Raw genomic sequence first — 71657 nt, forward strand, 5'->3', positions numbered from 1 at the left:
AATTCATTTGACTCAATCTCCTGGATAACCTCTGCGTCTGCCCTGCTGCTCTGCATCCTCCATAATACATTTCTGCTTGCTTGTTTTTCTGATACTTGCTTTTCTCAGTATCTCCTCATGAAACTAGTATTCTGCTTTCTTTAGTATTTCAACACATGCACTACAGGGTGAGCAGATGGAAATTGCCAGCTACAGATGATGCTGAGTAGCTTCTGTGCAAGTGGAGACTCCAAACGTTTCCGAATCCACACGTTATTTGTGCTACCACGACATTTTCTGTGCCTCGGAGATGTTGCAGAGGACTTATCAAAGGCTCTCCTACAGGAGACTGAGCACAGCACGGTTACAGCATGCAGTGGCCACACTGGTGACAGAAATGAGCAGCTGCATTCAGACATGAATGGCACATGAGCCCGTCCCCAGGAGGAAGAATGAGCATAGCCACAGCTGCAAAGCACCACAAGTGCTGTTTCGGGCTGCTTATTCCTTCAGACATCATTCTTCTGTTAGGAGCGTTACCTCATGCCTCACTGAATTTCCAATAGGTATTTAGGGATGCTCTTTACACACCTGTCAGATGAGGGGCAGGGGAAGCATGTAGAGAAGTTATTCATCAGCCACTCTTGTTTCTCTTGTTTCTGACTAAAATACATTTTAAAACACTTCTTCCAGGCAAAGTTCATTGGGGTTATATTTCAAAGACTATTATTTCCTGTTTGGACTGGTAGAAAACAAATTCCTCCTATTTACTCTAAAAGGAAACCAGCCAACATTACTGCAGGATGCAAGCAAGATCACAGCAGTGAAAGACCAAAGCAGTGCTGAACAAAGCTCTGCATCTCCTGTTTATATCGTAATTGCAAGATGGTTTGGTTGTTCTCTTGGAAGTGCCTTCAGAGATTCTCATGAACAACTGTCCTCTTATTCTCCACTCAACTGGGATACCTCCAGTAATAACTTCTAGGGAATAGGGAGAAATGGGGGAACAGAATGAATTCTGCAATGGCTAATCACTGCCAGGGAGCCACAGGACAACTTGCTGAAACAAGATCTCATTTTTCACATCAAACCCTGGAATGAGAGGCATATTAAGCATTAAACTAAAAGGCTATTCTGTGATCTTCGACTCACATGTCAGCTTTGACAAATATTATCTGAATCTTTATTTTAGAAGCACAAAGTCAGCTTTTTTTTTTTTTAAACTTTACAGGAAGCAACTGTTTTTATTATAGCAAAGTTATTATGAATACTCTACTTCGACAGAGGCTTATAGTCACCATATGTAAGTGCACATGCTTTTAGAGACGAAACAGAATTACTACAGTGTTTTAAAAGTCCATATCCAGTCTAATAAGATACTAGTTTATTCCTTTTTAACACTTGTAAGAATCATTAGACATCTTTTGACTCCCACTAATGACTTTGGTTTTGGCAGACATTACTATTTCCTCCTCCTGCTTTCTGAATAAATCTGAAATTAACAAGTCAATAAACTGATATATTTACAGTAAAAATAACTTGGCTTTCTTCTCATCTTCCTCCCACTCCTCATATTTCTCTTTGCAGATGATAAGGATACCGTTCACCTGCAGGCTTACATGTACTCACAGCTACATGGGTAGAGACCCAGGCATCTTTCCTTTATATCAAGAGGATCTCAAGTTGAAGACCTGGCATTACTGTAGCTGTTTGTGTTGTCATAGGTTTTAATATCTTCAAGTAGTTTAGAGCAAATACTTCTTTTTTGAAATAGATATCTGAGAAAGAAAACATGAGTTGCTTCAGTGAACTTAAATTGCTATGTGAAGTACCCAATCATTAAATGCTCCAAGAACTGCTTTAATTTAAATGTACAAAGAAAAGCATTCCAAAAGGGCAATTTTAGTGTGCCAATTAAAGAGATGTCTTAAATCTTTAAACCTATTTTCTTTCTAGCTATAACTTATATAACTGATATGTACACAGGAAAAACTGGGGCAGTAAATGCTACCTCAGACAGAAATTGCAGTTACTGAAAAATGGCATTTTGCTCTATTGTCAAGGCAGGACGCAGTCTCCAGTGGCTCAGTGATCATGAGGAATTGAGACAGGCTGTCTTCAGTAGAGTACCCAGGCTCCTAACACCACCCTGGCGTGCCAAGGTCAGTTAAAAATAGCATTTAAAAGTCTATAAACAAGTTCTTTAGCTTTCTCCAAACTTCTGCAGGAGAGCCAAGGGCTGGACTGGCATCTGTGCTTTAGAAGTACTGGATGCAAAATGCAACTAGTGAGCAAGAGCCTGGGCATATTTTACTGCAAAGGCAATTAAAGTGCTTGCTGCAGTGTCTGAGCACAATTCACAGAATTCAGTGAGAATTCCTGAAGTAAGAGAGTGTCTTAAGTACATTGTTAGAAGTTAAAAAGCAATTGATAGTTCTCCCTTCTCACACATGAAAAAAAACAAGCCTACTACAGAGAAGACAATGCATGAAAACAGACAAGCACAGGAACTGAAGTCCTTCCAAGGCTTAGAGGGATCGTTCTGAGCTAACCAGCACTTCTGCTTGCCTAGTTCAGAAATCCCACTACACACACAGCACGGTTTCAGTTTTGACAGGAGGGATCTTCCCAGAAGCCAGCTGTCCATTAGACCCATCAAGTCATCGTGAGTTTAAATTTCTCAGACATACACGGCGTATTAGGTACGCTTTACATTATTAAGCAATTATTAGTGTAGATGTAATGGTAATCCTGAAGAGCTGCAGGGTTGAAGCACAACCAGATAAGCAGAAAGATGCCCTCTGATTAATAGGCTAGTGATTTGGTTACATCTGAGCACAACCACATTGCTCAACTTCCTCCTCCGAGCAGGAATGTTACTTACTATTAATTCTTCCAGGAAGAATAGTCTCAAGATTTGAGAAAATATTCCTAAAGAATTATCATAATATTTAAACACTAAACTAAACCAAAAATCCTCTACAACACAGAAGGTCAAATCTTATTAACTTAAAAGCGAGGCACATGTTTAACTCATTAGCTTGTATCAACACAAAATTTTCTCTTTTTCCATCTCATAGCTACAAGCTGCTTTGCAATGATTCTAAAAGACCAAAAGGGATGGGGATAACTCGTGCAGCTTTTATCACATTAGCCACACTCTGCAGTTTTCATAATCATTAGCTTTGAAGTATATTAAACAAAGCAGAATGTGACCTTAGAGTTGATATTTTAATCACACCCCATAAAAACAACTCCTTATCAAACATTTCAGGCCACCAAACGAGATGCTGTTCAGAATTACTCAAGACACGAAGAGGCAGTAAAGAACACCACTGCTGCCCTGCCAGGGAAACCAGGCAGTGACCACCCTACCAGGGAGGGCTGTTTTTCAGGGACAAGTCACTAGACAGCTCATGATCTGAGCTTGCTTGAAGAAATAACAAGCAACTGAACATGTACGAGACTAATAGGAGAAATGGAAGCTTACTAAGGCAATGTAGCATAGCTTCGTTTATTAGCAGACTGCATAGATTATGTTATCTAAGTTTATATTTAGTGCAGTGTGATTACTAAAATTCCACTAACCTTCTGACATCCAGTTTATAAGACTAACAGTATTCAAGATGCAAATTAAACCCAAGAATTTTAAAGATGTTTCCAAATTTAAATTAACTACATTGTTCTTAAGTGTATATGAGCAAAAATAGTTATCGCTAATCGCAGTTGACTACGTAGATGTCTTTCCCTACCATCTGTCCATTACAGTGACATGTAACCATTAATACGCACAGTATCAACAATACACAATTATATGTAAAATAGAGAGAACTAGGCATTAATTTTTAAACTTATGTTTACATTTTGATTTGCAAAATCATTTGACTAGCAGAATGATAGAGAAAAGGGCAACCTAAGTACAGAGCATAGAACAAATGCATCTTGTATCAATTCATATTCAGCCTGTTTTACAAAGGCAGAATAAGTCTTGCCTGCTTAGAACATAGTTTGCCAGAAATTATTTTAAGAGGTATTCAACCACGTCAAACGTGTCTTCATAGATGAAGAGCAACAAAATAAATTTGAGTTTGAGAAAAAAAAAGTTAGGTACGTTAGTTGAAAAATATTCTAAAGACCTAGAAATAGCTAGAACTTGATGTGAAGAATCCTAACCTTATTAAGCTTCAGATAAGCATATGACATTTATTCTGTAGCTGCAAGTGTCATCTGAGCAATTACAGCGGTGTAGTGGTCAGACACACTCCCAGAACCCCGTCAGACTGTGTGCATACCTTCTATGAGAAGAAAAGAGGTTACAAGAAACGTATCTTAAAATCAAGCACCAGAAGCTCACCACAGCCCCATGCTGCAGTAGGAACCAAGTCACGTAACAGGTACGTTAATCCCGGGGCAGTTTTGGAAGCAGCTTGATTGAGACGCGCTGCTGTAGCTAGAGGGTTCAGACACACAGGGTACTGCGCGGTTTCAAAAAGAGGTACGAAGATGAGTGACAACTTCAGGAATACCTTCCCATACACATGACCAAACCATTCACTGGAAGCGGTTGACAGCGTAACAGAGTCAAAGCAAATTTCAAAACCCAAATCAGCCTGAGAACATTAACACCTAGGACAGACAGTCTTGCAGAATCAGTACAAACTCTGCAGCTCATGCAAGCTATGAACAGCAAACTTAGCGTCGCCACAAACCTTCACCCTGTACTACCTCAGGGTTGCCCTGTACAGTCCTGTAGAGCATCCACAGCTTGAAGTAAAAAGCCAACGGTCATCCCTCCCTTTTCCCTCACCTCACTGAGGGTCACTCCTCAGCACACTTAGAGCTACAACTGTTCTGAAAAATACAAAAGAAGTAAAAATAGCAAAGAATGAAACTGCTCTAAAACATCAGTGCTTAAAAAGAAAAAACATCATAAAGCATCCTTAGATAGGATAATCTATTTTGAATGTTAACAGCAGCAGCAGGACTGCAGCTTTATAGCTTTAAAGCATCCTAGTTTCACTGAGAAGTAAGAACGCCACAGACAGGCACATGCCTCAGTCTGTGCTATGACATTTTGGCAAACATCTCTCACCTCAGCAGGGCAGCATCATCGCCTACTGGGCTGAAGTACCGACCGCATCAGGCACAGGGAGACAAGAAATCAGGAACCAGGGACAGCAGGCGATTAACGACGAACAGCGCGTACAAACCGTACAAGTTATGAGTAGCCCCTTACCACCACGACACGCAGAGCATCTGACACAGGAGGTGACACGCACACCTGACCAAAACAAGGCGAGTTGGCGCGGCCAGGAGCCAACTCCGCACAGACACACACCGAAGCACCGCAAACCTGGTGCTGGCTCCCCAGCGCTGCTCCTCACCCGCAGGGAGGACGACAGGGACCAGGAACAGGCACGGGGTGAGCACGGTGCCCCTCGGGCAGACGCCAAAGCCTCCCCACTTCACATCCCAGGGGGACGAGAAGTCAGAGCCCCGCTCGGCGGGCACAGCGGCTCACCCACCCGCGGGTTAGCGGCGGGACCCGCGAGCCCCGCTCGCGGCAGCGAACGCCACGCAGAATTTTTAAAAAGTTAGGCACCAACGCATCAAAACCGCGGATACAAACCCAAAACGGCGCCGCACGCCCAGACCGGAGCTGGTTGTTAACGCTGACACCTCCCGAGCCCCTCAGCGCCCCCCGGCCCGTGCAGAGCCCCTCAGGGGGCACCCGTGAAGGCAGCGGCGGGGGCTCCCCTCAGCGCCCCCACCCCACGCTAACCCCAAAGCGGCCGCTCCCGGGCGGCTCCCCCCGCCGCCCCCAGCCCCGCTGCGCTCCACGGGAGCCCCCCCCAGAGCCCAGCCCCGCTGCGGGGGGCACTCACCGGCCCGCCGCCCCTGCCTGCCCGCCCGCTGGGTGCCGGTGCGAGCCCGCTCGGCAGCGCCGCCCCTCGCCCGCCGCCCGCGCCCCGCCGCGGGCACTGCCGCTGCCGCCGCCTCCCGCGCCGGGTTATGCCCAGCGCCCCGCCCCGCCCCTCGCGCCGATTCGCCTCCTCCTCCTCCCTCCTCCTTGCTCCCTCCCTCCGCCCCGCGCTGCATTGTGGGGCGGGCGGTTGCGGCCGGCGGACTACAAGTCCCAAGGGGCCCCGCGGCTGCCCGGCAGTTCCGGACAACGCCTGCTGGGCGCTCACCGCGGCGGGAGCTTCCTCCTTGCGGGCGCTTCCGGCGGCGGCGGCGAAGCCCCCCCGGGGAGCTCCGTGGGCCCGGCGGGGCGGGGGGCGCCCGAGGTACGGTGGCGGGGCCGGGGCTGCCTCCTGCGGCCTGCTCCCGCTGAGGGCCGAGCGCGGGGAGGGAGGGAGAGAAGGAGGGCGGGCGAGGGTCACCGGTGCGTTTGCGTAGGGCCTGGCTCTGCCCGTGGGGCTGCGCCGCGCTAGGAGCGTAACGCTGCTTCCAGAATCGGGGGCCGGCGGAGGGCTGAGGGAAGGCGGCGGGCGCGGCTCGGGCCTGGCCGGGCGGGGAGAGGCCGGGGGGGGCCCGCACCAGCTTGGGGGGGCCCTGAGGGACCCTGCCCGGCCCCTCGGGCAGCCCAGGCCCGGCCGCCGGCTCCCAGCCCGTCCTCCTGCCTCCAGCAGCGCTGCCGGGCGGCGGGGGGCGCTGGCAGGGCCGTCCCGGGCCCTCCCCGGGGGTGAAAGCAGCGGGCGGCCCCTCGGGGACGGGCGGCGGCGCTCTGTGGGGACCGCCCGTTAGTGGGGGTTTGGGGGGGGTCCCGTCCTGCGGCTCGGCCAGGCAGGGACACGGGGACCTCTGGTTATAGCTGGGGTCCTGTGGTCCCTCTGTGGGGGTTTAGCTGCTCCCTGGTCTTTGTGTGCTCGTTGGGGAGTGTTTGTGCGTGTGGAGGTTTGTGCCTTATCTCCTAGCGCCTGGTGGAGTAACGCAGCCGGCGTGTTAGCTTTGCTTTCGGATTCCTAAGGAAGAGGAAAACAACTTGAAAAAGAAACAAGAAAACGCTGTTGTGGGTATATGCACGCAGAGCTCTGTCCCCTTTCGCTTGCTCAGTGTTACAGCTCTCAGTGGGCAACTACTGAAATTGGGGCCTGATCCAGGTGAGGTAGTTTCTCTTGTAGGCACACAAAACCGTGTTTTAGGGCAGACTAAACAACTTCCATCCTGAAGTTCACAATGCGAATTAATTGTCAGCCTGATCTCGGAGTAGGCTTGAATTATTTTGGAGTTGATGCGAGCCTAAAAATAGGCATCTTGTGTTTATTGCGGTTCGTGTGACTTGAATTAGTCACACAAATTGCCCTCACAATAATAAAATGCATAAGCAGTCATGCTTTGTCTGAGTGAACCCAACCGTTAGTGTGTTACACGTGCGTGGAGATGTTGGAAGAGTGCATGTCTCTTCCAGCAAGAGGCATTTAAAGATACTTTTAAGACTCCAATCTTATCTTCTGATAATATTTCTTTGGTCACCTCTTCAAACTGCCAAGTATTAGAAGAATAGGGAATCGGTACAGCAGAGTGCCTTTTTCTAATTTTCTTGCCATCTTCTCTGGTTAATAAGGGAAACTTTAAAGTACCCAGCTATGCAAGGGGTAGGTGTATAGTTAAAATAGCACACTCTGTAATTTTTTCTCTTCTGTAAAATTTGCATCTGCAACTAGTCAAATATCTAAGCTCCCTTCTGCTGCGCCCATTGGTTTTACACGTAAGGGCCAAAAAGACCTTTGCCCTTAAAATCAAGATAGACATCATGTTAAGCGCTCTTGCCGTTCCCCACCCTTTCTTCCTGACCTTAAATAAGTTGTTCTGGTAACTCAGGGGGGTCTTGGAGGCTTTTCCTTTAACCCGATCTTCTTGAATCCTCCCCACAAGAAGTGGAGCAGAACTTTTTGGCAGTAAGGATAACCTTTCTGTAGCGGGAGCAGAGCTGTAACTTGGCTCTACCCATAAGGCAGCCATTGAATTAATCGTTCTGGTAGATTGCTGCCTCGGGCCTTCTTCCTCTTTAGTGCTTTTCTTAAAGAAAAAACATCTAAAGGTGCTTAAAATTTTCTACATTCTCCAGGCTCTATCTACATCAGATGGAGCAGAGACAACACTGGTGGTGCAGGTGGATCTCCCGATGACATAAGTGACCAGTGACGTCCTGCCAGAGTTTCCATTGTTTTGAAAGTCTTCAAAGGTCGCGGTCGTGAGACTGCTGCCTTCTCTTTAAATGCTCTTTCAGAAGCTAATACTACACAAATGCCTTTCTTTCATAGATCCCTTGCCTTGTCTTCACGCTGGCCAGTGAGCAGAGGTGGGTTTGGGAAAGATTGCTGTGCTCACTGGTTGTTTTCTTATTAGGTAGCTCGGTTCTTCTGCTACATGATCTTTAGTGCTTGACTGAAAGTCTGTCAGTAAGTGACAGGTTAGAGAAGCGAGCTTGCACCTGGGGCACTTAGCACAGTACCTGTACGTCTGGGGAAATTCGGTGTTTCTTTTTACCCTTTTTGGTTTACAGGAAGCTTATCTTAATGTAGCTTTTTTCCCCTGACATAGTTCAGTTGGATGATTTTAAACATCGTTGGATGGGAATGGAGAAATAGGTCTATAACAGAATTCTTCAAAAACTTGTTCCTTGTCAAAATGTGCCAGTCCCCTCTGTGACTGCTGAATAGCTGGGGCAGTATTTTAGTGCCGAAATGGTGAAGGTTATAACGTCGGATTTGTACTGACAGTGAAAGTACACTCCATGCTAGTACTTCTCTGGGAACAGAGCTTGATGGTTTTAACACTAAGCAGACAGGACTGTACTAGGTGGCATCTTAGCATTGTTTTCAAGTTGAAATCACCTTTAAATTCACTGTATCTGTCCTGTGTATTCTCTCTGATGGTTGATTTCATCTGATGCGGTGGGAAGCATGACCTCTGATCCCATATGCTGGGGAACAGGCTACATTTGAATCTGTGGGATCGCTGTTTAAAAAGAAAAATCAGGCTAACATGCAAATTATATTTGGCAGTCTGTCTATTCCCATGCAGTGTGTCCTTCGATCTTCTCCTTGTCTCCCCCATCAGAGCTGTTACGAAACTTGCCAGCTGAATAGCACCTTTTTTTGCACCTAATAGCAATTTGCCAGGATTTTCTGAGCCACGTGACTATATCGTGCTGTTCTAATGGACCATCTTTTTATGAGATCGTATTCCAGCTTTTTTGAGTGTCTAAGGGGAAAAAAAAAAAAAACGGTTGGGAGGTGGAAGCAGTGTAAATTCATCTCAAGGAAAACCACCTGAGATTCTGGTGAGCTGAAGTTACACTTTTAGGAGACGGTGTTGCCATAAAGCCTGGCAGCCAAGCAGATGGCTACTTTTGATCAGACACCAAAAGAAATGCTGAAAGCTCCCAGTTGCTGCATGATAATGTGCATTAAGCTGTGGCTTTAGCCAGGCCATCTTGAAGGCTATTGGAATATCTAATAATTCACCTAAATGATAGAGTTGACTTCTGTTTTCATGAGGATTTGGTCATAATCAGGACCTCTTAGAAGGTGTTGGTTTGTCATGGGTGTGCTAGAACCCATACAGTCTCTGTACCGCAAATGTGTTTTGGGGGAAGCCTTCACCACTGCCATTTAAGGCTGACCAAGACTGCAGCGCATCCAAGTTACCCCAAAAAGGTGTGAAGGCAGTCCTGGCCGCAAAGAGATAGCGGGGCAGTAACAGCAAACGGATGTGCTGGGCGGAGTGTGGGGTTCGTACGTGAGTTAGAGGAAAGATCCCGGGGTAAGGAGCAGCCGCTGTGATTGAGATACCACGTATATTTTCATACGTTGGCGACAGAAGGATTTCGAGTCTTTTGGTGTGTACATATATTTAAAGCCACCCCTTGCCTTCAGTCACAGCGCTCATACCCTTTGTGTTAGTACACATCCAAGATTTATTTACTTGGTTTGAAGAGTGTCGGTGCCTGGTAAGGAGGTAGGAGCTGGTGCCTGATTGTTTTTATATGGGGTGTTTAACCGTACCATGGATGAGTAACAGTAGCTTATGGCTCTTCAGGAGAAAATGAGTTCTTCACAATAGTCCGCGGTGAGGTTTTCATCATCATAAAAATCTATCATTTCAGTTGGTATTTTATTTTCTTTGTGGATACTGATAACCCATAAAACCGAGGTAATTATTTCTAATGGTTATTTTGTCCTTCTTTGCCCTTCTCCAGATGATCAAAAATCTTTTGGGTAGACTAAAGCAACCTTCACTTACCTGTTTTTAACAACTTTTATGTTGACAGTGCAGTGCTTTAGTTAAAAAAACTTGCAGCCAGTTAGTCTATGAACGCTATCTTCGGTGGTACTCTTTTGTGTAGGATCTTCTTGGACTGTTCATTTTTACTGAACTTCCAGAAACACAGGAGGAAACTGCAAAACAAGCAGCTCGCCCTCCACCCTGCCCCTCATGTGCCACAGTCCTTGGTGCAGGCAGGCAGTGAGTGTAATAAATAGACGGGACAGCTTGGGCTCGTGCTCGGGAGGCAAGCTTGTTCAGACGAGTCCCCCCCGTGAGTAGACTTTGCATGAATTTGGGTAACTCTGGATCGAGTTCTTTAAACGTAATCAACTTTTTAAGAAATAGCAAATATTCGCTTGTATTCTTCCAAGGTCTTGAGTAAAACAGCTACGGGTAGGTGATGAAAATATGAGCCCTGACCTTCTGCGGCTCTATTCATGCTAACGTTTCTACACAGACCCCTTTTTATTTGAAGTCAGGGTAAGCCCTTTTTGTGGCTAAGGGACTCTGCTCGCGTACGTCACATTGAAAGTTTCAAACGCTAAGAGAGATACAGATGAGATTTTTTGCAATCTGTAATCCATGTCAGAAGGTCTGTATAAATAGCTGTCGCTTGTCACTATATTTATGTTTAACTTCTAATAATATTTTCTTAACTGTCGGCTATTTCTGTAACGTGACCGGTTCCTCCCTTGGTTTATCACTTTGGGGTATGTTCATACTGCCCAGTCCCACGCTCGGGTGAGGCGGGTGTGATGTTTGCAGCCAGCCAAGTTCCTCCCTGTGCTTACTGTAGTCAATAACAAATTTCACTTAGCTATAATTACAGCTGTACTACTATATACTTGCCCTGGGCAAAAAGTTCATCTGTTTTTCTATTTAAATGGTTCAATGCAGAAGATTTTTAGCCAGTGCGGAACAAAAGTGGGAACATAGCTCCAAGAAGCATCTTAGCATGTTTTGACCTGTTCGCGCTATTGGGAAGTGATATCGATTACTGTCGTAGCTCCTGCTCTTTCTGAAAGATTTTGCTTTATTCATTTTTCACTAAAGTATCAATAAAATCCAGTACTTGAACATACAGATGCCAGATGTCTAAAGGTTCTTGGGGATGGAAAAACTCCTCTAGCATGTTAAATACCGAGCAAATCTTAAAAAAAAAAAAAAAAAAAAAAAAAAAAGATTTTTTGTGCGTCTTTATTTCTATTTTGGATGTTTGGATGTTAAGTCTTTAAGCTCCATTATGTTATATAAAATATTCTCAAAATCTTGACTTGTTGAACAGAAAACGTAGACTGTTGGAGAGATTGCTTATGAAGTGCAGGGCTACCTTCCTTTTTTCCACTTAATTCCTGGGTCTGAGCAATGATCACTCTGTGTTGGGTGTATGATGAGCTAGACTGGGTGGAGAACTTCCAAAACCTGGGTTCAGTTACTGGAACAATAATTTTCCATTGAGTTAACATAGTCCTGGACACACCCTGAGTGGAAAGATGACTGAAGACTCTTGCTTATATAAAAACAAAGGCGTAGTATTCACCATTTTTTTTATCGTGTATCAAATCAAATTACTTTCAGGAAAATTAATTATGTAAGAACTCGCAGTAAAGATTTTCTGGTAGTATGTTACTATAAAATATTTGCTCACTTAATAAATTAGAATTAGGGCTTTAAAATTGCATGAAGTAGTAATTCTATATTTACTTAAGCTGATGTCATAAAATAATTCCTGCTTTCTGGGCAGGAAATAACGTTCTGTGCTTTTCATTTTTTAGAAATTGTTAGTCATTCTAACTCATAATTGCTCTTTTTCTTTTTTCCTCACGACATAAGGACGATATATTTCAAGTTCTTCAAATATTCTTGCACAACGAGGAAAAAGAAGAAACGTTTCAGTGAATGAGGAGTTCTTTGCTTCTATAGCATTTTTCTTGAGAAGTGGTTCTTTGAATGAGGATGACAATGGAAGAGATGAAGAATGAAGCAGAGACCACTTCTATGGTTTCCATGCCACTCTATGCTGTTATGTACCCCGTCTTTAATGAGGTAAGCTCTCTGCTTTTGCTGTAGAACATAGTAATCCTTTTATATCAGGAAACCTGATGGCAGTAACAGCCAGCTTAGCTTGATGGGGAGAACTTCAGGTGTTTAACACAGCCTTCTTTCTATGCTTTTCTTACTCTTTCACCCTGCTTTCCATGAACACAATTCCAAGCTCGTCAGTGGTTGCTAGTTGTCTTGGCCCTGGTCTCTTTTCTTAGCTTTTACAGAGGGTTTTAGCAAAAATGCTAGGTAACATTCGATTTTTTTTCCTTGACACTGCAGTTCGTTTTCAGGTGGTCATTTCAGTGTTCTTATTTTCCTTTCATCACTGTAAATGTGCATGTAACTTTTTGCGAGGCTTTTTGCGAAGCTGTTTCAGCTCTAATGGTCACAGATCTAGCACGGCATTAGGAACTAGTGCAATCTGTGACAGGAAATAAGGTACAGTTTAACATGTACCTGTGAGCAGCTTGATGCATTTGTATTTTAACTGCTAATGGCTATAATTTAATAGGATACTTGTCTTTCTGTAAGTATCAGAGGCTGTCAAGATGTTCTCAAAATCTTCTGTCAGACTTCTGATGAAGGCTGAATAAAAGCAAAGTATGTCCAGTGACATGTCTGATTATTTAGGGAGGAAGTCCTTTGTTTGGATCAAACTTCACACTTTCTATCTCAAATGAGACCAGTCTCAGTTCTTCTGCCAAGCACCTTTTTCATCATGCTGTGTAAGGCAAGGCATGAGTACTTTACTTGTTTTTTTCTGATAATGTTCGAATTGCTAATTGGTCTAAACTTTTATTGCAGCTAGAAAGAGTAAATCTGTCAGCAGCTCAGACGCTGAGAGCGGCCTTTATTAAGGTGAGAAGTTACTTGTATTGAAAAATGGTCATTTAAAAGGTAAATGATACGGTGAAGTTCAAAATAACTTTGCTTCCTTGTGTCGTCGTGTTTGAAGATTAGATCTTTCTTAATCAGTAGTCTTAAATAAAAATGTGTGAACAATCACATGGACTAAGTTTGAAATGAGTGCACACATGAGTAGGAATCTGAATAATTTAAGCATATTGAGCAATTTTAAACAGAATCTTACTTTGTGTATGTACAAAAGGTAACAACTAAGCAATGCTTTGCTGTTTCTCCACTTTAAGTGTAAGTGTACCTAGATAGCTACAGCTCTCAGAACTCTTCCAAGTTAAATGTTACTTACAGCTGGTGGTAAGGGGCTGTGCTGAATGCAAATACCAGAAACTGAGATATTGGAGGAAATGGTAGTGCTCACTAAAAACACCCACGCTCATTCAACGCAGAATAATTTTTTCGATAGCAGCACAGGTAGTGTGAATATGTCCAGTGTTAGAATCTAGCTTAGCTTAATTTAGGTATGTCATCAGTTAAAAGGAGTTTTCTGTGAAAAGGCAATTCAAAGATGTTTGAACATATGTGATTTGTAAGAGGCACACTTAAAAAATACCATGTGGAAGATGGGGGAGTTGCACCTGTGAATAAGTGAATTAAATTCTGGTATGTGCAATATCTTTGTTTCAAAGCAAAGTGTTTACAGGAATACAACAATACAAAGAATTTCGTTACAAAATATCTCTTACTCAAATTGAAGGGAGTGGAAGGGTTTATTGGAAAAGTTGCTTATACAAAACTACTTATGAAAAGAAAAATGGAAGAGTAGTTTTCAATGTAATATGCTAGTTTAAAACCATTAGACTTTTTAAAAATTTCTGGCAAATTGCTGCGGTATCTGAAGCAAATTACTTGGAAGTCTGCTTTTGTCCTTGCAATATTATGATTGATTGCATTTTTAAGAATAAATCCTCTCGCGATGCAGGCTGAAAAAGAAAATCCAGGTCTCACACAGGACATTATTATGAAAATTCTGGAGAAAAAAAGTGTGGATGTGAACTTTACAGAGTCTCTCCTGCGTATGGCTGCTGATGATGTAGAAGGTAATATCAGGTCTCTTACCTTGAATAAGCGTTTTCTTAATTACAGTGCCAAACAGGAGTATACATTTCTCTGTGCCCATTTTCAGAGGAAGTTTTCTGTTAATAGATTTCTTCTACCATGCTGAAGAATAGGAATAGTTGTTTTTCTGAATACATCTTTTGGAGGTACATACGTGACTAATAAGAGAGAATTAATTTTTAGAAGGTAGCTCACCTTCTGCAGATTTCTTCAAATTAAAAGCAAGTGTTGCACTGTCAGAGAAGGGCAGTGTATAGTAGGCTTAAAGTCCTTTTAATACTGCATTTAATTAGTGTAATGTCGTCAGGATTTCTTTTAAATAACATCTCCAACTTCCAATAAGAAAGGCTATTGTCGCGCGGTGTTTTTATTAATGCAGAATGTTCACTGTGGGTTTGTGGTCATGGCTGTCTTTTGTGCAGTCAGCCTTCAAATCCTTCCTGGCAATACTGCTGCATTTTGTGAAGCAGTGTTTTTTAGCTGCCACTGGGAACTTACTGAAAAATGCCATTATTTTTTCCTCAATATGTCCTTTTTGTTAGAATATATGATTGAAAGACCAGAACCAGAATTCCAAGATCTGAATGAAAAGGCGCGAGCACTTAAACAGATTCTTAGTAAGATTCCCGATGAGATCAATGACAGAGTGAGGTTTCTTCAGACAATCAAGTAAGTACTGTATTATATATTTTTCTGCAGTTCGAGGGGATCAAACTTTGCATTTGTATCTGGATGCTTAAATGCTGTGGGAGATGCTAGCAACACTGTTGCTGTTGGAAAAGAGCTTGACCTGTGGTTATAAATGAGTGAATAGAGTTGAATTTTGTTAATGAAAGCCCCATATTAATAGACAGAACTTAACTGGTTGATTTTTAATTTGAATTGGCATGTTACTTGTCCACGTCTTTGGTCTTTGTACAGAAGGAATATCAGATAGGATGTAGGGCTGTTAGAAGGGGTTTAAATTCCAACATTTAAATAGTATAGCTTATTGATATTGCAACTCTTTTCATTGTCAAATAGGGACATCGCGAGTGCAATAAAGGAACTTCTTGACACAGTAAATAATGTCTTCAAGAAATACCAATACCAGAACCGGAGGGTATGTGAAAACTTTTTTATATGCTGTTTTTAATAGTACAAGAGGAAGCCATTTGATCAAAGGATTAATAGCGTAACGGGTCAGTGACGTAATGCTTTAGAAGAGGGTGACTTCTCTGCATGTCTTTCTTAAAAATAAGTAAATACCAGAAAAAAAACCCAAAACTACCACCACTCTAAACCTAAAATTCCTGTATCTACATACTGTTTGCTTGTTTTCTTCTGTCTTTAATGTCAAGACCCTCATTGTATCCAACACTCTGTGATCTTATAACCTTTTTGGTGTTTTTGTTTTCTTAGGCACTTGAGCACCAAAAGAAAGAGTTTGTAAAATACTCCAAAAGTTTCAGTGATACTCTGAAAACCTATTTTAAAGATGGAAAGTAAGTATACTTTTGTACTAAATTTATACATAATGAAAAGGTCTTGTTTGCCAAACTAGTATGATTAGGGAAAATAAGACAAGATTTTTGTTATAAGGGCTGATATGTGTTGTTCACTTACCCCAAACATACTGAAAGAGACCAGCTCTGTTCAGCCCTGTGTGAAGTGAATGCTGTGGCATGTGTTGTGGGCATAGGCTTTACAGTGCCTTGGGTATTATCAATATTGCAAGAAATACCAGGTAAGACTTGTGTTCCTTGTAATTTACATCTGTCTGAACTACATGTTCTTTTACCCCGCTCCCACCAGAAAGGAACAGAACTAAACAAAATCGCCTTGCTTACAGGTGTCACTTCTGAGATCAAAAACCTCAGTGGCCCCACACTTCTTTCATAACAAAGATTATTGAAATAATAGGTATTTGAGGAAAGAGTTGCAAATTCTGAAATTATCAGGGGATGGAGTGAAAAGAACAGGCATTTAATGATCATTTGCTCTACTCTTTTTTGTAGTTAAAACCACAAAGCTAAATAGAGAGCCAAAGTCTTTTAAGTTCCTGCCAATAAACATAGTCTTTCTAGAATTAGCTATGCAAGTAAGTCTGTTTGCCAGCTGTAAACTTCAGGTACATCACAATATGGTAAGACATCAATATGTTTCCAATTTGCCTAGATGCCAATATATTTAGTTACCCTGATTTAATGCTGTATTTATTGAACAAAGTTTTGAAAAGTGTTTAAACTAATATCTTTGTTTTTCTACCAGGGCAATAAATGTGTTCATAAGTGCCAACCGACTAATTCATCAAACCAACTTGATACTCCAGACCTTCAAAACTGTGGCCTGAAAACTGTATATGTTGAGAGTTGTACTTTTCAATGGTGAATAGGGTACCTTTATATGTAAATTTTAAAGTTGACTGTATAAATTATCAGCCCCTCTTTAGGGGCCTAATGCAGGATTTTGAATGGGATTATTGCCATCTTACACCATATTTTTGTAAAACATTGTAGCTTAATCATAATCTCACAACGAAGATTTTTTGCATCACTTTTTGCTATTATCATTCTTTTCAGAATTATAAGCCAAAAGAATTTACGCCTTAATGTGTCATTATGTAACATTCCTTATAAGAATTGTAAATATTTGGTGTTCTGTTTCTGACATTTTAACTTGAAAGCGGAAAACTGCAAGATTATGTATTTAACAATATTGGTGGCAAATATTCAATAAATAGTTTACATCTGTTAGACTGTCTTTTTGTATGTGAACAAAAAAGCATAACTCATCTTTTTAGAACTGCAGAGCATACATTAAATGGAAAAATTAAAACTGGGTGCTTAAAGTCACTGGTAGTTCAAATCAGTATAAAATGAGGGTTTTTCCTTAAAACTGAGATTTTGGTTGTGATCCAATACTAGACCAGAATACCAGAATAATCATATTAAAATGTCTTTGACAAAGTAATAAAGAACCCAAGAAGTGAGGTGTGTGTTTTGGTTTTTCGTAGAAACTAAATCCAACTTAATCTTTTGGTGGTAGGCTAACAGGTTTTTACTCCTCTGCTATTCCAGGGTTTTGTGCAGTAAAGGGTGAACTTAAAATATGAACAACTTTTTTTTTATACTGGTACCCTTTTGGGAGGGAGGAGGAGAGAAAATAGAAGTCTTCCAAGAAGCACTAGTGGTATCTCTACTATGCATGCCATAAAGCAACTTTTTCCAGGGATTTAAATCATGAGACCTAGCTTGACAAATGTTCTATAGATGGTAGAGAACTGCTGATGGACAAATTGAACCTTTGTCACTGTGAGTTCATGGTAGCTTTTTGCAAGTTCTACTGAATATCGTGCATGCCCCTTTGAGGCGCACCTCAATTTTACTTTGAAATACTAGGAATCTGGAAGATTTTTAGGATTTCATTCTATAAATACTTACGTGGGCATAACTAGTAAGTTTAGGAAAGAATGGGGCGGCTTATAAAGCTGCAGAAACTGTTGCAGGAAGATCACTTCAAACTGAAGGAGCACAATGCTATAGGACTACTCTTTGGGTGTAAATGATGAATAAATATGGCCAGACTTCTCTTACACACTGGCCTGGTGCTGTACTGCTCATCTGGGGCGAGTGCCTTATCCGGAGTACACCAGCTGGGTCTTCGAATTCATTTATCTGCTTAAATGCTCTAGAAAAGAAAAGCCATACATACCTGCTGCCCTCTGAAGTAGCACTAGATGGATAGCTAGGTGAAAGAATGGAAAGTCATGCAGTGTTTTTGGAACTTCATTTCACTTGAAAAGAGTGTTTGGTACTGGGGAAGCTATGTCTGCCAATTTGATTCCTTGATGGTAAAATCAAAGAGGCTGTCAGGAAACGAACCGTTTCTGTCCATCAGTTCTTCCTATACATTCATCCTTTATTGCATAAAGCTACCTAGTATAGGGCTAAGCTCCAGGTAGTCTGGCCAACGTGTCTTGTTCGTAAACTTACCGTGACTTTTTTTTTTTTACCTTTTCAGTGGTGGAAAATTATTGTAATCCATGCCTGGTGATAGGAAAACTTGAAAATTGATACCAGGTCGCGCTCTTCTACTGTATGCAATGAATACATATCTAGTAGTCTTAAAACTTTGCTTTATCTTCCACTGAGTACAAGCTGGGGCATATATTTATCTGAATTTTATTATGGTTTTGCACTTTATCTTCAAGTTACCCAAATAGCTAAAGATAAGTTTCTCTTAATGCATTTATAATACAGTAGCTGGTGTTGCAAATTGGTATCAGAAAACTTCTGCTGTGAATGCGGGTTATACTTGATATGATAATGTTAACGTACAGAATAAAACTTTGTGTATTTGTTAATAATGCAAAGAAACATTGTCTTAATCACTTCTTTTGATAGTCATTTATCTAAAAAGAAATGAAGGAAAACATTGACTTGTTTCTGGTTAGCAGCTTCCTGCTTTAATGCTGAATTTTCTTTCTTTAAAAGTGTGAGATATGTCAGGTGCCCAGCTTCAATCAAAACTTTGTCTTGAACTGACATGAGGTAGTGGGTGTGAAATCTCATGGAAGAAGTGGTTGAGGCCTGATGTCAGAACACCAGTTCATGCAGGCAGTAAGTTGCTCAGCTAGTATCAGCGTTGATTAACCATCATCTTTTCATGCAGTCTTAACTAGGTTACCACTGAAGTGTTTCCTCCTAGTGTTCTTTTCAGATCTTTGACTGTATGTCAAGGGAAAACATACCTTGTTTATTCTGCAAGTGTTATCTCTGGTCTGTTTATTTTTCGCCAAGGCTGTGTGCTGCTTTGGGAAATGGGTGGGGAAGGGAAAGGCTGTCTAGACAAGCTTGCCACAAATCTCAGGCTTAGCTAACTTCATTCTGAAAGGAATAAGAAGGAGCTAAAATAAATGTCAGTTAAGGTGTGAGATAGTAATCATCACATTTGGCATGGCATTGATGATCACTTACCCGTGGAGAAGGCGCTGGCTGTTCCCCCTGAGAATATCGCTGTGCCAGGCACTGCCTGGCTCCATCTTCCTGCAGCGCTGCTAACCAGCGCCTTCTGAAACGGGTACTGCAGGCAGTTTCTGCTTGTGAGCTGTGGGAGCTCTTCCAATTCATGTAGTGGTTCAGTGGCTTTGCTAACTTTGTCATTTTTCACTCCACGGTTTTGGTTTTCCCTTGGTCTGTTCTGGGCAGACTTTCCGTTCAAAGGAGACTAGTACGAAGTGCACTTCAGGAACAGAACCACTCCTGAGTTGCAACCTTAGTGCTAAAAAATAGCACTCAAAAGATGGTCCTGGGTCATCAAGCTTGGCTTCTTACCGAAGTTAAGAATTACCTACCGTATAATGTTGGTCATAAATCTATCGAGTTCTATTTTAAACCACCTTCCTTGTCCTCATTTCTCTTGTTAGGTATCATTTAAAAATGGTATTGGGGGGGGGGGAAGAAGCCTTCAAATATGGAAGCTTAATATCTATCATAAATTTAATTTATGATGAAGAATTCACTAACCTTGTTCACAACCAATTGTTCTTTTCCCCCTTCTTCACTTAGCCGTTTAATGTGTTATGAGGGTCTGATTGAATCCCATCTTGGGCCTCACTTTAAAAATACACCATCCCAAGTTTTTGGCCTTCTCTAAAAAGAGTGGAGGCGTAGGCACTGCTAAGTTTGCCCCTTCCAGGCTGATATTAAACAACTTGTCCTCATGAGGTGGAGAAGGAGGGCTTGGCTTATTTTGAGATGTCCCTTCTTAGCGTCTGTCTCTCCTGCCCTGCCACTTGTTTGTGATCCTGTAGGCATGGTGCCTGATTTCTGAGACAATGCAAAAGAGTTCTCACTAGGTACAACACAGTTGGGTGGCATAAGCCTCTTCTGCATAACTTCTCATTTTGTGCCTTTTTCTCCTTCGCCTTCACCCAGATACGGCTGCTACAAACAGCTCAGGAGGCAGAGCACGTGTGCTGCTGGGGCTGCAGGCAGCGCACAGACACATCAAGGACTCAGGCGGTGCTGGGAGAAAAGCTCTTCATTTACGCTGGGGCCGACTCCTAGATGCTCACGTGTGATTTTCTTCTCTAATTTTGCACACATTGTTTGTCTCTACTATTTTTTTCAAAACCTGCCAGCACATGGTTCTTCTTTACACCCACTGCAAGGATGAGGAATGCAGCTTGCTGACATTTGAGGTGCAAGGATTGTTTGTGCCTACATTGCCCTCATCGTAAAAAGCTCAGACCGTGATAACGATACCTGGACACTATCAGAGTATATGATTATAGGACAAAGGGTTTAATCTCTTCCCTTCTGCCACCTTGCAGTGCTTTTATCACAGATCAAGTTGTGTTAAGATCAGTAAGACTTGACCTGCAAGCACGAGCAGTGAGAATCTGCAATGTTAGGAGTCTGCCGTTTGTGCAAATGTGCATTGTCTAAAGATCACTTTGGTTGGAAAGTACCAGTTTAAAATCTGTCTTTGTTTAGACTTTGCTACTGGTGTTCTTCTAGAATTTTTCTCACGATTAAAGATTCATGGGTGCTTCCTTTTTCAACCAGTAACTGAAGGTTTCCGTGGAGGAAACCGCTTATTTAGGGATTGTCGGGGATTGTGACGCCTGTGAGCACCAAGAGCAAGGGATGCACAACGACTGCTGCTGCAAACATTAAACTTTTCTACCCTAGAGACACGAGTGTTCCTGCTTACTGAGTGTCTTCAAGAATGAACTGGAATTAGAGCACTAAGCAACGCATTATTGGTAACAAGGTGAGCAAAATAGGTTTTCAGTTGCTGATTTCTAATGTGTGCTCAGATGCGCTGTACCAAATGTTTGTGAATTTGCTTTCTGTACCAGTCAAAGACATCATTGTACCAGATGGATGTAATGACTGGAGAGAATATTTTGTAGTATTTCACTAAACTAAGAAGTTTAAAACACTATATCTAAATTAGACATTTGTCTTTGACATTTTATTATTTCATAATTGTAACTACCAGGCTTTTCAGAGTGGATAATTGCTTTTTTCCTGAAGCTGTATTAGTCTTCAAGGACAAGTGATGGGTGAAATAGAAGCCTGAGTGCCTGAAGTTTTAAAATAAAGAGAATCAAGTATGAGCTACAAGTATAATTCACTTAAACTCCCTTTCAGCTGCTGGGTATCTAATCTCAGACAGAGCCACAGTGAAAAATGCTGTGGATGAATTTGAAAGCAGACTGAGTATAACCTTTAAGAAAATGCAGGACCGTTTCATGGTAAGTGAATTTTCTAATTAAAATGTTAATTGGAAGGATTTTGCATCGCTTATCGAGAAAGTGTGGTAACCATTTTTCATTGCTGTTTGCATAGCCATGTGGTATTAATAATTTTGTGTGCTTTTCTGCATCTGCTTAATGAGAGTGACAAACAGAATTTTCTGAAGTGGTTCGTAATGGAACATCAGAAATTCCTGTCAAGGATGTCATGCAATAAAGATATTTATTATTATTCTGCAAAGGTAATGATGGGCCACAAATGGAAAGGCAGATGCTTGAGGAAATTTCCAAACTTGTTCTGTGGTTCTAGCGTAACGGTTCTGTTTTCTCTGGAGATGCAGAGTCACTCAAGTCACCCAAGTGCTATCAGGAGGCAAAGAAAAAAAGGTGTAAAAGTGCAGTAGAGAGTACAAGCTGAAGTTTCCACTCTGAGCTGCTGAGCAGGCGTTTGTTTACAGAAAGCTTTGTCAAAATCAAGTTTAAGAAAAGTCCCAAAGGAAAAGTTCTTCTGGAGTTTCACAAAGAGCTTTGGTTGCTGCAAGTAGGGGAAAAAAATCCTATTTGACATGAACTATCAATATCTAAGGGGCAAAGGAAAATTAAACTGGGGCTGAGTTTTACTTGCATTTTTCACATTGCAAAACTTTAAATATGAAAAATTAAAACACTAAGCAGTGAAGCCTTGTGCAAGAAGATATTTTCTATCACAGAAACATCTCAAACGAGAACTGAGCTGCTCTTTCCAAAGAGAAAACGTCGGCATTATTGAGGCATAAAAGCTAAGTGTTTTTTTTTTTCCTTCTAGCAGAAGGAAAGCAAAATATTGCTTGTATATTGTGAAATAAAAGCAATAACAACTGCTGATGATGCCAAAGTAAGTGAAGTTCAGCCTGTTGACCTCTTACTAGCTGGAGCTGTTTCTCATGAACATGCAATAATGCTGCTGTAATTCTCTGCCAATATATGGAAACAAGTTGCGTTAGCGGAGTAATGCATATGGCAATTACAGCTGAGGTGCAAAAAACCCTGTTGTAATCATGTCTTTGCTAGACACAAATTAAACTGCGAGGCTGGCGTGCTGGAATAATTAGAGATCAAAACTGCTATTTGGCCAATTCTCATTTACTGAGGTGTCAAGTGTGATGGGTAACCTTGTGCCAGCGCTGCATCTGCAAGGACGCCGGGGGCTGCGGGACACGCTCCCTCTTCTGCTGTCTGCGCTGGGGGAGGAAACCAGCGGCCCCCTCATGCTGAGGTTGCTTTTGTTCACCCAACTCCCGAAATGCTCGGCGAGCAGCCACTGCTTCTTCCTCTGCTTTATACACATACGTATATATGTGCACGTATATATATAATCTCAATTCTGGAATCTTAAGAGTAGGGTGCAAACCTTTCAGACTCTCCAGAGAGCATGTATTTACCGATTGCAGCACAAAAATCGTTCTTTACTTCTGCAGGCCGCAAATCAGCCTCGTAGCTGTTGGGTTTAGAGCAAACACCTGTGGGCTCTGGGTATTCAGCTGAGGGCAGGTGTGATGGGGAGGGTTCTGTGGCCGTTCTGCGTGAGGCCTTGCCCTCAGGTATGCTCAGTGTCATACCTTTCAGCACACACTTTTTACTTGTTTCCAGCCTCTTCTGTGGCCTTTGAGGCTGGTTGAAACGGATGGGGTTCATTTGTTCAAGGTACACCTACACATAATGCCATTTATTTTCATAACAGCAGTCTTCGGGCTTCCTTTTGTGTGCTCAGCCTGCAAGCTCCAATTTCTGTTCTTCTCCAGGCTATTCGTCACTGTCCTTCAAGCCTAACTTTAGGAACAACTGGAGAAGTTCATCATCAAAAATTCCTAAAATAAATGGATTTCGCTAGGGGAATGGCCCAGCTGCAAACCAGTCATTTCTGCTCATCTCTAGTCTGTCACTCTGAATCAAGTGCCTGCAATTAAACTGCCGGAGCTGGCAGCTTTGTGGGGTTTCCGATTTCATAAAGTCTGAATTTTAAACCTCTTCCCTCAGCCACTTGTGCACCTTGCATGCAAAACTTTTTGTCACTTCTACAGAAAATTATACAGAGAACATGTAGTAGAACTGAATGAAAAGCTTGGTCATTGCGTTTGTTTTCTTGGCCTCCGAAAAGTAACCAGTGTGTTGGATGCCTTGGGGAGGAGAGGGAACGAGGATCTGTTCTTGGCCCTGCCAGCAAATCTGCGGCCACTCAAGATAAATTTCCTTCCCGTTCTGGGCTCTTGCACGCACCCGCCTCATTCCTTCGCCTGTTTCTGCTGTAGGGTTGACATCAGGTCTTTTCTTAGAGGCGGTGGACCGGTTGTTTTGTCTCTACTTTTGCTGCAGTTTTGACATCTCAGGAAAGACCGTCAGAGAACGAGGACGGGCTTCTTTCAAATGGTGGTCGCGCTTCCAGCGATCCTACCCTTTGTGTGACCTCGCCCAGGGTGCTTCATTTCTCTGTGCCTCAGTTCCCTGGTCATTTTTTAAGGAGTACGCACAATTGGGCCCTGATCTCTGCTACATTACTGTAATAATAATAAAATTTCCCAAGCATAAAGGAAAGCTTTGCAAGCCAATGAGTCTGTCACAATTTTAGAGTGCCATATAGTCTTTGGAATGAGAAACATTTTAATTTGAACAAGGGCAAATCACATAGAGTATGGGAGAATTCAAAACCTAGATGGTATCTTTTAAATATCTTAGATTTGAGGTAAAATAGAGAAGTTAGTGTCCTTCAGCTAAAGGGCTCGGATAATTTTCTGCGTGCCAGAGAATATCAGAGAAGCAAATACTGGGGGAGAATGGTCAGAGCTTGCAGAATATGGTTGTGTGAAAGGTGAAAATCTTTCCTCTCTCATTAAAGTCTGCTGCCTGGTTTCCTCCTGGGAATGCTGAAGATACTTCAGCAACTTAGATTGCTCCTTCTCCAGCTGAGTGTTCACCAGGACCTGCAGAGGTGCCAGGAGGAACTGATCCATGGTTCTCTGGGCTGCTGTGCACCATTTTTTGGGCATCTTGCAGCCACCTCACTGCTGCCCGTGCACCCTCCTGGCTTCAAGAGGCAGCACTGGTACACACCAGCCTCCGAGACAGCATCGGGGGGCTGCTTTGTAGGGTGCCAGCAGCCTTTGGGCAGCGAGAGAGGAATGAGAATGGGAGAGATGGTCTTACCCACCTTCCCCGTATGCTTAAATAGGTTTCATTTATGTGGCAGAGAGAATTTCCGAGCTTCGCCTTTTTTCCCAAAGATTGTTTGAAAAATGTCTTGAACTAAAATGTCACCTCTTATTTCCCTATTTCTTTTGTATCTTTTCTATTTTAGGAATATAGTAGGAGCTCTTAATCTTTATGAAAAATTACTCCTAGGTGGTCTCTATTTCAACCTTATTCTAGAAATATAGCATAATTTACGGTATTGAAATACCAAAAGTTGTCAGCTCGGAATGGGGTCCTGTTATGCTTCATTTTGTGCAGAGACGCAAGACGAATTAAGGGTGAAAGAGCTTGGTGTTTAAAACAGTGTGACTCACAGAATCGGGAAGAAAGGAGTTTTGCCAAAGATCACTGGTACAATGTACGCAGAAGCCAGGTTTCTTTTGCCCCAGCTTTTTGTTCTATTGAATTATGTCACTTCTTTACAGACCAACCTGCCTCTCTAAGGGGAAAAAGTCCTACAGCTTGGTTTCAGCAACAAAAGGCTGTTAGGACAGAAAGTCACAGAAAATCATGCAAAAGTAATATCGTCTGCAGTATAACATAAAATTTAAAAAAAATAATAAAAATCCCTTGATGTAAGGTGGCGGTAGTTGAGAACAGGCTCACCTTTGACTTCAAGTTGTAGTCTGGTCATCCACTCTACCTCCTCTTAATCCTTGCTTAGCATTACATGCTGATTACAAGGTGAAAATAGCAGAGAGTAGGGCAAATTGGCTGTGTTAGAACAATGTTTCTGATCATCTGCTTCGGAGCCTATTCACCGGAGCTGGCACGGATCTTGCTGTATGTATTCATTTTAAAAAAATTACATTTTGAAATTGAGTCAAGTTAACTAAAGTACGGGATGAAAAAAGTGGAAAGTGAGAGGAAGCTGGCAGAGTCAAAAGGGACAGAAGGAAATGTTTTTATATTAAGAGTCCTTGTAGGTTACACTGATAGCCCCAATTCTGAGGACATTTTGGCACGTACAGTCGTTTTGGCTAAATATGTGCTTAGAATATGCCAAGTTGCTTATCTATGTTTTTGCTTAAAAAGACTTGTATACTGTGTCTATTGAAAATAAAAAAAAAAAAAAAAAGAAAAAGAAACTGGCGAACATCTTGGGAAATCATTGCCCTAATACATTCTTCATGTAGCATGCACGTGGTAACTACCAAACGCTCTTTTTCTCTATACTGCAGTGTGTCATTTCTAAGCAGCCCGACCATCTGTAGACTAGAAGGTGACATTTTGAGGGTCCCATGCTGAAAGAGAAGCAGATTTTGTTCATATCCTAATAGATCTAGGTCAACTTGCTTGAGTGCAAAACACCTTAGGGGGATATCTTGCTTGAGGAGTGGCTGTGGTCGCCAGTGTGAGGAAGACCTGAGAAAGGGTCCCATGATTATTGTCTTGAAAGAGTGGGTGAAGCATCTCCGATATTTTTTCTCAAGAAGTATGTTATAATTGTAAGGGACAGTGGTTAGATGCAAGATGGAAAGGTACATGTGTGGTTCTGGCGACCTCTGCTCAAAGAGATTGCCTTCAGTGGAAGTGGAACCAGAAAAGTGTATTTAGGAAGATCAAGGGAGTTGATTAATCTTTTTGTGAAGAGAGATTAAGGGTTGGGCTTGTTCAAAATGTTAGCAAGGTCGGAAGAGAGATTATAAATTCCTACTTAAATATTTGAAATAGACATAAAAAACATGTCTAAGCTAAAAACTGGTATGATTGTATGATCAAATTACGGCCACGTGGTGACAGCAGTTTTATTAGCTACTAAAAGTGGGGTTTCCCCCTTACTTGAGGAAGAGTTTGTGTTCCTCCAAACATCTTATGAGGAAAAAGAATTAAGGTGGAATTTAGCGAGTTCTTGGAAGACATTGTGTAACTGAGCACGAGAGCTTCTGGGGACAGGAAATTAGATGAAGCCTATAAATATCTGAGGCTTATCTACACGTAAGGCAAGAGGGTTAAAGGTTGTTGGGTGAGTGCTTTCCACGCGGTATTTGCACTGCACTCATCACAGGCTTTTGCTGGTCACTGCCTGGGGCTGGGAATTCACTTTTCTCCTCCTCAAATGCTGTCATTTCTTTTTATTTATTTTCGGTGTCTGTGTGCGTGACGGGGGATATCTGGACTTTTCTCACTTTCTAACTAATTTGCCTGCAGTCAGCCAGGTAGCGCCGGTGCTCCTATTGGCATAAATGTTTAAGCACCTGGACACTGTAAACTCACTTTGTATGTGTATATGATGTACTTTGGGGATATAAGATGATGTCAGTTCCGTTTAATCTTCTGTAAAGGTCTTATAAATTTCTAGGAAGGCTGCTGTGACCTAGAGTGTGTGGTGATCTACGGAACAGATGTACTGAAGCTCCGTTCTCTTGTACAGTTCAGTGAGCTTCAGAGTACAATTTTTTTTTTGGAATAAAAAGTGCCACTTTGGACTGTTTGAAACTACCTGTAAATGTGAATCAAATTTTGTAGTTCAGCAAAATAAAAGGGGGGGGGGGGGGGGGTGAGGAAGGAGGAACATTGCTATTAAAAATCGTAGAGCCATAGAATGGTTTGAGTTGGAAAGGGACCTGAAAGAGAAATAAAATAAAAATCAACATTACTTATCTCTATGCTTGCAAAATAAAGTTTTACCCCTTTTAGAAAGTGACATTTAGAAATTTAATTTTTAAGTTTTGTTTTTGTTTTTGTTTAAATCTGTATTAAAACATTTCTAACAGGAGAAAACCCATGATTCAGTTTGGAGGATTTTTTTATACATCTTAATGAAAAAAATGATTTTGTTTCCATTCGATTGCGGGTTCAAGTCACCAAGCCACAACATCAGTTATTCTGTCTCTGCTCTTACTGTCCTGCAAAGTGTTTAGTGTAGATTGCTGAGCACCTTAGAAAATCAGGCTCTTTACTTTTCATGAAGCAGAGGTCCTTATTCTTATGAGTGAAATGCTATTCCTCAAATATATCATTTGCAGTCTAGACTATCAATGTAAAATACGGACTTCTAGAAATAGCAATAACAAAATATTAATAGAATTGACCTGAGTTTTAGTTGTGATTTTTCTACATAAATATTATGAAGCTGAATTTCACTTCTTTCCTCTCATATTTTTATTTGATATAAATAGGAAAGAGAACTTGCTAGTCTAGACAGGGATCTGTCGTAAAGGCATGGGGTTGTATTCCTAACTTCATTCTCCACTGCTCTCCCCCAGGCCCCCCAGCCTGGAGTAAGTACATACTTTTTGTTGATAAAGGACAATTGAAGAAATTGAGGTAAAATGTGTGCTTTGGATAATTGCCTAGGAGATTACTGATAAGATACAGCAGCTTCCAGCCAAGTTCACCAGATCAGGCTGAGCCCAGCAACCACCAATCACTGCCACCTGACAGCTATTCAATAGATCATCTGAAATAAGCTTGTGGTCTCAGGTGTCCAAAGCTCAAAAAAACTCATTAGAATTGGAATTAATTTGCACCTTTCATAGTTTCAGCAGAGTGCCTGGCCCACAAAGAAGGCAATACCACTGCATTCCCCAGGGAACCAAAAAGTGTTGGAATTACTTTTTTTTTTTTCTTTTGAGCTGAGTAGCATGCAAGAATTTCACTCGTGCCCTCACAGTTGTAGATTTTAGCAAGTTGTTGGGTCTGTTTCATCTTTTTACTGTGGAATTAAACTCCTCCTCGAATGTCAGGAAAGTTTCCAGAAGAATCAAGTCTGTCTCAAGTTATAAAAAAACATTTCGACATAAATTCTATAGTAGCTTTTAATTTTTCAGCTTAAAATAAAACAAAAAATCTCTCTGATTACATTAAAAGTCAGACTCCTCATTGCTGTCATAATCTGGCACAATTTGTGGGCATTTTTTGTTTGGTTCTTTATAAGCCTGGGGTTATCTGATAAGTCTTTGTAGGCTGAGGGAAGCTATGATTGCGTTCATATACATCTTAAGCTAATAAAAGAGTAATAAAAAAAAAACAACAACAGTTGGGTGAAAGGACAGTACTAGCATATGAACATTTATTAATTGGTCTTGAATGATTTAGGTAGGCAATTATCATTAGGGGAGCTAGTTTCAGTTCAGCTGTCCAGTGGGAACTCTAAAAAGAAAATATAAACTATCAAGCAGCAAGAAACTATCCAAACTACATTAGTCAGATTATTAAATTTCTGAAAAGATTTAATAATACGTTGCTTGCAGCTTCAGAGGTTTGGACCCACTGGCCTAGGAGGTTTGTTCTATTACTGTACCTATGCATGACCTGAATGAAATGCAAAGGTAGGCAGGAAATATCTCCCTGAATTGTAAGATGATGGAAATTACAGGAGAAAAGATCTCTCATGTCATTTAGTCCATTTCCTTGACAGCACAGAACATGAATTCAGCCTCACTGTTAGGGCTTTTTTCTAACATTCAGGATAAATTACCCTCATCCTAGCTGCAAGCCATTACTCACATTTATAATCATCGTACCACACTAAACAGTTTTTTCTATTTACGTTGGCTGCCTTCAATGACTCTCATACTTTGTCACCCCCCTTATTTGTCACATACCCGGGCTATATACATTTAGGTCTTTCAGTCTCTCCTCCTAAGCAAAAGCCCTTCTGTATCATTAAGGAAAACAGCCGTAGCAGTCATACTAAAATGTAAAGAGCTGCCAGATAGGAATTGTTAATCAGGTAGGATCTCCATGCTACACTCGGTGCAACTACCTTGTGCTGATTTGAAATGTCAAGGTTGACAGAACTTTTTTGCTTTTTTTCCCCTCAAGTTAGATCCTTGGCAGGTACAAGTTCCAATTTCCCTGTTGAAACGATCAGCTTCTTCTGAAGAAAGCTGCAAAATATTTTTATTGAATCATCAACTGATCTTTCCACCCACAATGTCACATTATTGAGGTGAGCAGTTACGATTGCCAGAGTACATGCAAATTCAATCAAACCCCCTAAAAAAACCAATCCCAAGATAATGTGTGATCCGTGGCGTGGATATCCTAATGCTTTGCCCTACTGGTACTACTGGTAGAGGACAGCTGCTGGAACCATACCAACCGAGCACTAGCAATGTTGAGGAAAAACATTGTCAAAGGTGGTTTATCTCGGTTGTCATTGATTTTAGTTGGAAAAGTGCCCTGAGATTTAGTAGGAAAGGGCCTGTAAACTTGATAGATCTTGATCCAGACCCCTGTTTACTTGGATATATAACTGATGTACAGCCTTATCTATGTCTTATTTTACAGATGTAGAGGTGTAGAGGTTGCGTGCACATCCTAAGCCACTGAATGAGGGAGAATTTTATTCCTTTTTTCTGCTTTTTTATAGTAGAGTGACCTTGGGGGCCAGATCCCCAGGCAGTGAAACCCGCAAGTCACTGGAGCTCTGCTGGTGTATACCTGCAAGGAGTCTGCTCCTAGAGAAGGTTTTGCCGAGTATCCGGACACTTCTGAAAAACGATTTCGAAGAATGAAGTAAGACATTGCTGAACAGCTGAAAATCAAATGCTCTGCTTTTAAAAGTGGATTTGACGTTGTGGTTTTCATAGCAATATTTGAGTTTTCCCTCCATGATTGATGTTTGAGCACTGCCATAAAGAAATTAATTCCGTCTCAGCCTGCTCCTTTTCCCCAGTTTTCTTCTCTATGAAGTTTTTAATTTGTTGCGTACTTTGATGTTATGGAAATTACTTCAACATCACCTTTTAGTCAGACATCCTCTGAGGAGCATGACTTAGAATACAATTTAGTCAGAAACGAGTTTATGTCTTTGTAACAAACTGCAAATTACCAAGCTCGTGAAACACAACTTCTCATAAATGCCACTTACAACCTTGCAAATTCGAGTCCTCAAGCAACAGTCTGAGGCTTTTAAACTTTCTCATTTGTCTTTCTGTACGGACTGCAGAGCAAAAATTAAAAATTCATTTGGATATTCACTCAAAAAAATAAGATGGTGATTTCTCAGCTAGTTATGCATTTTGATCCCATTATAATTACACTGTAGAGTAACCATGTATTTGTGGGAGAATAATTAGTGTATATTGTAAACATTAGATACTGGTTTTGCTTTGCTGAGTGAAGAATAACTAGCCTAGCAGCGTGAACAAAATTGAGATAATTTAAGAGAAATCACTGCAGAACCCTGTCTGGAAAGAAATGGTAGTGGTTTTGATGTCAAAGTCAATGTCAAGTCAGTTGCCACCGTCCATTCTTTCTGTATGGATCATAACTGTACCAGTATGCTTCCTGCCCAGCAGTGCGATGTGTTTCACCACGGTTGGTTCCTTTCTTGGTCCATTCTAGAGCAATGGATATCCTACAACCATCAGTCTGTAAGAGTTGATGCCACTGAATGCCTCACAGGAGTAAATGTATGTTTTCCAACATGTGCTCAAGTCCATGTCCTTGTTCTCTACAGTCATATCAAATATATGAACCCTGGAGGGTCTCCAGAAACGCACTAAAACATGTGAGCAGTCTTGACTTAAAGCATGAGAGCTTGGGAGCTTGCAGGATCCAGCTCTCTGGGATTTATTCAAGACAAATACATTTCTTTGCAATGTGGGGAACATTTTTAATGGTCTTGGAATCAGCCTGTAGCTGAAGTTTAACAGGTCTTTCTTAATTATGTGCCTACTTCTTTGTGGATCGATTCTTGAATATTTTTTTTTAACATAGTTGTTCTTCATTAAATGCCTTTATTTCAAGTGTAGCCACTGTTATTAATGCGCCAATGTGGGGAGAAATACTCCCTTTTACAACTATGTGTTTCAATATTGCCCAAGGAGCTTATGCTTTTAATTTCCATTCTCAACTCATCTTAATTTTTATGGTAAAAATATTCGAAATTAATTCTCTCTACTAATTTACCATGATTTATTATAATGGGTAGGAGTGTGTATTGTGCCCATATTTCTTTTACCTGTATGCATATTACCCATCAGAGTGAATTACCACATCGGTCACAACAGTGTCTGTGATTTCAAAAGACAAATCAGCTTGCAAAAAGAAAAGATAGTTTGGAAAATCTTTGGTGAAGTTTCAGGTAATTGAAGGTGGAATTAAAAGAAAAAACATTACGCGCTATTACCACTGTAATAAATATAATATAAAATAAAATATTTTAAGAAAAAAATGGATGACAGCTTAATATGTAAATATATATATATATATTGAGAAATGGGAGAGTTCATTAAGTAAGGTAATTCCTCCCCTCTGTTCCTGAGTCCTTCTTGGTTTAATCTATTTTGGTTTAATCTCTTTTGCTTTTTGATGTTGAACAGCTACTGCTGGCATTAATCTTTGGGACCATTATGTCACGACAAAGCCTACTGGTGCTCTCAGACTACTCAGGCAATGCAGGAGATGTTCCCATTTAGGACACTATTAGCATCGACTGGAGCACGCTGACTGGGTGCAAATGTTGCGCTTTGATTTGGTTGCTCAGCTTCTGTGCACATACCTTGTCGGATGATGTTTATTGAGTATTTAAATTACTCCTAACTCTTTTGTGTAGTGTTTGCTTTAATATAAGCTGAAATCTACAAAACACGGAGAAAAGGAGGGCTGGAAGAGAGGTGATTATCTAGCAGCTGTGGCTGCTTCTTGCAGTCACGCTACGGAGATTTTCAGGTGAAGCCTCATGAGAACAATCAGAGAACACCTGCGTGGCAGCACAGAGGGAACAACTGCCTCAGTGGCTGACTTGTAGAGCTGCAAATTGCAGGCCCTTAGGATTACTGAGACACAAAGGTGGCTAAAACATGAAGACACCTACTGCATCATGCAACAGAAAAGGTTGAGGGTTCTTAAAACCATCTCCCCAGGAGGCATTTCAATATATTTTCAAACTTAATGCTTCAGATAGTTTTTATATCCAGGCCTTTTCCAATGCAAAGGCAAGAAAACACACTTCCAATAGTGTGTAACATTTTAAAGTAGTACTAATATTAAAGACTTTTTGCTTTTCAGCAGAGTAGGGCTAATAGATTTTACTTGTCTGAACTGTAGCAAGTACGTGATGTTCTTAGCGCTAACACACGCCTGTTTGATGAATCTAGGTCTGTGTCTCAATCTTCTTCACTCCGAAGGATGTTATTTGAGCTTCTGTCAGAAGGAAACCACATCTAAAGTCTTCCTCTGTGCATTACAGTTTTCCTTCCTTTTTTTTCCCAACAAAGTTCAGCTTCTGAGAAGGCGTAGGTGTTGACAGCCTGGGAGAAATTACTGGCGTCAGTGATGCTTTGTTACAGGTGAGACATGAGGACAGCATGTGCTTGTCTTCACTTGGTAACAGCTGTGTGCTAACACTTGAATTTACTGCTTCTGCAAAAGGCTGGATGCATAAACACAGACCCAGACCATCAAGACTGCATCAAGGCTTCTCTGTTACTTACTGCAAGTGAAGCCTAAGCAGGAGATGGGTGCCAAAACATCGCTGAGGGTTTCAGCTGCAGAGGAGAGCTCAGTGCCTGCAGAGGCTGTTCGGGACCGAAAAGGCTCCTCGAGTGTTTGCTGCTGTGGGGCTGTAGGCGGTCGTGCTGTGTGTGCCCCTGTCCTGGCTCCCAGGTATGTGTATCCTCTAGGCCCCTGCAGCCACAGGCCTGTGCTGTGACCTGCCTTCCTGAATTGCCAGCAGCTAAAAACTTGTCAGGCCCCAGAGTGGAGGCACCAAGAATTTACAGTGACGCAGGGGAAGCTGTTTGATGACTTCTCTGTCTGATCTTGATGACTTCTGGAGTTGAATTTCTGATGGCGTGGGCATCTTGGCAGCTCTACTTCTATTCTCTGCCTCCTTTGGCCTTGTGCGGGACGAGCCCAGTGTGCTGGGCTCTCGATACACTGGAGCTGCAGGTTTCCAAGAGTGCCACAGAGAGTAGGCCTGTAATCCGTAACAGTTACAGCCATATGCTTAATAAAAACCCTTCACAACACACCAAGTAAATAGTGGTTTAGGAATTACCTATTCATTTATGTGCACAGTAGACCATGATATTTCCATCTAAGCTGTCGGTCTTTTGCAGCAGGCCCTGTGTGATTCCTCAGAAGATTTTTTTATTGTATCGCTTCTTAACCTGCATTATTGGCTGCAGAGCTCATGTTTAATATTTCCAGATCTTTGGAGACCCCTGCAAAACATAGCCTGAAAATGCAGTTTCAAGTTGTTTAAAGTTTTCTCTGTTAACTCTGCCTCTAATTGTTTTCTGCATGCCAGAGCAGGAGATTTGTAGAAATAACGATTTTGCTTCCTCTCACTTGCCTGATTATAAAACAAATGTTTCAATGCAGATGCATCAAGTGAGAAAGGCACGAACTGTGGAAAAGAAAATAAGCGTGATTCATTAGCTGAGACATTGCCTTGTACTGAGATCAGGAGCAGGTCTGATTACAAACGTGCCCTTTACCTACTGTGTGACCTTGGATAAATCACCTATTTGCTTTTTGTCCACCCTTTGAACATGCAGTATATAAGCCTGTCTAGTCAGACTGTGTCTCAAGAACAGACAACTGCAAGGGCTAACTGGGCTCATGGAGTTGATTCCCTTGCAATTGCAGGCAGCTGGGCAACAGGAGTTCTGTTGTAAGTGTCCCCTCTGCTCTGCTGCATTTATCCTAGCAGAGACCTCTCTGCTGCTCCATATGGCAAATGTAAAATCTTCTGTAAAAGCATGTGAAAGCCACAAAATATAACGTGCAAGAGTAGGAACGCGATATCGCTGGAATATAGTTTGTATTCATACAATGAATAATAAATAGTACAACAAGGCCCTGGCTATTGATATAAAACAAATAATAATAGAAAATGGTCGTTGACAACTCTTTACAAAGCAAACCAAAATGTATTTAGTGGTAAATGAGGAAAATAATAAGCAAGGCAGACCTTCTGCCGAGCAAGACATTCATTTCTGCATCCCATTCTCAAGCAAAAACTGGAGATAATTGGTGATTTCTCTATTATGTTCACAGGTGTTGAGGATCTGGGGGCATTCAGCATCAGCTGTGCATCCAGAAGATTGCTGGCTTGTTCCCAGAGATCTGAAATCCCATTCTTCTCTCTCTTTTAATGAAGCTCGGAGGTACCCCTTTATCTCATTTGATAATTGACTGATGTTACTGAAAAGGAGCAGGAAGCTAGTAGAAGGGTCAGAGGCAGCAAGAAAGTTGTTAATTGTGTGCTGGGTGACTTAGCTGTGAAGTAAGTAAAGGAAGAAAGCGAACCAACCTTTCTGCATTTCTTTGATTAAAAAGCTTGAAAGTGTGTCCTTAGAAGAGATTTCCAGAAGTTCAGAGGGATGGAAAGAAACAACCCTTTACTTCAGAAAGGAAGTTATCTCATACTGACGAAGCCTAATTGTGGTGCTTTTTGACACTCCCTGGAGGGGAATATGGGTAGTTTGCTTCTCCTGAATTTGAGTTGAACTGGTGCACTAGCTGAAGTCCTTCAGCCTTTCCCATCTGAACACGGCTTAGTTTGTGATAAGGGTTCAGTGTTACAAAGAGATACAAAATCTTCACGTGTCCTGTGCTTCAGTGAAACACCGATAACAGAAACAAACCCCCTGATGTGAGATGTTCTAGGGTTATCTCTGAGGAAAGCTGCTCTTCATGTGACTGCCAATTGCAAATGAACTTGGTTATAAAATTCGTCTTTATTGCCACCTTTCTATATCCCTGAGGTTAATTCTGAAATATGCATGAAATATAATTAGTGCAGATCCATTTCTGCCAGCACGTTTTACATAAGTGGCTCCCAGTGGCAGACCTGGATGTATTCATAATAAAATGATTCAGTTAAATGTAATACCACTTGGTATGCAGCATGAGTGTTGTTTGTCTTCACAGTACTTTAATGATGCACTGCAGTCTTTGGTATCGAAGCACTACCTGCATCTCAATGAAGAGCCATGGTTGCTATACAGGGGAACGCCTCCAATAACATTTTCTTGAGCTCAGCCAAAACAGCATTCTTTATCTCCTGTTTGAGATGCAAACTTTGGAGCATATTGTGTACTGATATGGGGTATCGTGACTTTTGTCATCACTTTGTTTGATGCAAATGAATGTTTATAGCATGGCAGCAGTGCTACAATCTGATTTTAAAAACGGGGGGAAAAATATATTTTTTTTTAAAAAAAAGAAAGAAGGAAAAGAAAAGCACGCAGTGATCTAGTTTGCTGTTGCGGCTGTCTGTGTCCACCTGTCTGAAAGTACTCAGATACTCAGAATCCTTTCCCTCTGGACAGGGTATTTGCAGGTTAAAGGAACAAGTGTTTCTTAAAAATCTCACTTGGAGATTATTTTAAACTGTTTATGAGAAGTTACTTGGCTGCTTCATTAATGGGGACACTAATGTAGTCTCTTCCTAGAAGCCCGTGTGGTTAGCAATTATCCCTTTGCAATTTCTCATTGTCCATCGCTCAGTGCTAAAACAGCTCTTGGAATCATTGGAGCTTGTGCTGGGAAATCGTAGTCTGAATTGTCTTTCCGCAACAACTTTGGTGCACTTGAAATCTATCATCATCAATTGCTGTTTGTGTTTGGATCAGGCTCGGAAGGCGAGCTCGCTTGAGAGTTTTTTCCTGTCTTCGGAAGCTGCATCAAAATGTCACTTGCCAGCACGTAAGCAGAAAATTGTTTGTCTTCAGCTCAGTATAGATGCATCATGCCACAACAAAAAACAATTTTGCAAGGTTAGAGCCAAAAGAACCAATAACAACATTCTGCAACATCTTATACCATATGGACGAAGTCAGTGTCTGATCTGATAAGGAGGACGTACAGAGCTTGGTCGTGATGCTGCGGTAAATGTGCCGCTGAAGGGAACAGCTTTAGCCATGGTAGGTAAGCCGAGCCCTATGCAATAGCTGGGGAAGTTACCCAAAAAGTGTCTTTAGCATTGGTATCCTGCCCGGTTTTCAACTATGTTGGATTTTTCCTGTACAAGTCCTCTTCTGTTTATAATTAACCAAGGGTTCTTCCTTCACTGCCGTGTTGCCATAAAACACTGGTATGTATTCATTGTAGCAGCAGCAAAACTCCTCTGGGCAATGGACAAATTCCTATATGTTTTCTATGAAAGACTTCAAAAGAAATTAGGATTGGGAATGCGAAGTATAAAATTAATTTTATTATTAGTAAAATTTCCTTAGAGTAACATTGTTCTCAATGTACATATGTTTTCAGTTTAGCTGTTGGAAGTTGAAGGCTCTGTGAGCCACAAAATCAGAATCACAAAGAATGGATGACTAATTCCTGTAAGAGAGAATCATCAGTGGATGCTTTTTTTGCAGGGACAAAACCATCTATAAGCCTTTTTTGGTAGTGGTATTCAAAAGTTTGACGTACGTCTGAATTTGGATAATTAATTTATTCTGGGGTAACACTGAAAAGATAAATACCCAAAGTATAGGCAGTGATTTATGATACAACCTCCTGTTGAGAAGGTAATACCAACCTTTTCAATTTAAAAGTTGAAAAAATCCCTATCTAAAGTGATGAAAAATGGTTGTTACTGTTTTTTGTTAGAAAACTTTTCCCTTGCTGCATAACATTTACCCATCCCTCTTTTATTTCTGCATACGTTTGACATAACTACTAGAGACATTCAGAGGAACAAGCTAAGACGCTGCTGCATGATGATCTGGGAATTGATGCTTAAATACCTCAGCTTCTGGCTGCAATGAGAATCATGGATTTGACAGGAAATGTTGCATTTGTTGTCCGTTTTTCTGAAATTAAACATTTCTTCAAGAAAGCTTGTAATAAAATATTACCTGTGTGAGGGAGAACAGAATCATCTCAGAAAAGCGTAAAACACAAGTCTGGTAGCCTGTTTAGATGAATCAGGCTCTTCCATAGAGCTAATGTCTCACACCTGTAAATGCAAGTAATCTAGATTGATTTTCCTCAGCTGATGAGGGTAGCTAGTATTTAGACTCAAACCTAATATCTTGCCCTGCGGCTGTTGTTTGCTATTGCTAAATAGAACCTGTGAAACTTGCATTTGCTGAGTTTTACACCTGTCTTCGCTTACACTGGTGTAGGGGCCTTGGATACCCTCTGTGCTGTGTTGTATCTTCCCTCTGTTGTCTTCATACAATTATAGATGCCGATTTTCTTGAACTGAGCAGTGCCTGGGAGGACCCAGGAGTACACCTGCTGGGAGTGCCCTGTTCAGGATCACCCACTGGTAGGTGCAGGACCACAGTTACGTGGGGACAGTCCCACCAGTCTCCACACCTGGGTGACCTGCTCCGTTTCCACTGGCATGCATCGCAAAAACAGAGCGGTGTCATTAGAATATTACATCTGCCTGATATAAAGAGAAGATTTAACCGTGGAGCTAGGCACTGAAAATTGTTTGCAATTAGCAGTAAATGTGTTAATAAAAACACCTATTAGAAATATGTTAAAAAGGAGGAAAAAATCCTCCTATAACCTCTCACCCAGAAAAATGCTCTTTGCAAAAGCTAGGAAATGAGCCATGGAATTTAATGTTAAATTCAAAACCACCTTCACCATCCTGAGTGGTGATCATATCCCAAACTGCTCCCCCAGTGAGCGGGGGTGAGCTTGCAGAGGCTCCTTCACAGCAGGAGCCAGGCGGCTGACCTTGGTGTGCGATGCTTGTGAGGCCAAGTAAATCTTGAATTTTTCTGCTTTTGTAATCTAGTCTCCCAAGAGCAATGAAGACACTTCAGTGCCGAGCTTCTAGGTACTGTCAGGAGCTTTACCTGTAACTGCATGGTCCTAAACTAATTTCCTCTCCTTTCTGGCTTTCATATTAGGGCACAACCACATTTTCTGGGTCTGCTATGCAATTTATCTGACAATCTCAATGTAGTCAGCAACAGAGCTTATGTTTCTTGGTATTTATTCTTTGTTTTAATCACAAGATATGACTTTCTGCCTCTCAGTCCTTGTTTAAGTCACTGCGGTGAGTTAATCACAACCCTGAGCGTGTCGGTCCCAGGCCACAGAAGAGCAGAGGGGTCCCAAGAGGCAGCCCGGGGCCATTAGAAGTGGTTCTAACATTAAAAACTTCTGGTAATGGAAGTTCTGTTCATTCCTCAAGTGATTTATTCCAGACTTACTTTCTCCTTAATGTTAAAAAGTTTTTTCTGAAGTCTAACTACATTTTCCTTCCTGCAATTTAAGGTCCCTACTGCCTGCCTTATCCTCCCATAGTCATGGACAACAGATTATTCCCTTCTTTCAGTGCAAGAGCCTTTAGTAACTGAAGATGATTATCATATATTTCTTTGGTCTCCTTGATGCTAAAATAATCCTATACTTTGCCTTATTTATTTCCTCGATCCATGTCCTTTTTGGACCTCTCTCCAGCACTGGACGTAGTGTTGCCCTGGAAGCCTCCCCAGTTCTTCACAAGTCTTGCAGGTATGTGAGCATATCTGTCATAACCAATGCGTTCTGTATGAAAATGGTCATGATTTCTAATTCATTCCCTAATGCCAGGTCGGGAGTACCCCCACATCCACATCACCAATCCTTTCCATCATCCAGGTAGTAGATGAAATGAGTGAAGGGAGCCAGACCTCTGCCCACCTTCAGACCTGCAATGCCGTAACGCCCTCCCACTTCGAAAATAAATCCCAACAATTATCCCCCTGCTTTGCCTCTGTCCTGTAATAGTTTCTTCTTGACAACTAATTAGGAGAATGTCTAGCTAAAATCAAGATATATTCTTTCTGTTATGCTGCCGTGAAAGAAAAAGAGAAATGCTTTGTTCTTGATGAGTGAATGACGGCCCCTGCTCGCCTCTGTTACCCTCTGCTGCTTACCAGTAGTATGATCATTTAATTCCTGATTTTAATTCCTGATTTCTTTCAGCATTACACAAGTGATGCTGTCTTGTTCTTGTTTTCTCATCTCTTTTCCCCCTTTCCTTCTCTTATAGCAGACAGAGAGAACAGCTGCCTTTTCAATTTCCTGATACCGTGATGTCCATTTACAGCACATGGTAGCAGGGGTTTGTCCTCTCTGAGCAGGTTAATGTCCACTGGCCAAAACAGAGAAAAGAAACGATCAGTGTATTTTATGTAAACTTTCTCCTAACTTGTAAATCTGATCTGACTGATGAATTCTAAATCTGGGCTGCTGTCTTCTCAGTCCCCTTGAATTTCATGGTCCAGATGCTGGTAATTCATTGCTCAAGGTGTCGGTTAGCCAGGAGAAAGAAAAAAGGTCTGTCTAACCACCACACACCTTGTGCTAGACGTGTCTCCCAAACTGTGGGTGCTGTGTGGCTGCTGTTTGTGGGGATGCCTTGTTTCACGCCTGCTGATGACTCCAAAGGAGCCAGTCAGCTGTCTTTCTGTGAGCCGTAATAGTGTGGGATCAGGCATCTTTTAATGAATCGAAAAGGAAAAAGAAATAAAATAAATCAATGCCAACTGCTCTGCAATTTGCATTTCAGATGTTAGTAATTCTGCAAGTTCGGAGCAAATATGTACGAGATTATTGTAATGAAGGCATATATAGCGAGACTTAATTCTTCATCACAGTTTCTGTTTTCCCCTACGTAATTAGCTCAAGCACAGCATCCGCTGCTGTCTTCCCGGTGACTGGCAGTGGGCAGAAAATCCAACAGTTTACCAGTTGTCATGGCAATGCTGAGTTTTCTCGCACTATGGCCCTGATGCAAGTGAGATGAGGCTTTTAATTGGGAGCACAAATGGAAGCGTAAGGGTGTAGTAAAGCCCATCCTTCTCCTTTAACCTGTCAAGGAATTGGCTTCTCTTGCAGTTTTACTCATCCTGATACAGAATGTCAGAACAATAGCAGATTTTTCCACTGCCTTGAAAAGAAAGATGATGAATTCTTAGTGCTGTTGGAAAGTTTAGTTTGGTGTCATTGTTCTTCTAAGACCCTAGATAAACACAGAAACCATGGCACATAATCCTTGCTCCAAGGAATGTGCAACACACAGTAGAAATCCCATTTTTCTTACTCAAGTATTTGCAGTCAGCAAAAAAAAAAAAAAAGGCTGTATCAGAAACCATGCAGGGATTTGACCTCGATGCTTCTGGCTTCCCTTTAGTGCAGCTCTCCAGCAGTCCCTATAATATGCCATTGCCCTCTGTAGTACGAGGCTCTTAAAAACCGAAGCAGGATGTCTCATTGGAGTAGTCATCACTTAGAGCGATGTGTCACCAACTGGTTAACGGGGCTACAACTACAAGATAAATATTTTGAAAAGGGAGCTAGGCCGGTAAAGATAATGTGCTAATTTCTACACTGCCAGTGTCTGTTCAACTGCTGTGTCAAAAGGTATTAAAAATTCAACAGGTCTGTAATGTTCTCAAATGTTTGGCCATGTTGCAAGCCACCTCATGAGCTAGGGAGACTTTAGTCTTGGACCCGAGTGTACATGCTGCAGGCGAAAATACATTTTGCAAAGAACTGGCCAGGATGTAGCACTGCTAATTTTTAACCCGAAGGCACACCCAACTCTAACTTACTGACCAAAGTCACCTCTTCAGAGGGGGCCAGCTCTGACACATCCCATTTCGGTTACTAGTTTTGTAATAGAAAAACATCATATATCAGGAGATGGTAGCAGAAAATCCGTATGCAGGGAGTTCACAGTGCTAAAGAACAGAGGGCAGTAGTGGAAAGTGTGCCAGCTGAATAAAATCAGTGCAGAAATTCAGCAGCTGCTGGCCAAGGAATCATTCTGATGGTTCCCAACACAGTGCTTGCTTGCTAGACCGTGCTGTTGCTTAACCTTTCTACTAGGGTTTAGATAGTCACTAGATTTGTCTCCAAACACTGTCTATCTGGCTTATTCTGGGGATTAACCCAAATTAGATGGACTTGAAAGTCAGCCACAAACTCAGTGAAAGAGTGGTGCACGTCCTGTAGCTATAGGAAATATGGCAGCCTAAGTCAAACATACTTGTTCATAAATTTCTGGTATGTCATAGGCAAAATAAAACAAACAACCAAACAAAAAAAAACACCTGTATATAATGACAAACTCTTTTTATTACTATGTTCTGCTTTGACTCAGTGTTGTAACCTAAGGCCAAGCTTATGCCCTTTTGCCTTTCCCTATTATCCACAATGCTGAGGTTGATGTGCAATAAACTCTTGGCTTTGCCTAAGAAGAAATGCTCTCAGAGGAACGTTACTTCAAAGTAACTTCACCCTAATAATAATAATAATATGCATTTCCTGGAAAGGAAGCTTCTCTTAATGTTACACGAGGACTTGTCTAACTACAAATATTCTGACACTTTAGTGGGATTTAGTGACCGAAACGCTATACACAACTCCGGATACGATACAATTACATCGCGATATCTTACCTCTTTATGGGAAGAGATTGAGCTATACTTGCAGGAATGTAATAGGAAGATTAGGTCTCCATTGTCTTCTTTAGTGACTTTTTTAAAAATAGCAAAACAAAACCATGGCCCTATTTTAAATAGGTAATGATAAGAAAAAAGCAGGTGCAATGGTGGTGTTCTTCAAAGAATAACCTAAGCAAAGTTCACCTTTCAAGAACAGAGTTTGAAATTAGTGTCTTGAAGCTGAGGCCAAATGTTTCCAGCAGGAATATTATAGCAAGGGAATTCCTTGTTTCAGTTTTTCTGTCTTGTAAATAAAAGTGGAAGATGAAGCCTCCCTGAATCTCGCTTACATAAAATAAATGTACGCAACACCTTTGAAATAGATTTCTGCCATTTAATATGCATAGCTGGAATAGCAAGAGATGAAATACATTCCAGCTTTAATGGCAAACACATCTTATTTGAAATTATTGTCAGTATAAATTGTTGCTACATGAATTATATTGCTTTTAAAATAAGATGTACTACCAATATTTCCCCAAACCGCATCTTTTGAAAAGCTATTCTAATTACTAGAAGCCAGAGAGTAAATTAACAAATATCTGGCTAAGAAAAGCACACACATATATGTGTGGCAACATACAAACCCTGCTTTATTGGTGTTTAGAATGATGTTGGGCTAGTGTAGGAAGAACTGAGTTACAGATAAATAAGAAATCATTGCATACAAGGTGCGCATGCTGGAGCATAGCTGAGCATTGATCTAGGAGGGCGCGTATCGATGGCCTGAATTTTCTTGGGCTCAGTGGAGATCGGTATGTATTTCTGAAGTCCTTTGAGCTATGATAGAGGGAACGGGGAGGCCTTGGCCCTCCAAAAGGGTCATGTGTGTCCATCGGTGCTCCTGCTTTTGTGGCAGGCTCCTAACTTAATAGTATACCATCAGTTGATGTTTTATATTGCGCACCGAGCCGGCAGTATGCTGCAATCCCAGGTGAACAGTGTGCCCAGCCAGAACAAGGTATGCAACGCATGCTGAATCTCTTATATCCCAGTACATTAATTTAACTGCACATGGAATAGCTGCTTCCACATAAAAGCAATGTCTGCCATATTCTGAAGGTGTCAGAATTGCTGAATATGTATAGGATTACCTGAAAAAAACAGAGGAGTTTCCTTCAAAGCACTAAATTGTACAAATACAACCATGGGTATTTGGATAAATTTTTTGGATAAAATTGTCTAACTACCATATCATTGGCTCATCTCCTGCCTCTGATGTGCAGTGCTGTTACTGTCTTAATGACCTGCAACATGTAATTTAAATTTTGTCTGGTTAAACTGCCCATGCTGTCAGTACTGCTTTCTTCTGTGTCTTGATGGATAAAAGTCCACAGAGTGAGGTAGCTGTAGGATGTGACATAGTAATTTCCACAACCTATTTTTTTTTTTGCTCATATAATTTTTTTTCCATTTAATCCTTTTGTTTTCCATGCATCATCTTTAATTTATAACAAATGAGACATCAGATGCATTCCTTCATTGCCTTATTGATTCTGAAATTACTAGAGCATTTTTCTGCTTTGCCTATACTAGGAAGTTATTATCATTTTTTTCTTAATTAGAAGTTTGATTTCATTGTTGGCATAAACAGTGCTGGAAAGGACAGAGGAGTTGTTGCCTCTCAGGTCCTGGTACTAAAGAGGCTGATATTGGTTGCAGGTTGTGACAGGTACATATATGTCATAAGAAAAAGTAGGAAAAGATATGTTCTTGAAATGTATTGTTTGCTTCATTTTTTAAAGATAAAATCTATCAAAGTCTAATTTTCTCAAAGCTTAGTAACTCACTGGTTGGTTGGCAACTTGGTTCAGGAAGAAGATTTAGGTCTGGCTGCACATCACTGGGGAGAGAATATTGCTTGCAAAGTTGTAGCCCAGTTGAGGAAATGACTTCCCATATCTCTTACAAACTACGGCACCAGTTCTGCACCGATGAATCTCGAATCCTGTTTCAAGCCAGGGGTCAGTCCACATTCAGGCTACTGTAAGATTTGTGTTTACAGTTTAGGATTGCCCCAATATTGACTTTCTGAGGCTTTGTTTTCTCTGCTTTGTAGTAGAGGAGAAAGTGCACTTTACCGTTGTTCAGGATCATCAAAGAATGGAAACAATAAATACATGTGAAAGCACTTTTTTATTTTTTTATAACATATTATGAAAAAGTAAAACATAATTTGCTAGCGTTTCATTTGTAAACTTAGAAACTAAAAAAATACAGATGTTGTACTTAAAAAAGATGACTTACAGAGCACTGGGAGATGAGGAATAAAAAGGGTTACATGGCTTTTGTGTTTTTGTTGTTGTTGATGATGTTTTTTGAAGCTTTCAGTACAAATATTGTCTTTCTGTGCCTTTTAGGATATAAAATGAGCAAGCAAAATCCTCAGTTTTGGCCACAAACACATTTAATACAATGTACTGGAAATGGGGAAAAATGCCTTTTACTCTCAATAGTACCTCCCCATAGGTACACACACCATAGGTACCAAGACAGTTGTCTGGTTTCTCTGATAGTACCTTTGCCACGTCCATTTTTCTACGATCTTGCTATTTTGACCCCTTGGGGGAGGTATACTTTTTGCTATCATCTGGTTCAGCTTGACGCCTTCTAATCAATAGGGATATAGAAATGTGAAGAATGTAATCAATGAAGTGTTTAGCTGAAATTTCCTTGTCTTTCATAAAATCCTGTGTAAGTACGGACATCTGCTTAAGCACTGTTCATTGGAAAAGCGTTGACACCGCTTCTTCGGGTGGTCGGGTCTGCACACCCGTGGGGTGGATCTGAATGTCACTTGAGGTTGGGATGTCACTGGGCTTTGTAGGTAACGTGTTATGACGTATTCACGATTAATACCGATACGTCTGCTGAGAAGAACATGCATCGTGTTGGGTCACTACAGCTGCACGACATGCAATGCTCGATGTCAGTGGAGAAGCAGCCTCTGGGGCGGCTACTGACTCCTTTGATTCATCAGCAGGCAGCGTTTTATGGCATTTCAGTTCAAAATTCAGATCAGCCTATTAGAAATAATCATCCTGTTAGAGTCACCACTGATAAAGCACTTCTCTGAAGCAGTAAGGTGTGACTAGATTAATTTGCTTCTGACTGGCTTATTTGCGCATCTTTTATGAGGCTAATTACAGTCTTCCACCTGAACAACAAACGCGAAGCGATTTTCTGTCTGAGCTGAGGGAGGGAAAGGAGGGGGCTCGGTATCACATCCGTGCTGCATCTGACTGCCAGGTGCTGCTGATACAGGTAGCAGGACGGTTACTGCCCGCAGATCCTCCTGAGCCTGCCATCAGCAGCACAGGGGCTGCCTGCAGCCCTGCACGGCAGGAGCGCGGCGCTGGCTCGTGGCCGGGCCACACGACTTACCAGACACCACCACGTCGTCCTGTAGCTATTATATCGAGTTTGGGCACTGTGGACGAATATTTTTGTCTTCTTATGTAGGCATTGTTTTTTCCCAAAGCGTGCACGTACGTGTGTGATTTACGGTGCGGTGACTGAAAGGGCATCACACAGGCTTCAGGATAACGTTTGCTGTGTAGCACATTATGCACAAAAGTACAGCGTGTACCCAAAAATAAAATAAATGAAGGATTTCATAGTGCTATATGTAATCTTTATTCCTTATTGGTTTCGTTTGGAATCTGTACGTTTTAGCTGCTTAAATAATTTATTGGCTTAGTTGGCATGTGTTCCTTAGCAGCTTGTTGTAGCAGAGAGAGCAGGTAGAGCATTCAAGCTTTTAATTTGGATGTTTTATGATATTGAAGATCGCAAGTTCAATCTTTGCTGGTAGAATCAGCAGTTACCCAGGCACTGAGAGAAGACAGGAGCCTCAGCTCTCACTGATTTTGAGGAGGCAGGACTGAAAGCCCCTGGGAACGTGCCGTGTTTCTGGCCTCAGAGGGTTGGTGAGAAATGCTTCCCCCCCTCCTTGCTTCTTCCATCCACCTGCCACAAAGACTGAAGGAATCAGTCCAGGCAGGAAACCAGTTCAAAGCCATCAGGCAGCCAGCATTTCTGAGGTGCTCCCAGATGGAAACCTCGTAATGCAGGGCTTCACGTTCATGCCACAACTCCGCGTTCTCCTTCGATCACACACACTTGTCGTCTTGTGAGATAAGAACCTGAAACAAAACCTCCTCCCGTCCAAGGATAGGGGAAAAGCAGCAGGGAGTAGGAGCTGGGAGGGATACACAGAACGGCATCGTTCCCTTTAGGTCCCCTTTCTCACTTTAGAAAACCTTTATCGATATTCCAGTACTCTGATCTTTATAAAGAGCCCTTTGCTCTGTTTCTTTTGCAGTGACCAGTGTTGCACGCGTATAAGAATGCAAATTCCCTTCGTCTTTTAAAGGTGAACTTTCATACAGCACATCCATATACGAATTTTGGTAAGAAATCTTTTTCGTGCTATAAGTTTGGCATGCAATTGGCAGATATATTGAAAATTAGCGTTGTTTAGACCAGGGAGCTATGGTGGAGAAGTTGGTCGGAACAGCAATATGGAAAACGCCTGCCTTCAACTTTGCTTCAATCCTCCAAAGCCTCTGCGATCCAAACCAGCAGAAAAAGCAACTTATCGAAGTGATTTTGTTGAGAACTGGAGGTGACAAGCTATATTCTCCTGTGCATATAGTATCCTGGGTGCTACTAAATTACTGATAATTGAGTGCAGACTTGGGGGGATTATTTACAACGCTGTCCTGTCAGAATGACAAAAAGCAGCCTTGAGGTGCTGCTCACTTTATTCACCTCCTCACTCTCGATATATTCTCAAGGCTATTGCTTCTGTCTACTGTCACAGACCTACATCAGCATTTTCATATCATCACCTCCAGCGAGGAGCATTCCCTTAATTTCTGCCTTGTTTAGTCCTAGACTATAAATAACACTAACTGCTCATGAAGCTGAGCCTTGCAGAGCCCTACCCTGGAGACTGCTCAAAACCTGAAAATTTCATTGGTTTGACAGTCTTTCCAGACTAACACCTAATATATAATAATCCTCATGCCAGCTGGAAATCCATAATTACGGCCCATACTCAACTGTAGCACAGTAGAGGAGAAATAACGTGGAGTACTCCACTGAATGAAGTGTATTGAGAGTATTTGTCAAGCCATTTTCTCTGTAAGGTTCTTATTTTGGCTCCCTCTCCCCTGACTCCCCAGTGAGTATGATGGGAAAATAAATACGGATATTTATGTCCATTTCCAGGAATGCGGTTGTCTCCGCGCACACAGCACCCAGGAGGGCTGTAAGGAATAAATTAGTGATCTGCTGTGTGCGTACGCCGGCTATGATACATCTCTGTTGGACTGCTTCTACAGAGCTAAATATTTTAGATGAGGAAGACTTATAGCGCTGTGAATGTCCCCGACATGCCAAAGGAATGATATTATTCAGCTTTTAGGGCTCTAGCCTTCAGCCTGGTGCTGTTATCCCGGGTAAATCAGCGTGGGGTTGTTGGGGTGAAACACCAGTGCTGGCTGGGCTCGTGCTTGGGCTGCTCAGAGAACGCGGCCACCGCTGGTCCTGTGGTCCCACAGCCACCCTCCACAAGTCACCGTCCAGCCCTCAGGTGCCAGAAATTCGCCACCTCTGCCCATCTAAAAGGAGCGGGGGCAATTTGTGTTAGCTGAGGATCTGGCCCCGTAATTAGGTACCGCTTTTTCCTTTCAGACAGCTGCTGGTGTGTAGACAACTCATTGATGTAGTGGCTGGGATGTGCAAATGAGGCAGAGGCTGTGTTTTGTGCTCATTAAAGAAGGCACTAATAATCTCGTATGGCCACCATCTGCCACCTTGTTTGTTGAGTTTGATCGTTAGTCAGTGAATGGTTCTGCTGAAATTCAGTGATTAAACTCCAGGATATGATTCTCTTTATTGTGATGAAAGATGGCAGAATTTAGCTCATTATTATAAAATTGTACAAACGTGAAAGTTCTCCTAAAAGGAGATTCAGATTCGTAAAGCAGGTAAGTGCAAGAACGGAAAAATTAGCTGTGAGTTTTTGGAAAGCCTATTTACAAACCAGAAGCTCCCTGCAAATACCTGGGAATGTCTCTTGTAGGTGCCCGATCGCTAAACCAGCATTGTGGCTCCGCTTAAGACCGTCTGCTGGAAGGCACACCGTGCCTGCAGGTGATTTTAATGACTGACACCGATTTCAACAAGATATTATGAGCCTTTTCTTTCTAGACAGTAGAAGGAATATTTCGTTGACAGGTGTTTTAAAGTATTTTCTGTACACTGGCTTGGCTCAATTTGTCTATAATGAATGAAATGAATTTTCGGGAAAAGGGGATTATTAATGGTTCTAATTTATTAAGCATGCAGTGATCTTTAATTTTCTCCTCCTACAAAGAAAGGTTCACTTAGAGACCTTGAGATTTTTAATTGCGTGTTGGAATTTTTTTTTTAAACAACAAAGCATTAACTCTTGTTATAGACCCATTTCTCTTTTTACGTGAAATGATTTGACCATAACTGATACTGACGGGGAATATAAACACTCTAAACAAAGTCTGGCAACAAACAGAATCGTAATAAGTACTGATTTATAGCCCATGAAAATGCTCTAAAGTCAGGGAGGTTGCGTACGATATAGATGATGGCACATTTTGTTTTTGTGTTTGTATCTTCAGCTGTTTTCTGTCTTGAGAATGTAAAACACATTCCCTGTTGCTTTGACTGGGCACTCTTTGAATCTGCATTGTATGTCGACAAAAGGAACTGAAAAGCTCTGGATTTATTTATTATGATTGAAGAAATCTCTTCAAAGGACTATTGATTTTTTTTCCCCGCATCTATAAAGTATATTTGTTTTCACTGTTATTTTCACTCTTATAAAGAAAACTGTTTACACAGATTTAGTTTGGATCACAGTACCCATGAATAGAAAATAAAGGTTAAATTTCTGAAAGAACATTTTTTGTCCTATAACTCTTCTGTATCTTGCATCGCTCTGGGAAATGAATGCTTCTAGCAACTAACTTGCAATATATACTCATGTGGATGGAATTTATTTGCAGATTTATCCCATTCAATATTTAAAAAGTGGCTGGAACAAGGAGTTCATGCACAGCAGAGACTACTGCTTCAATGTGGAGTTGCCCAGCCTGCCCATTTGGCCCCACTTGTGTTTTAGGAGGAGCAAATTTTGTTTCCCATGGCAGCCCTGGCTTTGCAGTACCCTGGGGAGGCAGCTGACGGCAGGGTGGGATGCTGGTGCTACAGCTGGATCCTCACCACACCACCGATAAAGTGAATCAGTACTTCCTAAGAGGAGAGCTGGTAGGGCAGGTGAAAGTACAGAATATACAGGTAGACTTCAAGAAATCAGTCAACTCTTTCTTTTTGTTCTCTAATTTGATAGGAAAAGTGAATAGCAATTTGGTTTTTTCTTGTGGTTTTAATTTTTTTCTAATGCTTCAAACTGCAGGTCCAAGCCACTGCGCAAAGTCTACAGGAGCCCTTTATTGACTCCTGAGTTCATCCAGGCAGCTAAAGAAAAACTATTTCCCCCTCCCTGCTGACCATAAAAAGGGATTAGCAGAAGGAGACTTTTCCTTATCAGTCCTCCGGGGCCAGGATTACAAGCAGTAAGCAATGACCCTTTGCAAGCTTTCAGACTCCTAGTGTCTGTATTTGGATGCCCGGAAATTTTCTTTTTGGGCCAGGACTGATGTCTGGGTCCCAGTGAGACGGTGCCAGTCACGTCCCCTGCCCGGGGTGTCCCAGGCACCCCGGTTCTGCCTTTCCCCAGAGCCCTGCGTGCAGAGGGACCTCTCTGCACCCGTTCTCTCTGCACCCGCAGCGCTGCTTCTAGCAACGTGGGGAGCACTTGCACGCATCAACATAATTTTTAACAGCAAAGATATGGCCTGGTTGCTTCCCATCTCCTTAACAAGTGACTTCCTTACTTCTTCACAGCCGTTTCTGTGTTACCGGGGAAGTGTTCGGGGTCTCTCTGTTCCGCTGCACTAGCACTTTCTGTGGAAGGGTGGAATATTTTAGGAACGACTTTCCCCTCCTTAGACAGTGCCTGCGTAAAAATATGAAATACATAAAGCGAAAAAGCAGCAGCTGTGGCATGGTAGTTATTCTCACTTTTAAAACAACACTTTTTAAGAACTGCCAAGGTAGAAATAAATACTATAGCTCCGTGGGTGCCTCAGGGGAGAGATGTGCTTGCTTTCTTTGTCTTTTTTTCTTTCGGGAAAATGGTGACAACTGATATATTTATCTTTATATAGAGGAGAGTCTGCCTATTTTATCTGAAGACTATAAGAAATTATTCAAGCTTCAAGCAACTCTGTGCGCAATGCTTTCAGAAGAAAATCAGCAAATTGAAAATATTATTGTCTTCTAAAAGAAGGATGTTACCAAAAAATGTACAAGTAAAAAGGTAGAAGAGGATGAAGATACAGAGAAAAAACACTTTTTCTTGACAACAAATCTCCTGATTTTGGTGTGGAGGATGAAGAGTGTTTTTTTCTTGTATCTTACAAAATGTGGGGTTTTGCAGTGGTACGCTTTAACCCATTATGTCAAAACTGGATAAAAAGCCAAAAAATATGGGACTCTTCAGGTTCAATTTTTTGGAGCATATTGGAAGCCTTCCATATTTTATGCTAAAGAGTTCAAACTGGAGACAATTTGAGCTATTTGTTTGTTAACCTAATAACGTTTAATTTTTAAGTAAATTGGTGTACTTTCTCAAACTTTTTCATGCTTGACTTTTTTCCTCATCCTCCAGTAAGCAACACGATTCAGGCCAAGTGCAAAGAGCAAATGGAGGTTCCCAGCATCGCCTCCACGTCAGGTGCCGAGAGCTTCTTGTCTACGTGCTAGAAAATGTCTCCTTCAAATGGAACGGGAACGATACAACTTGCTAATAGAGAGTATTGCTAATATAATATATTGCTTTATTAGTATGTTTATGGACTCCTTCTCAAAAATAATGTGTGGTTTGTTAAAAGCTATTATGAAAGATAATGCTTTGACCTGCTGACAACATGATGTATTAATCTTTATCACTTTGGTATGCTCTTAAGTGTCTCATTCCTACTTTCTATAGCATGGGCTGTACAGAATACAGAGTAGAATGTAATTGTACCAAAATAGTTTCTTGTATGAAACTTTCTGAACATAAAATCTTGAAACACAGTATTAAAATAATTCTTGGATAACATTCATACATTTAATCTTAGCGATACTTGTTGCTTTGAATAATCTAACCAAAATAAATTAAAATTGAAGCTGTTTTTTGTTGTTTTTGGAGTCATTTCTATAAGGGTTAAAGTATTTGTTAAAGATGGAGCAGCAGATAAAGAACACCAGTATTAGAGTGAAAAACACTATTAATATACTATTTTCAATACACACTATTAAAATCTAGACTTAAATTTCAGAGCATTCCCCTGTATTTCGCTTCATAAAGCAGTTACAAATCAGACCCGAACTGAGCCCAACACGTGTCACTTCTAATATTTTTATAGGAAAACAGCAAATTGCTAAATAGATACCATTTTGTGAGCAGAGCACACGTGTGTCTCAGTCACGGAGAGAACCATCCAGCAAAACCTTTGTGCTCGTCAGGTCGCAGGGTCTGCATTTTTCTGAGGAATTGCGATTTTTTGCCGATTCCCAAGTGCTGCCTCTGACACGGCGCGGTGCCAGCCCCTTCTTCCACTTCACAGCAAAGCAGGTGCCTTGGAAGGCCTCTTTAGGGAGGAAAGGCAGAGGGCTTTGGTGTGAGTCTTATAAGCGTCTAAAGATAAATCGAGCTAGTTGTTCCACTTCTGCAACGTTTTTACAAGCACATGAAGAAGAAGCTGGCTTTTGGGTGTTCTGGTAAATATTTTACTAGAAAGTGGCCTTGTGAGGGATTCTCTCTTTCGCTAGAGCCAGATTCCTCAGAAATAGTGCTTTTAGTAAAAACTGCTTTGGGATCACATCAGCATGTCCTAGTTTCCAGTCCTTCAGTGAGGCGTTTCTTGGAGTATGGACTTTTTCTGGAGACATTTATGGTAATGTATAAACCTCTAAACTGGTTTACTAACTTCTACATAATTAACATTTCATTAAAAAAAGATGATTGGGAGCCTTATATAAGTCGAATTTCTGGTTCACTTGCTAAACATTTAGCTTATATCTGCGCATGAGGGGGTCATTTCACAAATGATTTGCAAAGGGCTGCTGGCCTGATCTCAAGCCCTCCCAAATTGCAAAGATCCTTTCTAGTGCACTTAAAGGGCTTTTCATCTGACCATAAATCGCTACAGCTACTTCTGTTGCTTCTGCTGATTGAAAGGGAAGCTGCAGACTTGCAGATACATTTGTGCGCTGTATCACTCCATCGTACAGCAGCAGCTATTTCTGCAAGGGGTAGCCACCTCAGGGTAACGACAGAGCACAAGCAACCCTTTGGATTTTGTATTTAGCCAGAGAGTGGTTCATTTTGTGGGAAAAATTGGGAGTAAAAAAAACTTTCCACCTCAAAAGAACATGAAGTTCTGATGTGGTAAACAACTATTTTGACATAATTTCCCCTAGCTACCTGCATATCTAAACACAGAATATTCTGGGCTTACTTTAAGTTTTTCTTCTCAGACCAAATAAAAATAAAAACCAAAGGTAAAGCCAAAAGAATAAGAGCTTTCCTACTGAAGGGTAGTTTCAAAGCTCTTTCTTCGGTTATGTTATAGAAGGTATCTGCCTAAAAGCAGCGTCCTTGTGGCTGGGTTTAGAGCTTACTGCTTGGCTGGCAGGCAGTAAAACTTACTCTGCAATCTGCCCTAGAGCTCTGTTTCATGCCATATGTACATATACATAAAAAATGCCCCCCCCCCCCCCCAAAAAAAAAATCTTTTTATATACTGATTAATCTCACCTTTCTGTAGCTAAGGGGACGATGGAAGACAACAGCACACACAACATCAAAATGTAGATGTTGGCAGGCAAATGGTAGGTAGCTGCTCCTCAGATCAATACTTATAGATTCCTCCTGTGAGCCTGACCTTGAGGGAGATGCTTGTGTTTGGCTTGCCCTGGTCGGGGATTCCTTGAGTGATGTGACTTGTGGCTTGTATAGATTTATTTCAGCTGTGCCTCAGGCATTTTTTTTTCTTTTTTTTTTTTTTTGCTTTCAGTGTGGGCCCAAACTGATTCCCAACCGACTCTTAGGATTGTTGTTTCAAATGGCACCTAAATATTTATTTTCCTTACTCAACAAAAGAAGCACAACACCTGAAGTTTCTTTATGCAGTTGTTTTCATAACACACCACAGTAATTACCACTATTAGTTATCTTCAAGAGGCCGGCCCAATTTCCTACATGTACCTGTTTCAGAGTATCTGGGTTCATCTCATTTAGGAGGGACCCTCTCTATGCCAGGTAGACTTTTGGCTTTTTAACTGAAGTGCAATCTGTTTTTAGGAAACAAGGGCATTTTTTCCCCCTAAAAGATGTTGAAGAATTGACTATTTCTCAGGGACTAAAAAATTATCATGGTTTTATCCTACACATCTGTTAAGAGGTTCTGAACGCTTTTTGCCTTTAACTATGTTGTCTGCCTGGTAGAATAATATTATGAAGATTAGACGAGAAAAGTTAACTCATCATAGAAGCACAATTGTATTTAGTTTTTTAGTAAACCTGGAGTTTTAAGGTGTGTTTAGGGCCTTGAACATTGGAGCCCTCGAGGAGACTGATGGAGCAAACAAGTCTGACTTTGTTCTTCTCCCTGAAAAACACTTTAGGGAAAAGATAGAGGAGAGGTGCTCTGAAAACCCGAGTCTTCCCAGCCTATTGGAAAATAAGTAGACCTTCATTATATTCTCATTACTCCATCTCTCAGCACAGAAAGGCAAAAAATAAAGGTCACTAGCTTTTACCATCTGTGCTAAAATGAGATGAAGGTAATAGAGGACTCCAAGATTTATTGCTTAGCTGCTGATCTGAGGCTTCAAGTAAGTAATAAGACGTATAATCCTATCTCAACAACTTCTTACTTCATATGGGCATGTTCCATACCCCACTGAATTTGATTGGAAAATCAGAATTTCTTTCATCAGGCGCTGGATTAGGCTTTACAAGTTAATTGAAAAAATTAGTCTGAAATCCTGACTTCAGAATTTAGGACAGAAGAATAGAAGAATTGTAATTCACAAGCAGATTTTTAAAGAATGCATCTAAGAGTATGAGAGACAAATGGTATTTGTATATAGTACCGGATGATTTCTGCTGAAGTATGATGTCTAAGATGATAGACTTCCCTCAGTCCATTTGGGGAAAATAACCTTCATTCAACTGTCAAAAAACTGAAGATAGGAGAATGATAGCTGGGCAAGAGGCTGTTTCAGCAATCTTGAGAAATAATTCTCGCTGTAGTGTAGTTACAGCTGAAACCCAGCATCTTGGGACAATTCCTCTTTTCACTGACCAGTGCTGAATGTGTAAGCAACTGATGATGGCTTAATTGGCTTGTTAAAGAGAAAATTTTAATGGAATGGAACAAAGTTGGAAACGATTCAAAAGTAAATATAGCACTAAAAGGGAGGGGGTAAGACAATTACTTCTGTGCTCGGTCTTTACCTAGCACCTTCAGACAAATACATTACGACATTCTGCTATGTGCATTCCTATTTAACAAGCAAAGTCCCAAAGAAATGTCAATGATATCCATCTCAAAATAGATATTTGCTATCTAGGTGTTATCTTGGTTCAGAGAAACATTGCTACTGTTCAAGTCTAAGTGGCTCTCGGCAAGGTTTGTAGAATGCTTAATTTGATTCATTAAAGTAGCTGATTTGTGCATTCATTAGTGTCTTTGCATCCTTGATGAGACGTTCTGATGGCTTTGCAAGTTGTTTTGCAGTCTCTCCCTATTCTTTACGAAACCTCCTACTAAAACATAATTGCTAACAATCTGACTATGTTATGAAGAATATACAACACTTTGAACCATGCACCTTATAACAGCCAATGGATAATGGCTTATAGATACAAATATCAGCTATTTGAAGGTCAGTATTTGGTGCTCTTCTGTGAGATACTATCTGCTTTTGGAGAGATAGATAGCAAAGGTCAATTGCTAAGTTCATGAAAAGAAATGAGGTGAAAGAACCTGATTGTTAGACATTTTGCAGCTGAGTCAGCAAGGTCAAAGGTACAATCTTTAAATACTTTGAAACTCAATTGTCATACAAGCTTTTTTTTTTTTTTTTTTTAAACAACCAAGTGCCCACTTTCATAGGAGCAAGAGATTTTATTTCTCAGCAAGGATTTAATTAGCACTCTCCTTGCTGAGAGCACCTCTCCCTCCCCACCTCTCCTTGCCTCTCCTGTGAAAGGCAAGGTATAAAACACTGTGCCTGTAATGTTTCCTAACTTTCCCATTATTTTAGCTCTAACTATCCAAAACTCCTTCTCTTCCAGCAAAAAAAGAATAGGTCTTACAATTCCACATTACTGTGAGTTGCTCAAAATGAGAGGTAAGTGAGAGATAATGCCATAAAAATAGTGTGGGCAGTGCGATATTAATAGCAAAACAAGAATGAGGTGTTAATTGCTATGTGTGAATATCGCCAGCATTACCAAACTAAATAAGCACATGGGCTAGTAAATCTGCATTTTATTTCTAAGCGGATTTGGCTTCTCAGTGACTACTGTAGAGAGGAAACAGCTAGCATACAGACTTTTGGTACAGACCTCTGTCATGTTGCTCCAGTGTGTCACAGCATAGTTTGAATAGTTTTGCAGCTCACTTTAATGACAATTCATGGTCAAAAGTGTTCACATTTAATTGCATGTTTAAATTGCTTTCTTGTGCGTGAAATACACAAATTCAGTATTAAACCCTGGTAATGTATTAAGTAGCTGGTTTTTGGTTGTTGATGTTGCTTTTTTTTTTTTTTTTGAGTTTAACGTACATTTTAATTAACTGGAGCCAGAGATGCAGTTTACACCTTTAAAATTCTAATCCTTTAAATCACTGAGAGTTTCATCCTAAGCTTACTGAAATCAATAGATAAACTCCTGTCGCTTCCCCAAGAGCTAAGCACCTGCAATTATAGCTGTAAGGTGAGATTCCACAGTTTGACAAAAACTTGCCTTGAATTTTTTGCTCCTTGGTTTCCTACTCTGCATGAAGGATATACTTTCCTGCCTACGCAGTAATGAGCAGGGCTCAGGGAGTATTGTGTACCTTTGATTTTTTTTTTCCTTTTTTTCCTTTTTTTTTTTTTTTTTTTTAATGGTCTCCACGCAGCTAACAGTCATTTGGGAATAAAACTCAGCCTTTGCACACTGGCCTCATAGCTTGTTAGGTGTAAGTAAACTTTCAGGTTAAATGGCTGCAACAAGTTTGATCTCTGCAGCTCATCTATGTTCTGATGGGCTAATGCTCATCATTTTCTTAACAGGAGACACGTATGTAATTCCTAACAAGTTAATTCCTCAGACTTCCAGACTGCACTACTCAAATGAGATACCATCAGCTGTCATAGTAACAGCTCATGACTATCATTTAATTCTTATTCATAAGCTAGGCTGACTTTAGTGGGAGGGATATGTGTGCATAAGAAAGAGCCTTGTCCTTAATCCAGGACTGTAGGAATCCCTGAAGATCAGCCTGCTGTATGCATGTAAATAAACTGTTGCAGGGTAAACCTGCTCAGTCATGCAGACGTTCAATGAACAGTTTTAATGCTCTTGTTTCAACAGAGGATTATTCGATATTTTATGAGTCCTTAGTGGCAGGAATGAAGCTATAATAAATGTAAAACATGGGGGAATCGCTGCCTGTGTGAGGAAGTAAAAAGTGAAGTTGTCTCCAGGTTGGGAGGGTGTTGGTATGAGCAACGTGTGCAGGGAGGCTGGGAGGCCTCTCCCTTTGATCGCTTCAGGATCTCTGGCTGAATTTTAATACACAGATTGAAGTGGGGAAGAAATAAATCATAATAAGCAAGTAGAAGAGCACCCGTGAAGCCACTTCTTCCGGGGATTTCTCCCTTGTGATTGTCTGGGCCTGAGTCCAGTGCCCTGCGAGGTGCTGGCTCGGCCTGAGGGCTCTGCAGGGCCCGGGGCATCCCTAGAGCAGCGTCCTCCTCCCCTGCTCCCTGACAGGCACAAAGTTACCTTGCTCTGCTTCTCCAGGGGAAAGCCTTTCCCTCTTCCACCCTGGCTATTTTCCCGTTCTGTAGGAATTAAGTTCTCCCCAAGATCTTAGCTCTTTCGTCAGATTTATTAGGCCTGGCCTGAACTCAAGTGCAGAGGAGAGCCAGACACAGCGCAGTCCTCAGGACTGCCCAAGCCTTGTTTCCCCAATGGGAGAAAACTACCAAAAAGCTAAACTTGCCAGCAGAACTGGAAGCAGAAAATTCGCTGTTCTCTGAATTATAGTGCTTCAGGTCTGCTTCTTTTATTTCTTCCTCTTCCCACAGCCTGGTTTTCACAGTGCATCTCAACAAATGCACAACCGATTTTGATGTGGAGTTCAGACTTGTTTTGTTGCCTTGAAAGTTGCATTTGATGAGAAGAGCCTGTTCCCAAAAGAAATTCATGATCATGAACAAAAGGCAAGGCAACTCTGTGAGTGAATGTGCAGTTGATGGCAAGATAAAAAGAAATAAGCAAGCAAAGCTGGAAGAAAAATAAACCTTCTCTTACAAAGGGAGGTGTGTATAAAGAATGCCACATACAGAGCGAAATTGCCTTTGCTACATGCTGTTATTACTTTTTACAGTGCAGTCCCTTTTTTCTTAGGGGCAACATTTCCAGCCATTACTAGGGACCTCAGCCTTAGGCATCTCTTAGGTCTGAACTGGGACCCCATCTCTCTGGCTTCTGTGTGCTTTATCGAAGTAATTGAGATCAATGAAGTTATTTTTATGCTTTTTTTGTCTGTTTTGGATCATTTTTTCTGTCTGAAGTCCAGATGAAGGTATTTGGATGTCCTTGGAGTGCTTTAAAACTGAGTGCAACAGAATCCAGATTTGATTTAGACCAAATTGTTTGGGTCCAGTACAGTTTTGGTATTTATGTACCCCTGTCCAACTGCAAGGGTTCTGTAAGAGGTTTCTGTTCTGACCTTAAAAAGAGAAATGAAAGAGTGAGGCCCCAGAAGAATCTTGTGTTTACAAGGATTTTCTTGCTAAGCAGGTGCTGTCCTCAAGGTTTGAAAGTCATTAATTGAGATTAAATAAGTACTGACCCAAACTTTATCTCCTACTTCTAAGCAGACATTCCTTTGTATGTGTGAAGGCATATGCACATGACAATTAGCAGCTGAACTGGATGCTTGATTGGATTAGGTGGTGTCAAAACATCAAGCATGGCTCTTTTCCCCTTGCATTAAAAAATGGAAAAATATTTTGTATTTCTTCTGGATATGAAGGCATCAATATTCTGACACTGTTTTTTCTCCAGTCTCCTTTTTGAATCTGAAGGCCAAGAAATCTCTGTAGACAACCAAATTTCCTACATTTTCTATCTTAATACCTGTTCTGGATAAATGTGGGGAAAGTACTTGACTATTCAAATGCTTGGCTAAATTGAGGGAACTGTTTTAAGAGGTGCTTTTTCTCTAAACTCAAACCCTAATTCTTTCTCCGCCAGGAGATTTGCTGTTCACTGCAGAGCAAGGTCGGATTATAGGAAGAAAACAAGTAGCTGGTTTTCAACGTCAGCTGCAGCTTCTGGTCAGGAAATCCTGCAGCATATGCTTGTGTGTTTGTCCTTATCATTTCTACTGGAAATTTTTTTCCACTAGAAAATGGACCTTATTCAAACCAATTTACATATCTTACTGAAATATTGTTAATATTTTGGCTTAACCTGAAGTTTAAGTTAATCTGCAAAATATCCTGTTGATGAATAATTTGCATGTGCATTTTTCCAGACCAAATCCTGCAAAGATTTAAGACACAGGTTGCACTGAATTCAGAAGGACTATACAGATTTAGATAGGTTTAAAGAAAATACCTCAAGTGTATAGTGGTTTACAACATCATTTTTTTCCCAGTATTGTGTAAACTTCAAAGTAAATAAAATCTCCTCCTACAAGAACGCAGTCATATGGTAACGTGATACTAGTTAATATCAAATATATGCCCGTTAACTCAGAGCCATTTTAGCACCTAGTGACATGGGTATAAAAATCAGTGGACAGCTTCATGAAGTAAACCATGCTGAGGAAAGTCAAGTAATTAAACCAAAGGCTTGAATATAAGAATTTCAAAGTTTTTTTTTTTTTTTTTTTTTTCCCCCCCAGAACAGTATCAGATCTCATGCCTGTGATTTTTCTTATAATTTCCTAGCATTCTCCTGTAATGTTGCTTTAAAGGCTTCAGGACCTCAATTACACAGATACTAGATGCTTGATGCTTTCTAAGCCGTGAAAAATTATCCCTGCTATGAGAAACTCTAATTCTAAGGTAGATAATTAACGTAATCAAATGCCAGAGTGAAATAAAACAAGCAGTTTGCACACATACAGAAGTGCTTAGGTGGATTTGTAAATGGTATGGCAAAGATCAACAGGATCTTAAATGCAGGGTAGGAGCAGATAGGTTTTGGCTGACTGCCGCATGGTTAAAGGGTGTGAAGAGGTGCGGAGGATTGTTACGAAGGGCGACAGAAAGATGTATCTGCACGCACGGCAGGAGCAAAGGGTGCTTTCCCTTTTGACTGCCTGATGCTCACACAAAACATTTTCCTTTTCGTATCAGTTAAACTTAATTTCAAACCTGAGGAGTTTCAAGCAGAGGCCAATTTTTAAAAATTGATCTGCTGTAGCGATGCCCTTTCTTGCCTCCCAGAAATGGCAAGCAATTGTTGCTCATCTGCCCCCTGATCGGAGTTATGCAGGTCTGAGGTGCAAATGGGCGACAGTTCTGCTGTACCTGTGGCTTAGGCTTGATTATGTCTGTCCTCTGGGCTTGAAATAAAATGTTTAAACTCTTGAACAAAGAAGGTTCCTGCCTTCCCACAACATCTACTTTTAGTCCTAGGAGATCACAATATGGTGGGCTTTCAACTAGCAGCACCTTTACCTACAGAAAGGCCTGCTTGGTCGTTCTCAGAAAGTTCTAAAAACTTTCTTATGGTACTCTCTTCCTTTAAATCTTGAGCGAGCTTGAATTTAACAAAGGTGGAGTGACAAAGAATGTTTGTAAAATGTGGTGTAAGGACCACACGGACACCACGATTTCTTTTAGGAATTTAGGAATTCTTCTTTATTGATGACAATAACTTCAACTCCTTTATTGAGGACAGGCTCCCTTCTTATACCATTAGCTCTACAGCAGTACTTTTCCACTAACTATTCGTTGGTTAACAACTTTGTCTGGCAACAGCAAACACCCAGCAACTTCCATGTCTTAAGGGTTAGAGAGCAAGCAGCTTGAGACAGCAAGGTGTCTCCTGAATCACCCTTCTGTGTTCCTTCTAACTTGTTTACGATCCTCATGGCTTCATCGTCGGGAGTCCGATGTTATCACCAACCATGGGGCTTTTCAACCCCATGGCAATACTCCCACAGTAAAATGTCCACAGATGACGCACAAATAACGTACAGACACAGCACACACAGACTGGATAACGTTACTGAGCCGAAACGCATTTGGGACGACTTGCATAAGACACAACAACCTTACCTCTACCTCATACAGATTAAAAGCTTTTGAAATGCTCTATCATATATTTCCAGTGCTTTTAGTGTCACAATATTTCTCCATTTTAGATTATTGCTCTTAGGTTAATGCTGTTTTGTTCATGTGCGCCTGTTCAGTTAGTGATAGATTAAGGAATTTTTCTACATTTGCAGAAAAATTCCTTCATTTGCAGTAAAAAGCCCCGAGTTGAATTACAGCTGCTGTGCTGACTAAGGAGGATTACAGCAGTTGCTTCTGGTTCTTTTTTTTGCTATGGGAAGAGGTGGAGGGGGCAAGGATGGGAGAGAGAGCCGTGGTTTCGTGTTGGTGTGCACCGTTACACGCCGTCCTGCCCTCCAGCGACCGGGAGCTCCTAGAGTTTACCCCGGGCTCCATTTTGCCATCCCACTGAACCCAAACGTTGTTCCCTCTGTTAAGTTCCCAGCGAAGGCACAGCACCCAGCTAATATTGCTGCTTTCAGGAAGGCAGCCTCTCGTTACAAAGCCAGTGCCCAACTGCCGTGGGCCTCGGTGCGCCGATCAAATAGGGTTTCGTGATAACTGTTGCTGTGTTCTTCTTTTAGTCTTTGTTTTTCAAGGCAAACTTATTTTAAAACTTAACACAGCCCTTAACAGTAGGCAGGTGTGATAATGTTTTCCAGGTAGTTGTACGTGTTAATCTTTTAAATGGCTTTGGGAACAGTTAATGTATTAGTGATGGTTATTCACATGAGACAGCTTAAGTCTTAGCAACAGTAGTTAGTGACAGCTATTAACACAAGAAAGCTAAATATTTTAAATTGTCTTCAGTATTATCACTGCCTAAATCCAAGTTACTTTTGCTTAAGCTTTCAGCAGTACAACAGAGTGGTTAGCGTAGGCTTAATCTCTGCCTTCCCTGAAGACCAGTAAGTTTGCTATTGATCTCAGCAGAAGCTGTTTTGGAAAACTTGACTGAATTAAATATATATTTATCTCTGAAACTCAACATGTTTGGGCATTGATCCAAAGCCCATTAAAGTAAATGGGAAGAGTCCCATTGGTTTTATTCCTTTTCAGATGATGCCTTGAGGGCCGAGCAGGTGATAAACAGTATTATGGGCTTGGTACAGGACTCTCAAAAGAGCAGAAGTGAGATGCTTTTAAAATTCCTGCCTTCAGCTCCCTAACGTGATTGAAGTTTATACTCTAGGTTAACACAGGAGAGAGATACTATTTCTTTGTACAGTGCTTGTCCAGTGAAAAATAAGAATCCCATAAAAGAAAGTAAATATGCTGAGGCAATTCTTTGAACGGAGGAAAAGGGTGTGTTGGTGATCCCTTTGAAGTGTGCTTCTAAGCCAGTATCTGAAACTAGCATTTCTAAAGGAAAGTTTAACTTGGGCTTCCAAGTGAAAAAGTTCTTATCCTTAAAGTATCACTTGAGGTAAGATTTATACCAATCACCTTTAGTCATCCTGATTTAAAATTTCTGGAAGGAAGCAGCACTACACAATTGAAAATCTGGGGCCCTATTTGCCAAGAGAGCCACTCTGCACTAGCAACAGAGTATTCCACAATAATTAAAATAATGCATATGCTTGGTATTCTTGTGTATGTAAATGATACACCATCTGTGTACATAGCATTTCCTTCTCAAATCGGCAGAACAAGTCATTCACTGAACTCGGTTCTCCACGGGGAAGAAGCTCTCTTCTAGTTGAGAGACTATTTTCAGTGTGTCAGTGAGTGCGGTGAAGAAGTATGTTGCCCTAAGGCAAATTATACTTGTAAGAAAGCCATAAATATGAATTTTAACTTTCACTTATATGGATTTTTGTGTGATTAAATCTGACTTTCATTCAGAAGGTTACTTTAGATGCTGATATACACAAGGTCCTGTTCCAGGTCAGAGATAACACTCCCAAAAGATGCAGACAGGTTCCTTTTCACCAGGCTTACACGTGAGCCAAAAAGACTGAGCAATAAGACTTCAGAAAAGTCAGTACTATTTAATTTAATTTTCTCAGACAAGTGTAGTGCTTTAAAGTCATTTTTTCTGCTTTCAATAATTTAATCTGTTTCAATCATTCAGAGGGGAAAAAGCTGCAATAAACTGTGCTATAATGACAAGTGCTTAATCGCAAAGCTCTGCTTGCATTGCTCTCGTGACGTCCCTGGCTCAGAGACCAGCCCAGGCCCTGCGATGCTGAGCGCTGTGCAGCTGGCGGTGGGTCTCCGTCAGGCTCTTCACCTGTCCTGCCACTCTGCTTCTTCACACGGGGCAACGGAGCGAGAGGGATGAGCACTTCAAGCGAGCTTTGAGATGCCAAGGACATTGGGAAGCAATGATGGTGAGGATCTCTTGATCTGCTGTTGTCAACCTGTATAGAAAAGGTGAATTCACGTTTTTAAAAGCAGGACTATTTGAATCTCAAAATTTAGAAAGCACAATAAGACTATTTTAATTATTTTTTTATCATTCTAATACAGTCTTAACAAGTACAGTCACTGATTTGCACTTGGAATAAAAAGTCGGAGGCGTGTTAGTGCAACTGTTTCCTACCGTAGCCTTTTCTAGACTCACAAAAATAATAACTTGCCAAGGCTTTTGTCATGTGTTCATAGACATCAGGTCCATGATGCTAGTCTCCTCATTCAGGCAGATGATTACCAGCTATTATAACTGGTTCCCGTCAGAAATATTTAAGCAGACAAGTCGCATTAAACACCACCTCTCCGACTGCTGCCAAGTGCCCCGCAGTCAGCCCCTGGCAGGAAGGTCCCTTTCCAGGCTGCCTGTGGATGCAACATGGCACAAGCAGAGCACTGACAGTAGGTGGCCAGCGCACTAAATGAATTTCTTATCCTGTGTGCTTGTAAAATGACAGCATCAGAGGACTAGAATAAGATGAGAATGGAATTTAAGAGAGGAAAAAATACCATAAAATGCCAGTAACTCGGTAGTTCAGCTTAAGGCAGTTTAGCCGTAATGCTAGTGACATCAGTAGAGGTGCTTTGGAAGTGCAGCTGATTCAGGCTTCAAAAATAGGAATTAGAATCAAATATGTAATCAATAAGGTAAGGATTTCAAAATACAAGTATTCTCAACAATGACAGCCAAAGCACATAAGTGACTTAAAAAATCACCTTTATGCACTGAAAACCAATCAAAGACAGTCAAGCACTTGATATTTTCAGCTTCTGGCATCAATTTATTACAGAACCAAGGAATCTAATTGGCATGTTTCCTTTAAGTTGCATTTTTCACGTTTTGCTTTTGAAATGAGTTTTATTCATATTATTATTCAGCATTGCTCTTTGAAGAAACTCAGCGGGTTACCAGACAGCCTTTGCCATGCCTATGCCGAGCTGTGTGTTAATTTTCCGAGTAGTCCCTGCGCCTGCTTGTGATGTGAAGTGCGTTTTAGGGGAGGAATGAATTTGGCCATAAATCACTTCACATGTCTGAGTTGCAGAAGGATAGATTAGGTCTTAATGCTGAAGGGGTGGCTTCATTTCATTTTCCGCTCTACACAGGCAGGGTCGATAGCGGTTTCAGAAGCCATCAGATTGTATTTATGGGAGGGCTCTGGGTGGGGGCCAGGAGACAAAGCTAATCTGACCGCCTCTGTCTTTCTGTCATGCTGCTCATTGTGAGGGTCAGAGCCGGGGTGCCTGCAGCTGGAGGCATGGTGGTGTGCAGGCAGACAGCACATGCGAAACAAACAAAAAAGCATTTGCTTTCTCATTCTTTTCACACTCTCGAGCCTTCGTTGCTTTCCCTGTAGCTGCAGGTAACTTCCACCTGCTGGGGCTGCCAGAAAATGACAGGGCATCCTCTTTTGTGTGAACCAGACAAGGATGTTGCCAGTTTCCCCAGACATCAAATTTCCTTGCCTATCACCTTTACAAAGATTGTACTAACGGGCTGTTTCGAAGGAGAGATCATTATTGATCGCTCTCAACTTTGTTTCATTAAAACAGACCTCCTGGCATAAAGGCAGTGTTCAGACCGTTGCTGCTCGTTCTGAGAGCAGCCTCAGTGGTGCCGTACTGTGAGTTTCAGGGGATTACGGAGTGGGTTTTGTGTATGGCTAACAATGCCCTGACACAGCTGCTTTATGTTGTTCCAGTGAAGACGACACAAACCAGTTATGTTTTGGGGGTGAGGAATTGTCCCCCTCCAGCCGCTGCTCTCTGTCACACTACAAACAAAAAATTAAAAAAAAAAAATTAACATTTCATCTTGCCAATGTCCTCTACCTTCAAGAAGGATTCATTGTGAAAGGATTGCATTGCCATAGCAACGAGGCCTTTTTTTCAGACGGCTATAAACCTGGTGAATTTCCAAGACACAAAAGCTTGCTCAGAGCCCAGAAGTACCTGGATAGAAAACAAAACAGATGGTAAATTCTCTACAGCTTTTGCAGAATCATTTTTTGCCAGTTTCTCCTATGTCCTAAACGTTTGTTTTACAATGAATTTGTGATCTGTGACAGATTCAAGACTTTGCTCAGTGGGGCTGGAAGTCAGCACCTCTTTTTCCACCATCGCCTGTCCAGCTGAGTGGCTAATCTGTAAAGGACAGGGGAGCTCCTGAGCTGCTCTGAAAACACCAGTGATGATCTTTTCATTCTCAGCCACCCGAAACGTTTCTTAATACTGTTATATACAATGGTATTTCCTAAAGCTTAAGGGGTTGTGATACTGGGGACGGTTACTTCTCACCATGCAAAGAGTCCCCGTGCTGTAAATGACTTCTAAGAATGCACCGGAACATTACTGCAACCCCCAGATTTGACTCTCAGGAGGGAAATTTTCTTTATAGTCAAAGGTTTTTAAACTCTGGAAGACGGCGTGGTACTGATGCAAAGATAATCATCTACTTCTCTGAAAGGATACGTGCTGGCAAGCGTCGCAAATTCTTGCCACGAGCACAAATGAGTTTTCACACGTATCAACACTTCAGCTCACTTACACAAGTACGGAGAAATTCTCTTCTGGCAGGAGTGACAGACTCCTGCAGACAGGCTCCGTGTACTATCTGCTTTTTGATGTTAATTCTCATTAGCAGACGGTGGCTGATGTTGTTGCGATCGTTCCATAGGAGATGACTGCAAATTTTCTTCCTCTGGGCAAATAAATATGAGAAAATCATTCTGAGTGGGGAATGTGGGCAGGTTAGGCTTGTCCTGGTGAAGTGCGCTTACAGGCGAGTGAAGCAGTGTCGGAGCAGAAGCTGCCCGTGAGCAGCTTCATTAAGGAAGAATTCTTCATAGCTGAGGTATCACGGAGGCATTTTCCCCAGAGAATGAAAACTGCTATTTTAATATAAGTGGGGTTCTTCACATATATCAAATATTAACTATTGCCGAATACCAGACGTACCATTTTGCCTTTATTCTAGCTATTTTTCTGACTGTCATGAGAGCTATTGGTGTTTGGAGCTGCCACAAAAGAAGAAGAGTTCAGCTTAGCCCTAACGCTTCCGCAGCAGCTGTAGCTGCAGATGTAGTAGAAAAACGCATTTTTCAGTTCAGTTGATTTGAGACTGGCTTACCGAAATTCGGGAGGAAGAGTTGGAAGTAAGTCTTCCAGTTAAGGAATATATTTTTGGTATTGTACTTCTTTCCATTACCTTTTGTTGGTTTTCCTGTGTGTAAAAATTGAAGCTCTAACGTGCAGAAATGATGAGGATGTTTGCGGTGTCAAGCTCTCATCTTGCTTCTCTGAATTTAATGGGAACTTTCCCATTGTTTTTGGCAAGCAGAAGATCCAGTTCCTCCTGGGCTCGTTGCCATCCATCCCAGACAGGCAAGGACCCCTGTTCTGTGCATACAGAAAACCCTGCTTGCTTCTGAATATTGCAGCCTGGGAACAAGGAACTCTCCCGCACTGCACAGCACCAGTGAACCCTGGGCTGCTGAGACCTGTTGGCTGGCGCTGCTTTTGTATTACACCTTGGGAATGTTAATTTTGCATTTAAATTAATTTCTGCTCTAGTTTTCTGGTCCTTAGGCTGCTCATGAACTTGTTTTAATGCAGGAGAAGTGATTTACTACACGTAGCGACGATGTTAATAGGGAACTGGAGATAACATGACTTTATTTTAATGATGGAGTTTGCCAGTATCAAATTTTAATTCTTAACCAGCACATTTTCAGTTGTAAACCACTGTTCTTGAGCATATCCTTCATCACTTAAATGGGCCTTTTTAAGCCTTCCATTTACCAAATGCCTACAGAGAAAGTAATAACTGTACTTAAAGCAGAATATAGTTACAATATGCCCTGTGGATAAGTTTTAAAATGAAATGCCATGTCTTGAGTGGAAAAAAGTTAAAATCATTTGCTATTTCAAGGCAGTTACTATCAATGATTATTTGTGCTAGGTCTTAAAGAAAAAACATGTTACACAGCATCCAGATAAAGACTGAGAGAGATTTTCTTCCTTGGAATCGTCCTTCTGCTGAGATTTTTCACCTTCTCTAAATACAATTAAGCGTTAAAACAAACAAGCACTTATACTGGAATATTTGTCAGAAGGAAAATCCTAATCCCTTATCTCAGCTTTTCTTGTTCTTCATCCCGAGACAGTTGAAGAACTTTAGCACTGTAGTATCCTAATGCGAGGGTTTGGCAGTGCTCAGCTGGGGAGCGGTAATCGTGTTTCATTTCTTTATTTCACTACTAGAAGGCAGCAATTCTGGCACTTCTGCACTGCACCATATGATGGCAATCAGCAAATGACTGTGGAGGGGGAAACAGGAAATTCCCCACACCCTTACACACTACAATTTTTAACAATATGGCTTTAATGAAAATTTATACTGTTTTATGATCTGCGTTGGATTTAAAATGTCACAACTAAGATACTTCTTAAATTATGGGTTTGAATCAATGACAGATCATTCACAGGAGATGCAAATGGCTGCCATAAAAAGCAGAGAAATTACTGTTATTTTTAATGATTACACAATCGGTATTTTTGTCGGCGTGTCTTCAGAAATGAATTATGGAGAGTCTCTGGTAATGACAGGCATTTAGGGAACTATGTAGGGCTAATGTGTCTCATCACAGATAGATTCAGATAGATGAATGTCTCTAACATTGCGTGGTTGTTCTGAAGGATTGGGGCAATGCTGGTCATTTCCTTCCTGCCATACCTTCCTTCTCCAAAATGCTAAATTTCCGTGTTCTTCACAAGGAAGAGTGAAGCACTCTGACAGATGCAAGCACGGCTCAGGATGATGATCAGACACCACGCTTCTGGGTGGAAAATAACAGGCAGATGGTACAGTTGGTCCATCTCCCCTTTTATCTGTGAGCGGAGCCTGTTGGGATGCTGACCAGTGTCAGAAAACTGGAGTCAGAACATGGTAAATATGTAAACTTCAGGGAGTAACGAAAGCAAGAAGCTACGTGAGGAACGTAATGCCAGTAATTGGACCTTAACAGCAGTTCTGTACCAAACAAAAACTGAACAAGCCCTAATGGGTAGCACAAAAGCAGTCAACTTTACATCAACTTGAGAGATGTGCAACAGTAGTTTGGCTATAATACACGTTATATGTTTAGATTTTCTTGTTCAAATAAATATCAAGGGCAGGGCAGGGCAGTTTAATTGGTAAGTAAAATGGAATTTTTAATGTTCTGTGACATTACATTTCACTATGGTATTTTGTAATGCCAAGGAAATTTAATAACTGATGAAAAAACAAAGTTCACAGTAATGTTTACTTTTAAGTAAGTTTTCTTCTCCTTCGAGTGGTTTTTGTGGGGAACACTGAAAAAGCCTACCAGATCACAAAGTGGGAAATGGGGTAATCACACAAAGGTAAAAGGATATAATTTTCTGTAATTACAATCTGATCATTAATAGTTAAGTACTGCTTTTATTCATTTAATGCTAAAATGATAAGAAATTTTGAAGTTCAGAATAATATAAAAAAGATATTTCTCTTGCAGCTTATTCTTTGTCCGTACAATAACTGTCTGCTTGTTCATCTTAATACAACTATCAAGAAGATGTATTTGAACTCTGTATTGATTAATTCATGCACACTGTGACTTGATATCTAATTCTTTCTTTTGTCAGCTTGCTGGAATTGGAAGAAAATGTCTGATCTTATTCCTCTGCTGTAATGACTTTTCTGTGAATTTTCTAACAATGAGATCTTCACTTGTATATACTTGCAGCACTAATGTTTTAGTCTGTAACTCTGGCGTGCCAGCAGAGATGATTAAATTCTATCGCTTTTGCTTTTTGGGACAAAAAAGAACCCCAGTGAAGCTCTTTCACAGTGAAACCTCTTCTTTTTCTTTCTTTCTTTTGTTCTTAATACCACAGCCATTTTGTGCTTGCATGTTTATTTTTCGATTTTTTTAGACACCACGTGAATCTTTTTCTTCTTTATTTGTGGTATTGTCAGCAATTTCCTGATAGATCTTCTGTCTGGTCTTTTCTCAGTAATGATCCAATAATTAGACCACAAAATTTACACTATAAAGAGATCTGTGTTTATAGGCAAATATCTAACGTATGCTATTTGCTTGGGATAAAATTTCTGGTGGGGCCATGACCAAGGCTGTAATTTTAACACAGATGTGGCTAGCAGCCACCCTCTATACTGACCTTATTTAGTCATGAGTAAGTACTTTTTTGTGGGCTCTGCTAGGATTTTACTCAGAGAGAGGGTTCATTTGTAGGGTACTGGTGATTAGAATGATGATGTTCAATTACGGCATTCTGTAAATAGTTTTCTGTGAAGAGCAATGAATCTAAGATATCTATCCAGTAAATGCTTTTGGCATCTATAGCGGTATTTAGGCAGAACTGAAATGCCTAAGTTCAAAATAATAATGAAAAAAACACTCAAAAAATTAATAGTTAACTTGGATACTAAAGTTCTCAGTTCAGCCTCTGCTCGGGGGTGTCCCAGTCCGATTGGCTTGATGTTCATTATCAGGTTAACATAACTGGGATCCAAAAATTTCCTTGGCTGAATCTCTTATTCATTATTAAAGCAGGCACAGTTAGACAAACATAAAGCTGGTCACTTAAAAAGAGGCCACCACTGACAGTTCAGAACAAAGCACAGAAACAGAGCCTTAAGGAGACTGGGGAAAACCCACACACCAATAGGAGAATGCAAAATGTTTTTATCTAAATTGCTAATTATGGAAAGGAAGAGCTCTTAGGAAGGGGAAGATGTTCATTTGAGATCTCCTTGACTGAAATTATCAAAGGACATTTTTCCCCCTTTTTTGGAGGGATGTAAAACAAAGAATTTTTAAAGGTGGATATATTTACACTTCAGTTCTTAAAATGAGAAGAAATTCTTGTATAGAATGAAAGAATTCACATAATTGTTGCTTTAGATCGGCTGCCTGAGATGCTCACCTCTCCCATGTATTGTGCACTGCATTTAGATAGCTTATCCAGGGAGATAGATACCACTGTGGGAGCCTAAAGGGAGCTAAGCGTATCTGTTATTAAATTGATAGAAGGGAGAAAATGTTCCAAAGTTTATATCTTGCAAACCTGTAGAGAACTAATAAGAGTAATTTCTCTAGGCTTTCTGATTGCTGAAGACTGGGCTGCAAACAAGTCAAGAATTAATTACAGAACTAGGAAAGTAGCAAGGATTTATTTTTATTTTATTTTTTTATTTTTTTGGTAATGGAAAGTTTCCCAGCAACTTAAACACAGGAATCAGGCCAGTTCTTTCTTTAATATAGCAAAGGCTTTGGCAATGCAAAAATCGGTATCTCAATGCAGAATTTTTGCTCCATCACCTTTCCTGTCCCACCTACCACTAGTAGCAATGTCAATGACTGGTCATATTTGTCTGCGGATCACAACGCTTTCTCTACAGCTTGTTAAAAGTTATTCAGCAAGCGAGAAATGATAGCAATATGACCTAAGATACATTTGTTCCTAAGAGCTCATGTCCCTGCAAGCCCAAAAAAAACAGGATCTGGGGTTTTGATTTTGCCCATTTCAATATGCCACTGCAGGGACTGTGCAGTGAAAGGGCTATAATACAGGCAGACCCAAGCATCCTTATCGACATTTTGCACACAGTGTACTGAACACATCAGAGCTGAAATAAATGAATAGTAAAAGCCTAGCAAAAGTTTGCAAGACTACAGCCTTGTAAAGGACAAAGGTCTATAAAAAATTGCAAGACTGTAAACTTTTGCAAGACTGCATTATCTTAAAAATTATATTAAAAACCTTCTTTTCTAGAGAAGCATTTCTCACTTTCTCTACAGACCTGCTGAATAAGATATATTTTCTTAAAATTGTAACCAATGACAGTGTAAGTTCTTTAAAAGATGATATGTTGGCGTTCTGGCTGTAAAACTTTACTGTGATCTGCATTCCTCTGTGTCTTATTCCTTCACTTTTTTATATGTATGAAAAAATGGAGCTATTTCTACTAGGGCTAAGGGAAATAACTTGGTATTGCTGTTAAAACCAGTCATTATTCATGTATATACAGCTCACTTAATGTTTCTCATATCCAATTTTTGAATAAAATATTGATGATGACATAGAAATACCTTGGCAAGACTTTGAGGAAGCTCTACAAAACTATTATAGAAATAAATTACAAAACTGAGGTGCATTCAGTAACTGTGTCAAATGAAACTCAATATATTAAAGTTCAGCTGATGATTTTGTAGTTTGAATCCTTCTAGGAAGTTCTTGTAAACAAAATTAATCTTAGACAAGGTATCTCCTGATTTCTGGTTTTGCTCATTCCAGAACTGAGAGAAATTAAGTTGCTCCAGTTGTGAAATTTGGAGGAGAATGTTATTAACCACTTCAAACATCCAAATTGCGCAGTTCAGTTTAGGTAAACACTGCCGTAA

General features: G+C 41.0%; 3 protein-coding genes and 1 long non-coding RNA gene across 5 annotated transcripts in view; 2 read left to right on the plus strand and 2 right to left on the minus strand.

Moving 5' to 3' along the window:
* The window catches only part of SERPINI1 (serpin family I member 1), a 46421-nt gene extending 40413 nt beyond the window's left edge, over positions 1-6008 (minus strand). The window contains exon 1 of one of the 2 annotated variants that reach the window (XM_083848126.1): positions 5865-6008. The gene's annotated coding sequence lies outside the window, so the exon portion shown is untranslated. The remainder of the gene's footprint in view (positions 1-5864) is intronic. The other variant, XM_083848127.1, reaches the window with a different exon arrangement.
* Positions 6009-6114: 106 nt separating this feature from the next.
* On the plus strand, positions 6115-17248 carry PDCD10 (programmed cell death 10). Its single transcript, XM_083848130.1, has 8 exons — positions 6115-6266; positions 12088-12300; positions 13105-13158; positions 14141-14258; positions 14820-14946; positions 15301-15379; positions 15679-15761; positions 16528-17248. The coding sequence occupies exons 2-8, from the start codon at positions 12205-12207 to the stop codon at positions 16607-16609; spliced, it is 639 nt and encodes a 212-aa protein (XP_083704256.1). The 5' UTR covers positions 6115-6266; positions 12088-12204; the 3' UTR covers positions 16610-17248.
* A 17454-nt stretch (positions 17249-34702) lies between these two features.
* Positions 34703-57799, plus strand: WDR49 (WD repeat domain 49; the record flags this gene model as incomplete). Its single annotated transcript, XM_083848105.1, is given in 7 exon segments — positions 34703-34723; positions 34725-34780; positions 40292-40395; positions 40398-40444; positions 56566-56572; positions 57665-57738; positions 57740-57799. Coding segments are annotated over 7 exon segments (369 nt in total), but the record flags the coding sequence as incomplete, so codon positions are not given.
* LOC310904003 lies at positions 48909-54208 on the minus strand. Its single transcript, XR_014587976.1, has 3 exons — positions 53033-54208; positions 51666-51863; positions 48909-50182 (listed from the first exon to the last, which is right to left on the minus strand). It is a non-coding gene; the product is annotated as an uncharacterized lncRNA (long non-coding RNA).
* Positions 57800-71657: the final 13858 nt, after the last annotated feature.

The sequence above is a fragment of the Anser anser genome (genome assembly GCF_964211835.1).
Source record: "Anser anser genome assembly, chromosome: 9".
NCBI lineage: Eukaryota > Metazoa > Chordata > Aves > Anseriformes > Anatidae > Anser > Anser anser.

Excerpts from the sequence above, each read along its gene's own strand:
- PDCD10 (XM_083848130.1), top strand. The coding sequence starts at position 12,205 with ATGAGGATGACAATGGAAGAGATGAAGAATGAAGCAGAGACCACTTCT. Across the intron at positions 12,301-13,104 it reads TGTACCCCGTCTTTAATGAG|CTAGAAAGAGTAAATCTGTC; the intron begins GTAAGCTCTCTG and ends CTTTTATTGCAG. Across the intron at positions 15,762-16,527 it reads ACCTATTTTAAAGATGGAAA|GGCAATAAATGTGTTCATAA; the intron begins GTAAGTATACTT and ends TTTTTCTACCAG.